A 72,089-nucleotide genomic window follows, 5' to 3' on the forward strand; every position below is an offset into this window, starting at 1 on the left:
TCTCTTTAGCAACACATTGGGTTTTGATCTGGGGCAAAAAGGAATAAGAAATCTTTCATAATCTTCAACTTGTCCTGGATTATTCATTTTAATAAATGTGCATCGGTTCCTAAATTGAGCTAGCAAACAGTCTGAGACAAAAATGACATATTCTAATTAATTTTTATTGTAATCCATGCTGCAGACTCAAAAAATACAGAGCCTACTTCAGTAAACTGGGTCAAGTGTAGAAAAGATGCTGTTTCAGTTGTCGCAAGTCTCCCAATACATCTTTAACTAGCAATGCCGATTTAACTTTTGTTTGCCTTTCTCAGACTACAAAAATGCAAACTTGACAATAGCTACCTAGTGAGTATGAACACAGGACAGGACAGCATTGAAGTAACAACAAAAATGGAAAACCAGGAAGTGAACTTGATACGGGTGCCAGGAAAAGATTTATCCAGGTTGCAATCTCAGACTTATTTGGGAGTAAACTCTGCAGAACTTAGTGGTACTCGCTTCTGAGTAAACCTGCATGGGATCACATTTGCCTGACACATTTCAAAAGCACAGTCATCTAGGAAAATCAACATTTTGTAATGATGCCACTTTTAACTTCGATAAGAGTTTTGAAATTGTCGCCATTTAACCATTTGACAAAATGTTGTCTGTTTTCTTACACTGATTCTTGTTTTGCACTACAGCTCGTCACCTGACAGGCATCCTGGGCTAAGCTACAGAACTGCAAATAAAACGTTTTACGTGCAATATACAAATGTGACACTAGATGGCGAGACTAAGCTATGGAAAATTCAACGTATTCCCCCCCCCCCCAATGTTTTTTTTATAAGCATTTTCACAGCGTTTTTGATATGTGTGTCAATTCCACCCCATCAAAATGTGATGGGCAACTTAATAGGTGCTTCTTTGAGGTAAAGAATATAAGAAGAATCTGGCCAGATCCACCTAAATCTGCTTCCCACTAGGTCAACCAAATGCCTCTAGATAACCTACGAACCACCAGTATTCACGGCTATGATTCCTAGAGGTTACATAACACCTTGACTACTAGAAGAATAACAAATCTAGCCATTGAAAGGAGACTCACATTTTCACACACACACACACATGTGCTTTTCTACAATAAAACAACCTTCACCCCTAAACTACATTTTCCCACACATGCTAAACAAATTTCATTTACCCAAGCAGCTTTAAAAACTCCCAGAAAGATATTCCACTACCTCACTAACCTTAACGTTCACAGCTCAAAACAATCAGCAAACATCAAACTGACAAGATTCACACACCAACAGCATGCAAGGCCAGGGTTGCCAACTTATGGCACCCACAAAGGCTTACTGGAGCCCTGGGCAGGTGCCAAAGATTCTGAGCTTTCATTTCTTTCAAATAGTAAGTCTCTAGCCCAGGGATCAGCAACCTTTTCCAGCCATGGGCCAGTCCACTGTGCCTCAGACCATGTGGTGGGCCGGACTAAATTTTGAAAAAAAATATGAACAAATTCCTATGCCCCAGAAATAACACAGAGATGCATTTTAAATAAAAGCACACATTCTACTCATGTAAAAACGCGCTGATTCCTGGACAGTCCGCGGGCCGGATTTAGAAGGTGATTGGGCCGCATCCGGCCCCCGGGCCTTAGGTTGCCTACCCCTGCTCTAGCCTTTCTAAAAAGCTATGGTGCAACTTTTGAAGAGATTTCTATGAAATGAGTTTGGTGTTACCACCTCGTAAACTTTTCTTGGTCCCGAGAAGCACTCTGATAGACAGCAGCAGCATCAGTGTGAGTGAAATTAATGTTGTGTGATCGCCACAATCGGAAGAGCAGAACTTGGCTAACTTCCCATGCTAAACAGATTGTCAGGGGTGACTTTGTGTTATGCCACCACCACCTGCTATAGCATCTATTTTGTGACTGGGCCCCCCGGTACTCTCTCAGAATTTGAAATGTGTGCATTTCAAAAAAGTTCCTGGCCCCTGCAAAACCTCTAGAAGGTCCTGCAGCCAGCTTACACAAAGATTTCATCTTCTCGGCCCCTTTGCAGTTCTGTATCTTACACTCACACAGCTTTGATCCACGTGAAAGGAGACAAGTATAAATGAAAGTCAAAAGTTTTTAATTGAAAATGGCATCGCAGAAGCAGCACAGGATTTACCCAAACCCAATACAGCACATAAAAATACACCTTGACCTTGGTAACAAAAGGATACTGAAAAGAAATGCAGACACAAACTTTTTCCGTGATCCGGGCTCTAAGTAATGTGATTTCACTTGTCCCTTTCCAGACCTGCAAACTGAAAGTATTAGGTCATATAAAAGGAGAGTTTCCATGAAAAGAAACTTCTTGCCTGGGGGAGTTGGATGAGCGGTGGGAAGAGGACATGCATTTGGTTTTTAATTCTAAAATAAAAGTCATAAACAGCCTATTAGAACTGAAAAGCTGCCCAATTACTAACCCCCCCCCCAAAAAAAACAGAAGCGATGCTTCCATGCCAAAGGGATGTGTGTGTGGCTTTCTGTGCCCTACATTGACGGAGAAAGTGAGAGCCCCAAAGGTAGTAAACCCGACTATGGCAAGAAGACTGAAAAGGATACCCAGCCAGCAGGGGGTTTGTGTGTTCCCTTCATCAGGGTTGGCACTGGAAATGTGGTATTTCACAGAGCAAACTGAAAAGAAGCCATCTTCCCCTTAGTCAACCCTCCAAGCTATTTAAGAGGGCTGAATCCTGCCACCAGCCAAACTGGTCTGGTATACAAACTCCACCACAGCAGTCGGGCTAGGTTAGCTCTAAAACCCGGTGAACTTATTTCTTCCTCATGTTTCTTGCAGCACATTCCTGTAAGCAGACATATTCTGTAAGAACACAGGTAGATAACTTAAGTTAATACCTTCTTGATTGCTCTCAAACAGACCTTTCTTTAGTGTAAGGAAGTTACGAGGATTGTGAGGCATAGCTTGCCCTTCATTCAAACATGTGGCAAGAGGTTTCTAGGCTGGCAGCCCCCTGATTCGAACACAGAACATGTATAAGTCAGAATTCAAATGAAACAGTAAATCATTTTCACTCTACCACTTTCCTACGGCTTCTTCTCTGTGAAAAGTACATGTTTTCGACAACGGCTATTTCATTTTATAGTTCATTTCCTCGGTTCATTTTGTCCAAAAAGAAACAGGAGTTTTATAACAAAACTAGAGCTCCATCCACATTTTCAACTCGTTACTAAAGAGATCGTGCCAGAGGTAACAATTATTTTTTGGCAATTCACCCTCGAGAGAGATGTCTGACAAATCCAGAGTACCGGAGGCAAACAGAAGGAAAATCTTTTTAGCAAGATTTCAACTTGAAAATGAAACAATGGCATGGTTCACATGCAATAGCGAACTGCAATAATGAAGACAAGCCACAAAGAGTATTGGGCTCCCACGCTCCCCCAACCTACACTTTAGTTTTTACATCTGAACCCTGAACTGTGTTTTATCTTAATCACAGTTGGTGAAAATAAGGCCGCTTCAAGAACTATAGCTTGACTAAGCATGGTTCAGAATAAGCGGTCAGTCTAGGTCTGGGCAACATGGAAAGCTGCAGTTATAGTCTAAGTCTGCATCAGAAATGAAAGTTTCCAAACTCTCCTTCAGGACTGCATTGCAGGAAGAGAATGGAGCATGAAACCCAAGACTCGCTGTGGCTCATGTGCTAACCCATAACCCATAGGTTTAGCATTACATGCAAAAGACAACCAGTGAGTTCCAGAAGCCAAATTCCATATAATAACCAGTTCATGTGATGTATTCCATGTATCCCTGGTGCTTACAATGAACGCATACCAAAGCAGTTGGGCTCTCTATGACCTTATTTTTTCCAGGAAGAAAATGACCTTTTATTCATTTATTGATGCAAAGACATTGGATGCCTAACTGTATCTGGAGTGTCTCCATTTAAAACTACCAGATATGAGTGATTATAAGGCAGAGAAATGGTCATAGTTAACAAGCCCAGTATGCCAAAATGTCCTATTATTGTTTTGGGTGAGGTTGATTGGAAAGGCAACTGCAGAACAAGAACACTTAGGCGGTTCTCTCAAAAGGACAGTGCACACAGCACAAAAACTACATCTAAAATATTGCTGTACCTCACAAGCAAATAAAGATGAGGCACAATGTAATAGTTTCACAGAATATATAGTAGAGAAACTAAAGGCCTGTAGCAACAAGCTGCAATGCACTGCCTTTCCATAGCTTAGGTCCGTTTTGGATATTAACCAGGAGTTTGAAGCATGGTTTCAAACAATACAAAATTTGGCACATGTGAAACTATATTTGACATAGGGTACAGAGAATGCTATTTTCCAAGCTCTCACATCAAATATGTTACTAAAGTGTTCTAAAGAATCATGTTTTTCCCAAATAAATACATACATACATACATACTGTTGATGTGATTTTCTAAGCACTATAGTGCAAATTAAAATGAGTTTCCACTTTTGATTATGATATAAGCCCCCTTCAGGTATCACGATCAGGTTAAAGTAAACATCTAGGTGGGGCGAATGATACTAGCTCCACCATCGCGGTTGTTATACTTGTCACCTTCCAGTTTATGGAAGGTGACTGTCTGAAGCAAATTTGTGAAGGTGCCTCAAATTTTAGTACCCAACAAAGTTAGGAGGCCACAGAAGTTATTCTCCTCCTGCCCCCCACATTTACTTCAACCTAACTGGAACACCTGATGAGGACAAGAGAGAGAGAGAGAGAGAGAGAGAGAGCGCGAGCGCAAGCAAGCAACTCCCATGACCATGTCTGTCATGAAAGGATCTTCAGACCACTGGTCTATGTGACCCTTTATCTTCTGTCTGGAAAAAGGTCTTCAGTCCTAGGCACAGGCCTTTCTTGTTCTTTCTTCCAAAGATCCTTTTACGAGGTGGTGCCAGGGCTGAGCTATGGCCTCTGAAAACCTCGTGATGGGATCCATGTAGGGTACAGATGCATGCGGTTCCAGCACACATCCGGCTCCAGGGCCATCAAGGAAGTAGGAACTCTTGAGGTGCGTATTTGTGGGAGGGCTGCCACATATGCATTCTGAGAAGGCCGAGGACACAATAAAATGACTGCTATTTTGTGGGGGGAAACACCTCCTGGACTTTAAACAGAAGCTCTTCATAGTATGTATCAGAACCTTAGGCCGACTACACATATGATGAAAAGAATGGGGAAAGCAACAAACATTACAATTTTCTTCTTGTCACATATTCGGGGTCATTGTTCCATTTAAAAATGAAGTCTTGAACTCACTACATTCAGCAATGTTGCAGCATTTAGGACATGAGTAAAAACATTTTGGCATCATTTGAAGAGTCCTGCGCTCCTCTGCTATGACTGGACACCTGTTCTCCACCTGAAAGCTTTACAAATCACCTTTGCAGGGCAACGTGCTCAGAAGTAAGCCAAACTGAATTACATGGGATTTGCTTCCAGGTCAAGAGTGGGTTGAATCCCAGTCTGTAAAAAAAGGCATACAGCACAACTCACCTGGAATTTCTCTTGTTGAAGTTTCCCTAAAGCAGACTGGCACTGCACACAAGAGAACAGTTCTGCTGTTGTGTAGCTGCTATTCATTTCAATGGGCTCTGGACAGGGAAGACTTTCAGGGAAATAGTGCCTACGGACAACTATTATTAGGCTTCAAAATGTGCGTGCAAAACTACAAGCTGGAAAAAAGGAGGCTAGAAAATATGTCTCCTTTATTGTTTGATAACGCTCTGGGTACTGTAGGTAATTCCTTCAGCTCGAACACGTTCGAGTATTGGTCCATAAATATTCTTGGTTAATGGGATGACCATGCCTTTGGTGTCAATTTCTCCTGGAACATAAAGAGAAAAAATGTCACTGTTATCATTAATTAAATTTGCATACCACACCGTCATCTGAAGAACACAGGGCGATTTGCAACCTAAAACTTCAAAATACATAATCAAACAAAAGCAGGAGCAAAACAAACCAATAACCTCCTTCCACAGATACATTTAAAATGTCAGGGCATGTTAATTAGCCTGGTTGAAGAGAAACATTTTCACCTGGCGCCTAAATAATAATAATAATAATAATAATAATAATAATAATAATAATAATAATAATATCTTTATTGTCATTGCCCCCTCTCAGGGACAACGAAATTACTTGGCTGCTCCATCCACCCAGGTAGGGCACTCCACTCAAAATCAGAACAACTATAAAAACACTAATTAAAACAATATAATATAATACAGCAAGGAAGATTAGATGACTTTCAAAGTCCAGGTTTCCCATTCAGGGCCGAGATCGCTCTGGAGAAGAAGCTGTTCTTGAGACGGCTCGTTCTTGTCATCATCGTCCTGTATCTCCGTCCCGACGGCAGGAGCTCGAAGAGACAGTGACCAGGATGCGATGGATCTTTTACTATGTCCAGTGCCTTCCTATGGCACCTTGTGGCATCAATCTGCTCTAAGGTGGAGAGTGGGCAGCCAACAATGCTCTCTGCTGCCTTAACAACTCTGCACAACCCCATCCTGTCCTGGGTAGTACAGCTTCCGTACCACACACATGGTACGGAAGCTATGTAATGAAGGTGTCCAGCAAGCCTCTCTGAGGAGAGCATTCCACAAATGGGGGAGCCAACCCAAAACAGGCCATTCCTATGTTGCCACCCTCCAGACCTCTTGTATTTGATTAACTCTTCTTTAAAGGAGATATAGAGAAAAAAGCAACCTGTACGGCAATTATTTTAAAACATTACAGTGCAATCCTAACCACGTTTTCTTAGAAGTATGTCCTATTTAATTTAACGGGGTTGGGTAAGTGGAGAGACAAGGATTGCAGCCTCACTAAAATGAAGCCCTGGCACTCTGCTCACAGTGGGACAGCGAAATTACGTGTGTTTATAGCAGGCTTCCCCAACGTGGGGTGCTTCAAAAGTTGTTGGACTCCAACTCATATCAACCCCAGTCAGCATGTCCAAGAGACAGGGATAACTGGAGATGTAGTCCAACAACATCTGAAAGGGTTCAGTTGGGAGGAACTGGGCACGAGAGATCTACCAATTCTTAAAACAAACCAGTTCCTCTTACACTTACAGTTTACAGCTGCAAGCCAAGGGGTAAAAGGTAAAGGTAAAGGGACCCCTGACCATTAGGTCCAGTCGTGACAGACTCTGGGGTTGCAGCGCTCATCTCGCTTTATTGGCCGACGGAGCTGGCATACAGCTTCCGGGTCATGTGGCCAGCATGACTAAGCTGCTTCTGGCGAACCAGAGCAGCACACGGAAACGCTGTTTACCTTCCCGCCAGAGTGGTACCTATTTATCTACTTGCACTTTGACGTGTTTTCGAACTGCTATGTTGCCAGGCGCAGGGACCGAGCAACGGGAGCTCACCCTGTCGCAGGGATTTGAACCACCGACCTTCTGATTGGCAAGTACTAGGCTCTGTGGTTTAGCCCACAGTGGCACCAGTGTCCCCTAGGCCGAGGGGACCCTGCACAAAATCTTGTGAGGTCCCTCCTCTTTGGCAGGCAGCAATACTCTGAGCAAAGCTACAAGGAGTTCCAGATGGCAGAGTCTACCTGCATTTTATATTATTCATTATTGCAATTAACCGCTTTCCTCATGTAAATGGCCCCAAACACCTTACAAAAACAGTATGAATGCTAAAATCAATTATAACAAACACAAACACACTTCCCTACAGAGTGCCAAGGAGTGTGGGGGTCCGGGACACATAACAACATTGGGTCATGCTGGGTGCTGGGACCCTGAAATTGGCCCAAGCAGTGACATGATGGATGTCTCATGGGTGATAAGGATCTTAGCACACAAAACTGTGGTGAATGTGAGGACAACAATGAACTGCATGAGCACAGAAACACTGTGATGAACTTAAGATTTATAATTCACACTTATAAATGAGGAGTGGGGTGTTTTCTTTGGTGGGGGGATAAAAAAATGCTGGAAGTCTTATTTATCTCAATTTTGCTAGCACAAAATGGCTGCCATGGGGAGCAAAAACACAGAGGTGCCAGTATTCCATACTGGTGAGTGTTGTAATGTACAACCACACACACAAAAAAGCCCCACAAGTGTTTATTAATAGGGATATTAATAATAACGATGCAGCCTTTTAAGAATTATTTCAGTACCCATTGGCTAAAACAATACTTGCACATTTGAAGACTACTTAAAAGAACCTTCCACACACACCAGGTGCACCACACAACTTACAAAGACCCGTACGTACCATCAAGAACCATCTTTGCTGCAATAGCAGTCGGGTACCCTACAGTTTTAGCCATTGCAGAATATCCTTTATCGTCTCCATACACCACAAGATTGACATATTTGTCTTCCAAATGACCGGACGGATGTTTGATTCCTATTTCATTCCTCATGACTATCATATCGCGCTCTCCGGGACCTAAGGGAAAGACAGAAATATGTTGCTTTTTCTGTTGTCAGAAAAGATGAACAAGCTGTAGCTTTAACAGTGAACTGCATGACACCCAAGAAAAACTCAGTGTGTGAAAGACGCCACCCCTGTTCTCCTTAGCTCTGCTTTGGATTGCGAAGGAAATTCATCTTTCCGCCTCCCAAATGTAGAACGTTGCAGAATGTAACATAACTGATGTAGAGATCTCTACCAATATCTGGTTGTGGCCAGCCAGAAATAAAATATAAAAATAAATGGGATGGGGTTGGGGAGCTAAATAGTCTTAACTGAAGGAACAAAATGAAGTTGCTTGTTTTAGTATTCTGGCCTAGACATGCTAAAGTGGTTGAGGGCAGCCCTTGGCAATTGGGGGGGGGGGGGCAGCAACATAATTTGTTTAGCTTCCCGCACAAGGTGGAGAGATCAATACAAAAATACAGCCGGATTGATATTATATATGAGGATATGTAATATTATTTATTATCATTATTTATTAGATTTGTATATCTGTAGATCTCAGGGGAATTTACATAAAATTGCAATATAAGCAACACAAAAGACATAATAAAAATAGGAACAGAAACAAACCCAACAACCCTCCCCCTTCCACAAGCACATTTAAAAGGGCATCGGATGTCAATCAACCAAAGACCCGGTTTAAAATGGTGTATAATGAAGGCACCAGGCGAACTTCCCCAGGGAGCGCATTCCACAGATGGGGAGCCACTGCAGAGAAGGCCCCGTTCTCATGTTGCCACCCTCCGGACCTCTCAAGGAGGAGGCACATGAAGGAGGGCCTCAGAAAGTGATCTCAAGGTTTGAGTAAGTTCATATGGGGAGAGGCAGTCCTTGAAGTACTGCAGTCCTGAGCCATTTAAGGATTTATAGGTCAAAGCCAGAATGAGCAGAGAGTGTTTCACATACCATAGGATAGCTTGGCCTCCATGTGTTTCGCTAGTGCGCCGACTATTGTTTCTGCTATTGGAACGGGCTCATCTCCAAGTAACCCCAGCCTGAAAGAGCAAGGACAAGGCACCATTTGTCAGAAAAAGCCCAGGACCTTCTCCCCAAAAACTGAGAGCAGTGGTTTGAGTCCGTGATCGCAAAGCGAGAAGAATGGGATGCCACCCCATCGCAATTTGGGTCAGGCAACCGATGTGTCAAGAGAAAGTGAAGCAGATGCAACAATCCTCCTCACATCTTAATTGGCATCTTTATTACAGTGCCATGCCCTGGGGCTACACCTCCAGTGTTGCCATGCAGAACCAAACTTCTGCAATCAGCTTGCATTTTCCTTTTCAGTTTTTACTTACGTTCTATCAAGATATATGCAGAGAGCAGAGAAGGTTAAGTACACCCGATTATGTCACAGTAATTATTTTGATTGCCGTTACTCCTTTATTGGATTTGCTTGTTTTATAATCTTATTCTATCGTTATGCATTTGTGGCCTTACAGCCAAAATGAAGCATGCAAATGAAGAACAGTATCACATAATAACATCATCAAGCCAGAAGCCTACATGCAAATTGAGCTGCTGAACATTGCAGTTTCACACCAGATGTTTCACTTTGAAATATGCTTTTAAGAAATGGGAAGAGGAGGAGTTTGGATTTGATTATCACTACCCGAAGGAATCTCAAAGCGGCTAACATTCTCCTTTCCCTTCCTCCCCCACAACAAACACTCTGTGAGGTGAGTGGGGCTGAGAGACTTCAGAGAAGTGTGACCAGCCCAAGGTCACCCAGCAGCTGCATGTGGAGGAGCGGAGACGCGAACCCGGTTCCCCAGATTACGAGTCCACCGCTCTTAACCACTACACCACACTGGCTCTCTGGGAATTGGCAGGCTACTCTTAGCCATTCTAACTAGTCTCATATGCCTGGATGATAGAAAGCAGGTCTGGCCCAAGTCATTTGGGCACCTGAGGCCAACCACAAAATGGCACTCGCCTCCCTGGCAGGGAAGGAGGAGGTGAGTAATGATCTACATCAGAAACAAGCGGGGGAATGAAGATCTACATTGGGATCTGCTGCCCCTGTAGATATATGCTGCCTCACCTTATCTCATGAGTGGGCTGGCCTTGCTAGAGAAGCACTTAAAAGGGGGGGGGGAAATGTGGGGAAAGGTCAATCCCGAAAGGTCAATCTCCTACCATTCGACTGCATCCAGCTGCCTTGCATCCTCATTCAGTTTATTGTAGACGGCATTTCGGAGATCATCGTATGTGGCAGACTGCTTAAGTCCAAGTAGCCTGCACATAAGTTCTTTCTGGGTATATATATATATATAAAATCAATAATAACAGATCACCATCCAATAGTCAGAACACTGAAAGTACAAGCATTTGCACCTTAAGAAAACTGCAGGTGACGAACACCAGCTTTTTCGTGCGATAGTAGAAACAGTCCGCATTCAAAGCAGAAATGTGAAAAGGGGTGGGCTATGAGAAAGGCGGACACGGATGGCACTGTGGGTTAAACCACAGAGTCTAGGGCTTGCTGATCAGAAGATCAGCGGTTCGAATCCCCGCGACGGGGTGAGCTCCCGTTGCTCAGTCCCTGCTCCTGCCAACCTAGCAGTTCAAAAGCACGTCAAAGTGCAAGTAGATAAATAGGTACTGCTCCAGCGGGAAGGTAAACGGCGTTTCCGTGCGCTGCTCTGGTTTGCCAGAAGCGGCTTAGTCATGCTGACCACATGACCCGGAAGCTGTACGCCAGCTCCCCAGGCCAATAAAGCGAGATGAGCGCCGCAACCCCAGAGTCGGTCACGACTGGACCTAATGGTCAGGGGTCCCTTTACCTTTATGAGAAGGGCAGAAGGTACAGCCATTGGCTGTGCAAACAGAGCTTTGTTGTCAAGAATGGGATAGCCCACTGTTGTGTGAACACTGGATTTCAAAATGATTATAGGTGTAGATGGCAAAAATACAAAGCGAACCCATTTCACACATGCCTCAGCTGCAGACTTCTCTTGGACCACGAAAGCAACACTCACCCAGGTTATAGAAGCTGCTGTTGCACTGAGCATAGGACATGGCTCTGAATTTATCAGTCCTAGTTTCACAAAGCCTCCAATAGCTTTAGAATAACCCTGGAAGAACGGCGGGGGGAGGAGGGGTTAGAAACTGCCACAGAACACAGGGATCAACATGCCAAACTCATATGTGACACCAGAAATCTACCAACATGGTTTCCCTCCCATTCCAACCTTTGAGCTTTCCTTTGATATGCCTGCATAGGTATTTCGACAGAAGGCAGCAAACGACATGCAACAAATCTGAAGACGGCTTTGGCACACACAGTTCTTGTGCAATAAGTGCCTTGCTGTGCTTTTCCTGCTGTTGTAAGCCACCCTGAAATTGGATAGGGTGCTATGCTAAAATAGTTTAAATAAAATAAACAAGCATACATACAATTGTGCTGTCAGGCCATGGGTCAATCTAACCCAGAGGTGGAGAACTTGTGCCCCTCCTTATGTTGTTGGGACTCCAACTACAGCATGACCAATGGTTAGGGATCAGAGGTGGATATTTCTGCATTCATTTTGGTATTTTATGTATTGTGACTTGCAGTTATTTTTATTGATCACAGTTTCATAATTATTCATTGTAACGGTTAAGAGTGAATTCGTGTTTCGTTATTGTTTGCCGATGTTTCGAGAGTTAATTTTATTGTGCACTATTATAGTCTAATAATTATTGAATACTACTTTATTTGATAGAAGTCGTTCCATTTTAAAGTTATGTTTAATTGTGACTTTCTGTATGGGATAAGGTTATATTACAAGGTGCGAGTTCCTGGTTGTATATTTTGTTACTGCAAACTGCCTTGTGTGTAGTAAAATAGAAAGGCAGTATACAAATTAAAGGTGAAGTGAAAATGAAAATTAGGGCAACGCGACCAGTTCCACTGCACTGGGTTCCCAGCCTAGGGGGCGCTGTAACTGCAACACGGAGAATTGAGCAGGATGGAAGGCAAATTTAAGCCTCGCCACAGGGAACCATTGAATTTTGATAAAACAAAGTCCACCCCTGCGGGGATGATGGGAGTTGTAGCCCAACAGCATCTAGAGGGTCACAGATTAGCTAACCTTGATCTAACTCAATATTTCCTCCCCCGACTAGCAATTATTCTCCCAAGATCTCACATAAATATCTCACAGAACATTTTCACAGCACAAAGATTCTTTCCATTGAACCCAATACCTTGTGCATGCAAAGGGTGACCTACGGCTGATCAGTTTTTTTAATAATAATTTTTATTAGTTTTCAATTACAATAATCCAATAATAGCCTCATTATAACAGTGCTAAATTATAATACAATTATTAATACCAATCATTCAAACACCAAATGATATAATTTAGGTGGCCCCCTGCGTGCTAGCATTGATGGTTTGATGATTTACTTTATTTCTGCATTCCAAAATCTTATTAATTTCAATTATATGCCAGTCAAGATAACAATCCCTTATACAACAACTGCAATATTAACAACTTCCATTTGTCTTAACACATTAAATCAGTGCTTTTTTCTGGGGGGTAGGACATTAACACATTTTGTGAATCTTTGTACTTTTGTCTATTTACTGTATTTATTTTTCCCTATTTGAACTATAAAGTGATGGTTTTCTTGAGTTAAAATAAGAGTACCCCCTAAATGTGTTTTTTAGAAAAAAGCACTGCGTTAAATGATTTATAAAACTACAGGTGAGATCACAGTTAAGGGCACGCAGGACAGTCTTCACCCGAAACTCACACAAAGTAAAATGGATGCTCTCCACACCTTCGCATTTCTACAATATTTTATTACATAAGCACGGCCACAAGCTAAGCTTGACATATCAGCCATTTACAGAACCTCCCACCCCAGTTGAATTTTCTCTTAACGGATAAAAACCATAACATACGTTCACCTGGAATTCCCCATGACCTTCACGGTACCAAAGGTACTTACCCTGTATCGTAATGTTCCTCTTAAGAGAGTGTGAGCTGACTGAATGCCATAGGGTTTGGCATATTTTGTACTGTCCCTGTTTGGAAAACCTTCCAAATTTAATCCTGGGAAAAAATCCATGACAGTAACAGAATCAAGCAAAGCTCCTCCGGCTGGAATATTAATAATCTAAGGATTGTGAAAAACAATAGTCAGTACTATGTTTTATAACAGGAGTCCTCACAAGCACCAAGTCCCTATTTAGAAATGTCCGTCTCCCGTGAGATGGAAGACTGTGGATTCCTTTCATTTCTACGCAGGAGGATCCCAAACCCATCCTCAACTTCCTGTTTTCCCTCCACACCTCTCAGTATAACTACCTACGCAAACATATCCTCCAGGCTCTCAACAAGAATCCATTCAAGACTATTTAGTTTATAAGATTAACAGCGTAACGTTCAGTTTAGCAAACCAGTTCTTTGCAATAAATATTGCTCAGTTCTGAGGTGTCTTAAACCGGAATGATTATAAACTTTGATCCTAAACATTCAAAAATGCAAGTGTCACATGGAATTACAACATCACTGAAAGTCATGGGAATAAATTGTGTTGAGATTATGACGTTTAAGTGAATTCAGGGTATGCATAGGCTCCAGCTCTTGAACCCTGCCTGGCTCAAGCAGCCAGTAAACACATCTCTCATATTACAACTCTGCAAACTCATGTTAAGGCTTTGGAGACACAGAGATATTTATGCGCAGAGCTATTTAGACACCAATGGCATCTCGTAAAATTTCAGAAGTGATCTTAAGTTATCTGATTGGACTACTTCAGATTGCAACCTAGAACAATCCCATCTGATAGCAAAGTTTATGCATGGGATGAGTAAACCTCGGAAATAATCAGAGTCCACGGTAACAGCTCATGGCTACAGAACCTCACAATGACCCCAATTCTAAGGATATTAATGTTATTGGTCATTTTAATTTGATAACCACAGAAGACTTCAGTAGGGTGAGATATAAATAAATGCAGAAATGCATTTTAAATGAGAGCATCTACATGGAGCTGTCATAGAAATCAAGAAAATAAGAGACAGGCACTCTTCTACTAATCTTACTCAGAAAAATAAAATACAAGAACATGAACCCCGAGGTGCTTCTCCACATTTTGAACTCCAGTAGAACTGGTTGAACCAGATCGCTACACCAGAAGAATAGATGCATGGGCAATGATACAGGCCACAACAATCCCTGGTGCCTTAGCCTTGCTCACTTTGCCTGAGATAACAGGGCACTCAGAATTATAGCCTCAGACATTCCAAGTGTTCCTATTCTCCAGGGACATCCCTGATTTACAGAAGCTTTTCCTTAGGATGTCCCTATTTTCATTGGAGAAATGTTGGAGGGTATGGCGTTATCTGACCCCCAAGCCGCCTGAAGGCAATCCCGTATGGGGAAGTGTTCTTTTTAAATGTTTTTATATATGTTGGAAGCTGCCCAGAGTGGCTGGGGCAACCCAGTCAAGATGTGTGGGGTATAAATAGTAAAATTATCGTTAAGGAATGGGACGTCCCTATTTTCATCGGAGAAATGTTGGAGGGTATGTAGCCTAAAACAGGGTGAGCAGAAGGTAGCCTAGGAACTACTGACAGATCTCTGGGGGCCTAACAGTAGATTGGCAAAGACTTTGACTCCCAACAAAAAAAATTCCTTCCAGTAGCACCTTAAAGACCAACTAAGTCAGTTCTTGGTATGAGCTTTCATGTGAAGTGTGCATGCACACGAAAGCTCATACCAAGAACTGACTTAGTTGGTCTTTAAGGTGCTACTGGAAGGAATTTTTTTTGTTATGACTATGGCAGACCAACACGGCTACCTATCTGTAACTTTGACTCCCAATTGTTTAATGAAAAAATATTTTACAGAAAGATTAGGCTGCTAAAATGAAAGCTGGGGGGACGGGACAGGATTGTGTTTTTGTGTGTGGCAGGACTGCGAGAATGATTCCAACACAAAAAAATAAATCCCAAGGCTACGACTGCACTCAGAGGCACTCTGTGCCTTAATTCTAAGCACGGTACATTCAGTCAAGGAGAAAAGACAGGAAAATAACTCATCAATTATTATTAGACTTAGTGATTCCCCATCTCTGCATTTTAACAGGTATATGAAGACAACTTCACCTCTCCATTTTTTAAATACGTGGCAGGTTGAACAGTGTTGAGCAGGACTCCCTGTGGACTCCAGCTGAATTTATATCTCAAGGGGTTGCCAGAATGTTCCGGAGCGGGCAGGCCACCACAGAAGGAAGTGTAAGACACCACCTGCAGATGAAGAAAAGGAGTTGTCTCCAATTAAACTAGTTCCATCCAAAAGCTCCAGGTTCATTCGGCACAGCTTTATTCTGCATTGCTGAGGCTGCAATTCCATACCCAAGTCTCCATTTAGCGCTATCAATACTTTGTTTACAAAATGACCTACTTGAGGCAACGTACAATATATTTGCAACATAGCAAAACAGATAACAACACGCTAGTTACCAGAGCAGGTAAGATTGATACAAGTCCACCCCACGGCCATAACAGTTCTCCAACATCCCAGCTGCCTCCTAGTCTGGAAGCAGCCAGATGCTCATCACCCCACAGGCCCAACACATCTGGGGGGGAAGAGTCAACTTTCCCCTGAACTAATATACCTAGAACATGGGACTCATGTACCAAGGACTAAGCCTTGCAGAACTCATGGGGGCTTCCATATGAGTGGAATGTCTTCCACTGTATGTCTTCGGCTGCCATCTGCGCTGTGAATTTTCAGGCACATCTTGAAAACATGTGCTGACAGGCAGGGCTTTTCTGTAGCCAGAACTTGCCAGAACTAAGTTCCGGCACCTCTCAGGCGAGCACCATTTTAGGAGAACCTGGGAGCTGCTTATGGTGAGTTCTGGTAACCCTTTCTAGAAAAATAGCACTGCTGACAGGCCTATTCAGTTATCATGGGTTGCCATATGTCAAAAAGTAAAAACCAGGACACCCCAAAAGTTGCTGAGCTTCCAAAATTGTTTTACAAAATCACCAAAAAACCCGTGATTTTTCGATTGACTTGCCTAAGATCAAAGCACTGCCTTTCGAACCTCCCCCCACCCCCGGGCAGTTAATTCCGCCTTTGAAATCCCAGGAAAATCTGGACATATGGAAGCCCTAAATCATTTTAATCTTTTCTACTTTACTTCACCAAACCTTTATTAGGCATTACAAGTACAGGCCATCCTAAAACATCCATATATAACATTTTAAAGTATATGCAAATAAACAACCATGTAAAAATATGTAAAAACAAGGATTGTCATTGGAGTTTCTTCCCACTATATATAGTGCCATTCACCACTCCAAGAGATACTATTGATAAAAACTCATATATTCTAGACGAGTCAGTCATTTTTATTTATAATGTTTCATAGTATCATTATACAGTGGTATCTCGGTTTTTGAACGTGATCTGTTCCGGAAGACCATTCGAGTGCAGAAACTTTCAAAAACCGAGGCGCACATGGCAGTTCGCAAATTTAATAGAGAAAATTGAGAAAAGTAACATATACACCAGTGGAAGCCATTCAACTTCTGAGGCGTGTTTGAAAATGGAAGCATTTACTTCCGGGTTTACGGTATTCGAAAACCGAAACGTTCATCAATGGAGACATTCAAAAACTGAGGTATCACTGTATATAGTTGTTCGCCATCTTGTTATGAGTGAGAGGCATACAAATATTTTTATCAATAAAATACGTTCCATTTATTTTGCCATTAGTGTGTGGACCCTCAGGTCCAGGCCTCTAGGCTCCTTTCTCTGGAACTTTCTCCAGGTCGTGCCTCTCAGTTGGTCCTGCTTCACACCCCAAGTGTTGTCCCTGACTGGATTGAGTCCTTGAACTCTGATCTTGCCTGTTGCTTGTCTGGATAGATGACACCGAGGGGATTGCAAGAGGGTGTGTTTGTGGAAAATAGCCAACTGTACAGAACACTTGCCTCTGGCTCCACCCACCTGGCAAGCGGCCCTCAAAAGGCTGCACAGAAGGGAACATGGCCCTCAGGTTCCCCACCTCTGGCCTACAGGATTGAACCCTTAATTTTGATTTATATTAGCTGGATCCCCTGTGTGCAATCGTATTCCTGTATGGAATTCCATATTGGCCCAGAGATGCAAAGATGATAAAGACCCTATCAGAGAACAATGGCAGATCAAGCTGATGGATTATGCCAAAATGGCTAAAATGACCGGAAGAATCAGAAATCAGGAAAGCCAAAATTTTAATAAGGAATGGAGAAAATTTATAGTTTATCTTAAAAACCATTGTAACCAGTTAAAATCGTTAGTAGGATTGGAATAACATTTGTAGTTTAATGGTGAATTTTGGACACAATGGAGAGATTATTATAAAAGATGCAGGAGGAAATGATTAACAATAGGAACCACAAAGGGGAGGAAGGGAAGTCCAGGAGATTCTTTGGAATCTTGTTTCTATGTTGTATGTTGGGTACGTGACTGTAAAGTTTTAATCTGAAAAACCATTTAATTAAATTTATTTTTTAAATGTAATTCCATATTTAAAGGAATTCAAAGGAAATAGCCTGGACGTCACTTCTATTCTACCACCCTGTCTCTGTGTGAGGCAGTAGCTGATGCCTAAGTGAAAAAGGAAGGAAATACAAAATTTTAGATTTGGAGCTGGGAAGGGCAGGAAGGAGTGGGATGTTCTAAGCCCAGTGGGTGACAACCGATAATCCCACAACAAAGGAGGTATCATAAAATAGGACTGGTGTGGAGGGGAAGACCTCTGAACAGATTGATTACTTATTGAGCTTACCGTAGCCCCCACTTCTTTCGCTTTATCAATACACTCCATCGCCAGCATATGATCAAGCCCAGGATCCAGACCCATTTCGCTGACAACGGTAATGCCAGCCGCCTCGACACTGAAATAAGAGGGTGTATCATTTCAAAACAAGAATCCTGTAACAGGGCATCTTTACAGACCAAAACAACATACCCCCAAGATTTCCAATGGGGAAATTGAGGCACCGCATCGCTCTGTCAATCTGGGATGTCCCGCTTCAATTGGGACACTTGGGAGGCACCGAAACACAAATCAAGCTCAATGGTTCACAGACAATATGAGTATAGATAGGGGACCCATAGGGGACCCACATCCAGACAACTGAATCTGTGCAACCCTTTTTTACAAGGAGAGCAAGGAGGAACGGTACGCCCTTCTCCCATTGCTCTGCACACTTGAACAGAACTTAGAAAACATGACTGCGCCTTTCATTTGCACCAGTAAAGTTTAAACTAGCTGCCTTTGCTAAAGACTCTGTGGAGTCATCTACACAGCTGCCAATAAAATGTTTTAAATGTGTTGTAAAGTGCAATATACAAATGTGACGCTAGATGGCGACAGTGAGCTATGCCAATTTCAATGTCTTTTTCAAAACTTTTTTTTAAAGCATTTTTATAAGTGTGCAGGTGCCACCTGTTATCTATATCATGGGTTCTGAGCCACCAATGGCTGTAAAAAGGGACCTTTGAGGAAGCCATAAAGCTATGATCAATGGTTGCTAAAGTTGTTCCATGTATAAGCAGTGGTACTTGCCACAGTGACACTATTTTCGCAATGCATGTTTCAGCATCGAGTCAAGAGATGTGCATGAAAGATCTGGCTGGGTTTTTCCAGCCACTCTGGGTGGCTTACAGCACATGAAAAATTGTAAAACGTTAGACATTTAAAAATTCCTGATACAGGGTTACTTTCTCCCTTTAGCAGGGAGAACATAAGAGAGACTTACCTTTCCTGCAGCTCTTTCATAGCAGGTGTCAGGTAACTGGCAGTAACCATATTCACCTTGTTGTCAATGCACTTCTTAGCAACCACAGGGTGGAATGCGTAAGGCAACAAGCTAAAAAGACAAATGAGAAGGTCAGACACTAGAAAATGTGAACTTAGGATGACCTGCTCTAACCATCGACTCTCAAAGAGGCATGTTACCAACAAGGGAACCATTCCTGCATGGCCATTCATCTCAAGGCACAGTATGGGGAAGACAAGTCCATGTGAAATATTAAGGCCTGGTTTTTATAATGAGACTAAAATGAAAGGGTCACCCATGAATGAGGGAGCCACAACCAATTCTGTGGTATCCTTGTCAAGCATGCAGTTGAAAGAATGGGCTTCTCTCACAAATACACACTTCAGTGCATCTTTTAAAAGCGTTAACACATGAAGGAACACCCGGTAGCTGCATTTTGGGCTTTTCTACAAAAGCATCCTCTTTTAGCCTGAAGTTCAGTACCATCACTACCAGGTAAAATCGTCAAGAGCTAACCTGGCCCATTGCACCCACACCATGGGGAATCGCTGAAGCACCTACACCATGGGTAGGCAAACTAAGGCCCAGGGCCAGATCCGGCCCAAATGCCTTCTAATTCCAGCCTGCGGACAGCCCGGGAATTAGTGTGTTTTTACATGAGCAGAATGTGTCCTTTTATTTAAAATGCATCTCTGGGTTATTTGTGGGGCCTGCCTGGTTTTTTTTACATGAGTAGAATGTGGCCTTTTATTATACATTTCTGGGTTATTTGGGGCATAAGAATTCATTCGTTGTTTTTTTCCAAAATATAGTCTGGCCCCCCACAAGGTCTGAGGGACAGTGGACCGGCCCCCTGCTGAAAAAGTTTGCTGACCCCTGATCTATGCGATCACCAGAACATACTGACCTGATAACAAGGTTGTGCTTCTTCACCATGGCCTCTAATCTCTTCTCGTCTTCGGTGACATCCACAACGACAGGAACAACATTGCTGTATTTCTTAGCCAGCTGCTCAAGTTGTTTCTTCATGACAGATGCTGTCGTAGAGCAAGAACATTGGCTGAAAGCGGTAGACAAGACTTCCTCCTCTTGAGCTCCCATTAAATAAGCATTCAATCATAACCTCTCAGCAAGTTTTAGACAACTTAGTCATGTAGTGTCATGCAACCTCGGCAGGACCAATTCTGTATAAAATGGGGGGGGGGTGCCTGGTTTAAATTTAGAAGCTTTCAGAGAAATTAACTGGGCCCCGGATAGCATGGGTTGCTGCTCTTCCTTGTTTTAAAGGGTGTGTCATGGAATATATTTTTTTGATGAGGGGGTGGATTTTCTTTACTGGTAGATTCCCCTTTTCTGTATAAAATTGTGACATATTGCCACCAGGAAGAATGAACCCCCTTGTCCACCCCCTCCTCTGTCTAGCTGCCAAGGGAGCCTTCGGGACTCCACATTCCCAGGACCCCTCCCTTTCGCCCAGTGTTAGAAATTCCCAAGGGATCAGACGCATTTTGCAATTGCCACAGGTCCAATTTTGACCACATGGAGATTTCTGGATGCCAGGCTAACATCTCCATCCGGCTGGGCCTTCAGATTTCTTAAGCCTGGTAAAGGTAAAGGGACCCCTGACCATTAGGTCCAGTCATGACCAACTCTGGGGTTGCGGCTCTCATCTCGCTTTACTGGCCAAGGGAGATGGCATTTGTCCACAGACAGCTTCCGGGTCATGTGGCCAGCATGACTAAGCCGCTTCTAGCGAACCAGAGCAGTGCACGGAAACACCATTTATCTTCCCACCGGAGCGGCACCTATTTATCTACTTGCACTTTGACGTGCTTTCGAACTGCTAGGTTGGCAGGAGCAGGGCCGAGCAACGGGAGCTCACCCTGTCATGGGGATTTGAACCGCCGAACTTCTGATCAGCAAATCCTAGGCTCTGTGGTTTAACCCACAGCGCCACCCGCGTCCCGTGTTAAGCCTATTCTTAAGCCTATTTCTTTGCATTTACATCCCACCTTTGTCTTCAAGGAATACATGGTTCCCCACTCCCCTGGTTAATCCCTACAATGACCCTGTGAGTTAGGTTAAGAGGCTGTGATGGACCCAAAGTCACCCGCTCAGTTTTGGTAAATCCATTCCAGAAATTTGCAAGACCCAACTAAAACTAAGCTAATCCATGCAGGCAAAGCAGTACCTGTTCTAGGATAAAGGCTCAACGAAGAAACTGTTAGTGGGGGAAAGAAATCAAGAAGATCAACGAATGAAAGACTAAAAGATGGCTAGGTCTTAGAAGCTCTAAGCCACTCACTCCTACAAAAGTCTCCACCAACAGAGGTGGGCATTGTAATAGCCACCAGGCCTTGTGTGACAGCCAGCCTTTGGTACAGCTTGTGAACTAGCGGTCTTGTTTAAACAAACTAAATTTATAGCATTTGTGACTGTTGAGAACATGATGGAATCATGCCTGAAATGCTCAGATTTATTTATTTTAATAGCCTGAGTTTCAAATCTGTTAGCTTTCAAATCTCTGTGTTTCTGAAAAATAATGCAAATATGGGATCTGGGAAAGTTCATAAAATAACCTACACAAACAGAAAGGAAGACAATGTCTTCCAATAATAAGGCTAAGAAGCAGATAACCATTCCATGTAAGATGTTGAAAACCTGGATTTGCAAAAGATATTGCATTGTTTGTTTCCCTCTCGGGCAAGTATCTAATGTATGTATACATTCAGGTTTCAAGACATACAGAAGATGAAACAAAGTCCACAGCCATCTCCTTTGAGACACCCGCTTGCCTTTCTGCTTTGACCAGCTTCCTTAAGACATAGCTCCTAACAGATATGATACAGTAGGTACACGTCACAGTAAACCATACATGAGCCAGTTGAACTCCTTTGAGCCTCTCTTCCTACTGTGGAGAAACAAACCACAAGACGGGGCTGAGCATTATATCTGAGTCAGGGTTTATTTCACCCTCAACACACCACAAGGTGTAGAAAACAGTCTGTGGTTTGTTTCTTCCATGTGCTAACAGAAGGGAGCAAAGGAGCCTAGAGAAGCGCATTCACAGTAAGCCATTAACTATGGTTTACTGTGGCATGCAAATTGACTACGGTTTACTGTGACATGCAAATTTACTATGGTTTACTGTGACATGCAAATTAACTACGGTTTACCGTGACATGCAAACTGGGCCAATGCAGTCACTCTGTGAACAGAAGGAGTCTTTGTACTCAAAGAAACTTGTGAACTTAGAAAGGGCTTTTCCATCAGTGTAACTCTCCCCACATGAGCAGAAATCCCAGCCTTTGGAGCCCTGGAAGCCTTCAAAACGGAGTTGCTCCCATAGGCATGATGTGTATTTGTCTTTCGATGAACTGAGTGGAAGGCTATGAGTCATAGGCAAGGGGAGAGTTTGTGTGTGAATTCAATAGTGCTTAGTTTGATTTTGGCTGTTGGTTTGTTAATGCTGTTAATCTTGTTTCGTGGATTAGGAGAGCTGTAATGCTTTGCGAATTTTATAATGTGACTTTTCCTGGGGTTGTCCTTTTTAGCCTATTTTTTGTTTTGTTAAGAGTGTTTTACAGAAGGTGGCTGATTTACTGATGATTTGTTAATTGTTTTATACAATTCATGTTGTGACGTTGTTGGATATATGTTGGATATATTTATTGTATGTAAGCCAAGGGCCTTCCAGGTAGCGGTGTCCGCCCTGTGGAACACCCTCCCATCAGATGCCAAGGAAATAAACAACTATCTGACTTTTGGAATACATCTGAAGGCAGCCCTGTTTAGGGAAGTTTTTAATGTTTGATGTTTTATTGTGTTTTTAATATTCTGTTGGGAGCTGCCCGGAGTGGCTGGGGAAACGCAGCCAGAAGGGCAGGGTATAAATAAATGTATTATTATTATTATTATTGGCACAGAAATATAATAAATGAAATTCATTCTGTGTATGGAGCTACAGTGCTAGATCTCACCCAACGGCTGTACTTTGTAATGAAAAATAAGGAGCACTGATCTGAGTATCAGGTATGTTAGGACTTCAAATAGGAAATATTTACTTATACAAAGGCAACACTTTCAATTCCTTTGTGCTCCTAATGCTACGGTCTTACATACAAACCTGCTGTTATTTCAATGTTGGGGTCTCTCGTGAGGTATTCTATCACAGGCCCTGAGACATAGCCAGATCCAAGTATCAAGATCTTCCTCTTTTTATCCATGGTCAGTGACTGGGTGTACTCCCTAGAAGAGACAAAAGTCAGTAAAGAGAATAAGTCAACAAAACAGGCTTCAACAACTGGTATGTTTTAAAGTGTAAGTTTTGAAAGCAAGGAAGGAGCTCTCTTTAACACAATGGTTTCAATCCAGTCTTCCAAAAAATTCTAACATTAGCCAAAACACTTTCAGCCTCAATTAGGAGTGGAAAAGTAATCAGACGAGCACTGCAAAATTTTAGGTCTCCAGCCCACAACAACTCTGGGGTCTGCTCTGCATTTTTGTTTGTTTGTTTGTTTCCAAGGAAAACTATGAAAATTACTCCTGGCATATCATCTCTTTAAAACACGTTTGAATGTGCTTTTCTGTGCTAATTTTGTTTTGCTAAATGGCATCGTTATGATCATGATCAATATGAAAATAAAAGTTAAAAACTCTGGCTTTTAAAGGCTCCAGGGAAGAGAAGTGGCTCAGTGACAGAAAATCTTCCTTGCAGGATAAACCTGGATAAACACTACTAGTCCAGATAGACCAGGGCGGTCCAACAAGCAGTCTTTGGGCCTTTTTGAGTGGACTCTGGGACCCTGCCAGGGTCTCAGGCCACCCCACACATGACGAGATGCGGGTTCCATGTCAAAGCTATCTTGCAACCCCCTTGGCATGAATAGTCCAGCCTCCCTGGTGTAGACAACACTCGGCTACATTGACTAACGGCCTGGTTTGATCTAAGGCGCCTTTGCATGTTCCTACATGTGACCTGACAGCATGACTTGCTAAAGAGATACTCCAGAATAAGCTAGCCTGACACCGTTAAAAAAAGGGTCAACTTAAAACTTGACTACAACTTTAAGTTACTGAATCTTAGAATAAGGAGGCATGAACAAAGAAAGCATTTCTCTTAGAGCCCTTGGGTAGGTAAAAAGGTAAAGGACCCCTAGATGGTTAAGTCCAGTTGTGGCGCTCATCTTGCTTTCAGGTCGAGGGAACCAGCATTTGTCCACAGACACCTTTCAGGGTCATGAGGCCAGCATGACTAAACCACAGAAATGCCGTTTACCTTCCCGCTGCAGTGGTACCTATTTATCTACTTGCACTAGTATGCTTTTGAACTGCTAGGTTGGCAGGAGCTGGGACAGAGCACCGGGAGCTCACTCTGTTGTGGGGATTTGAACCACCAACCTTCCGATTGGCAAGCCCAAGAGGCTCAGTGGTTAGACCATAGCACCACCCGTGTCCTTGGATGGAGGAACCAGGTCCCTACAAGCTGTGTGTCTTCAAGGTTTGGGCTTTGACATATTTTAAGGATGAAACTTTGGGAAGCCTATCCCTCCCCAACATGAGAACTGAAACACTAAAAAAGAAAAGAAAAGCTGAGATCAAGGAGCCTCATCCTTTGCCTTCCACTTCCTGTTGGACTGTAACTTCCAGGACCACAGAGCAGGTGGGAACCAAAGACTATCAGGAGGGCAGCTGCTTCCCCAATCCCTGAGCTAGATCTTTTGAAAGATCTCAATAACTTTCTCTTGAGGTTGCTCAGTGGATAGATTTTGTTCTCATCTTCTGGAGCTAACTGTTTCCTATGTACAAGATCATAAATGAATTTTCCCGTGTAGCTGAGATCTCTTCACTATTGTATTTCAATTCTATTCTTTTGCAGCCAGTTCTTTCATTTGAACACTGCCTCCTCCTCAGCATAGTTCCCCCCCCCCCACCAAGTCACTTTTTTCTAGTGAAAACCACCCCCTGCTTAATTTTTTCCCAAGAGCCCTGTGGGGACCCCATGGCATTCTTTTAGTAAACTCACAGAGGAAATTATCGAAATGTGGAATCGTTAACACGTCTCTGAACAACCTGCAGAGAAGGTCCCCAACTTGGCTTCTGCATCAGCGCCATTAGAATAAATACTCGTGACAGCCGTGCCACACTCACAGAAAACAAGGTAGGAATAACCCATCAGCATTGAAACACAATATGACACAACAATTCAAAACTTTAGTCAGATATACTGGGGGTGGGGAGAGAAAGCTATATTACCTGCGCTCCCTCAGTTTCTGGATATATTTATACTTATCAGTCAATGAACCATTGGATGCAATCACTGCCTACAAAAGTATACGAAACACATCATTACTTTCCTGGCAGCTGACCTCGCCATGCCCAAGTTAAGAGAGAAAACAAGGAGTCAATTGGCTTGCAAGACTTACGTCTCTAACTACAGGTGAGTAATTCTGGCTTTCGAGGGGCTCCGAGGCTTCAGATAACAGCTGTGGAGATCAAGGTTTCCCATCAGAGCACTTGCTTTCAGACAGATAATTATCTTTCACAGATAAGAGTCTCGGAAAAGTATATTTCATTAAAAACAAGGCAACCGTCAAGATTTAAACTGAGATTAAAATGCAGGCTGTGTTGCTAGTCAGGCTACTTCGAAGACCTGAAATTCTCCTGACCTTCAATTGTCAATTAAATTCTTCTTCCTACATTCACCTCCCCCTTCCACCCCGCTTCACAGAGCCGCTGTGCCACCGTTTAGGCAAGATATAATACGCATGAAACAAATCTTGTTGCCATGTATATCTATATAGCGTGAAGCCCGCAAGCAGGACCAACAGGCTGGAGAACAGAGTCAGGATTAGGGGGAAGGCCAAAAAGACAAGGGACAAATTCTATTTGTGGTTTCCTTAGTAGAGATTTGGGAACCACTAATCTAGACAGACATGTGTAACTCTGGAAATCTCCTTCTTTCACCTATACAAGAGGTAACGTTAAGAGACAGGATGGCTGGGGGAAGCTCTCCTAACTACACAAAGTGGTGATAAGCGATGAGATTGTATTTTCTGACTGACCAGAGAAGAGATAAGTTAACACTGGTGAGTTACCTGCCCAGGGCTGCTCCAAGATATTTTCCTGCCTCAGGTGATGCAGCAACTTGTCTCCCCAAGATGCACAGTGCTAACTCTTAGTGTTAGAAACTGAGATATGAAAGCTAGGAGCTAAGTGGCACCCGAAACTGAGGTTACAGGTGCAACAACGGAATGGCTGGGCGCTTTTTTAAAAAAAAATAACAAAAATACAAAGCTGAAAATGGATGAACTGCAACTAAAATATTATGTTCATTTATACACGGTCTAGTCCTTCCCCTGCCCGCCCACCCTAATATTATTAAGAGGGTCTCTTTTCCAGTCTTCAGAGAGTAGTGGGGAGGCAGAAAAAGGTCGTCTTTTCCTTCCACTCTGCGGTTTTAATCGAAAATCTCAGGCGCAGGGCTGCGCCCAGAGCACAGAAACTGATGCAATTCCCTGTCGCAAAATGTGCCTAGATGCAATGGGAGTTTCAAACACTGCTTAATGCTGGCCCGAGACATTTTGGTACCTCAGGTGACAAACAAGATGGCGCCCACAGCCACTTCCACACAGAGCAGTTCATGGGACAGGAGATGAATCTTATTTCAAAACAGGTTACAGGATTATGTCCCCTACTGCAACTGGACCAAGGCTCAGGAGAGGCCGTGCGCCAACAGAGGAGGGTGACCAGGGTCTCAGGGAGAACAGCCAGGGGCTACTGCTGCTGCAACTGGCTCTGGGAATATGTACCCTGAGGCAGTTGCCTCACTCGTGTTTGGCTGTTTTGTGGTAACTCAAAAACTGGGGAGTTTTATGGTTGCGGCCTATGTCTAAGCAAAGCTCCACATGCAACACATACACTTTAGTTCAGCCGGTCTTACTTCCAGTATATTACAGTGGATCCTCAGGTTATGTTACCTTTGGGTAACGTAACTTTCGGGTTGCAAACACAGCAAACCCAGAAGTGTATTCTTCTGGGTTTCGCCAGACATACATGCGTAGAAGTGCTTTATTGCACCTCGCATGTGCGCAGAAGCGGCACCTCTACTTGCGTATTTTTCAGGGTACATACAGACCCCTGGGATGAATTACCGTACATTCATATCCAGAGCGTCCACTGTATTGGTCACTTTCTCTTGCCATGCATAGGATTGTACAGTTAATCACTTGAATTATTACAAGCATATACAGCGGCCTTTAATGAACAGGAAAAAGAAAATGCTGTCTTTATAAGATAATCATTTCCCCCTCTTTTTAATTCAACAGGGAATTGGAAGTGGTTAGGTTATGTGATGATCACCTGTGTCAAAAGAAAAACCACAGTGCAGAACACTGTATGGAGGGTAGATGGTTTGTGGCATTCTCTCACTTTTTGCAGCAGCAGATATTCGCAGGAAAGCTCTTGCTGCCATTAAGGGAGCCCAGGACTCTTGGAATTTCTTGCTTCCAGTCTACACAACAACCATTAACACTCTCTAAGCAGCCACTTATGACTCATCCAAAGCCATTAACACACAGCTTCAGAGAAGAGTTGAAAAACAAAGACCAGGAAGAGGAGTATATAAATGTCACCTGCTGGGCCTTGACTGCAAGGGCTTCCTAAGCTCAATGGCAGAGCATCGAATCTGCATGCAAAAGATCCCAGGTTCAATCCAGTCCGGGCTGGAAAAGACTGGTATGAAGTCCTGAAGAGATGCCAGTCAGTATATAGACCAGGGGTGGAGAACTTTTTTCCACTCCAGAGCTACATTCCCGGCAACCTCAAAATTAAGGGTATGCGGTTGTTTATAGATGTTCTTTTTGTTCTGAATTCAATGGTTTGACCGATTTCTTTGGTTCCAACGGCTGATGACTCCTCTGGAAGAGGGGAATCCAGGGCACCCCCTGCCCCCATAATCCCTTAAGAATAAGGTCACATACTCCTTGACCCTCCATAAGGTGTGAACATAGCCTCACAATAGGAGGCAGGAGGCGATCAAGGGCAGCTCATACCCTAGACAGAAATCCACCAGGATGGTGGATTGAATTCTGATACTTTAAAAGGAGAAGCAGGAAAGCCTTGCAGCTAGCTAGGGGGATGTAAATACCTTTACTGCTCTTTGGGGAAAAGGGTAGTTAAAAGGTGTTGAGAACTGGGGCTGTTGACAGGAGTGGGTGATGGGCTCATGTTTCAAAACACCAAACACTCCTACTTTGTGACATATTTGTGATGTATCGATGATGCTGTTGAAAAATGTATTATGGGAAATGGGGAGAGATCTTTGTGCGTTTGAATCTTGTTGCAACAAATAAGGATCGGGTCTACTGACTGCTGTTCTGCTTCTTTAACTTGACTGTAGACTTTGCTGACCGGAGAGATCCATGGGGAGTGGCACCATAATGAGCTGGGCAGCGGAATAAATCCACACCCCAGGATTTTTTCCCTTATCAACCTGAATCCCATGTACAGTGGAATCTCGGATTAACGTTCCGGAAGTCCGTTCTTAATCTGAAACCGTTCTTAACCTGAGGTACCACTTTAGCTAATGGGGCCTCCTGCTGCCGCCACGCCTCCGCCACACAATTTCTGTTGTCATCCTGAGGTAAAGTTCTTAATTTGAGGTACTACTTCCAGGTTAACAGAGTCTGTAACCCGAAGTGTTTGTAACCCGAGGTACCACTGTAATGAACTTGATGTCTTGTCACAACACAGCCACTAAGTTTTGGCTATTAACAGAAAATGAATTCTCTCTCTCTCTCTCTCTCTCTCTCACACACACACACACACACACACACACACACACACACACAGTTAATTCCCCTCTGAAAAAGAACACTTACACAACTGGCCAGATCACCACTGTGAAAAATGTGTACTGTAAAGAATCAAAATCCTATTCATCAAAATGGATAAATACATTTATTGGAATGGATTGTTTAAGAGAGGTCTGCACAACTTTCCATGTCACCTGTGTTTAGCAACCATAGGTTTCAGAGGAGGAGGGGGAAAGACCCGCCAAAGACTGTTATTTGAGAAGTTTCTACCTTGTGTAGTCTGAATTAGTTTCTAAGAAACACTTCATTTCTGTCACTTAAGTTTTACAGCAGATTTCCTATCTACGGTGCAGGCCAGAAGCTCCCCAACGCACAAACGCTTAAACACTCAAAATAGAAACAAGTCGCCCACTTACCATCTCTTCAATGTAAGGGAAAAGCATGTCTCCAAAGCATTCTGTTGATTCTATAGGAAGCTGAGCTGGCAGATTGTCAATGGAACACATCAAAATCCCTGATCCCTCCACACTAGAAGAGACAGAAATTTGATTCCAGGCAACAAAAGCTTTGTGCACTATTTCTCTCTTTTTAAAGAACATTTTTTAAAGTTTTTTTTTCTTTTTACTCAAATGTTTTTGCCTGGCGCCTAAAGATATGATAGGAGGGCGACCCTCTCTGGGGGAAGCATGCTACAAGGGGGCAGCCACTGCAGAAAAGGCTCCTTGCACCCCTCCAGGCCTCTTCTGGAGGAGACACATGAAGAAGGGCTTCAGGTGATGATCGCAGGGTCTAAGAAGTTTCCTACGGGGAGATGCAGTCTCTGTGATATTGTGGCCCACACCCATTTAAGGTTTTACAGGGGAACCTCGGGTTGCGAATGTGATCCGTGCGGGAGGCATGTTTGCAACCTGCAGCGCCACATCTGCGCACATGCGTGACACAATTTCGGCACTTCTGCGCATGCACAAAGTGTGATTTAGTACTTCTGCGCATGCGTGAGCACCGAAACCCAGAAGTAACCCGTTACGGTACTTCTGGGTTTCGGCGCATCCAAAGCCTGAAAACGCGTAACTCGAAGTACCACTGTATAGGTCAAAACCAGCACTTTGTATTGGGCGCAGAAACTAATTGGCAGCCAGTATATTCTGGTCAGGATTGGTTTTACATGCTCAGACCATCTTGCCTCAGTGAGCAAGCTGGCAGCCGAATTCTGTACCAGCTGAAGTTTCTGAACTGTCTTCAGAGGCAGTTCCACTTCTCCCCATCAAGAATCAATCCTATTTTGTTCAGGAAGGCCACCAACCTTCCAAAGTGATTTTTTTGTGTGAGAGGGACCTTCCTGAACAAAATAGGAACGCAAGAGGTTTCCTCTGGTGCATTTTATTAAGCTACTTAACCTCCAAGATCCAAGTGCGTGCATGCTTGGAGACACCTCAACTGTATCCATCACAATTAAATGCAACACTATGCAATAACTGTGTGTTGCTTTAAAACTGGGCTTCTCAACACAAAAGAAAATTAGGAAGACCCTCTCACCTGTCGTGGATAATATGCTGATCAGCATCATACATGCAGAAGGGGCTGTCTATTGTTGTACATTCTGTCATAAATTCTATAGACCCTCCAGTGTCTGCAGAGATGTCACATATTGCAACAAGTCTATTAAAAAAAACCAGCCACATAGCCAATAAATGATTTTCAGTTTTTTAAAGTCTTGAAGATACAACTCCCAAGTGCACCACCATTGACAGTGTCAAAAGAAATCAACAGCTGAACAAGACAGATTTAGTCTGCCATTAGTACTCAAAAAAATACTCTCCTCAGGGAACCTTAGTAAAGATTTCAAACAAGGGATGGTTCTGGACCAGGGTTTCCTAAATTTGGTTCTCTAGCTGTTTTTGGACTACAATTCCTATCAATCCCAAGTTAGCAAGACCCGTGGTGAGGGATGATGGGAATTATAGTCCAGAAAACAGCTGGAGAACCAAGAAGTAAAGCTCTGCTGGATGAAATACAATTGCCTCTGGTCTATTTTTTTGGAATCCTGCAACGTGTTTACATTTTTACTCTGCTAATTATACGTCAGAGTTCTACTCTGGATTAATATTGAGTAGATTTCCATGAGAGAGCAAACTTTAAGCCACATCAAATTTTTAGCTCTGGCCCCACCAACTTCTAGTTTCAGTCCCCATAAGATTGCCTCGGAGCAAATGCAGTCCTCAAAAGAAAAACAAAACAAGAGGATCCCCAGCACCGATGTAACTGATGCCTGCTATCATCAAATACAAGCTTCTTACTTATGTGGCAATTGTGGACATCCCTCAGTAGCAGCAGCAGCAGGTCGCAGAGGGGCCAGAAGTCGCTGTGCATCCTGCCTGCTTAGCAGCCTCGGAGTATGCTGCTCCCAGTAGATCCCATTGATCACGCAAGTAGCGTAAGGTGCAATCTGTAAAATAAAGCTGCAATTTCTTCTTATCCTGTAAGGAACCAACACCTTGATCCAAATAGTTAACTATGTGATTCAGTTGCGTGTCGAGGTCCCCAGGTCCACCCCAATAACTCACACATCACACAGAAATTTTTGTTTTAAGATTTTTGGCATAATTTTGGCCACAACTTTATTAAAATACAAATTTGTGAGTGGTTGCGTAGGCATTGGTTGCGACTATCTGCCCCCACCATGGGAGACAGACTGACATTCCGCACAATGCGAAAGTCAGAATGTGGGAATACACTTGGGGGTAGCGACGGAGCAGGGAACCTGCCCTCAGCCCTCCCCAAATGCAGCCAGGAGCTCTTGCAGTGGCCCGAGCCCCCTTGACAGAGTGAACAAGCAATAGTTAGCTCCCAATTCCTTTAACGGAATCCCTTGCAGCAGCAGCATTAGAGGGGCAGGCACAGCCAATCCATGCCCCTCAACCAACCAAACCATAAACCAATGCCTAACCGTGAACCTTACAAGTTGTGACGATTTGCTACGCAGTAGGCAAAAACCAAATGGCCCCAGCCAATCAGCCAGATGGACAAAATTCCTACCAGGCCCCCGCTCCAAAGCAGACGACCTCATGACAGGCATAGCAAGGTCAAAGCGAACAACCCTATTCTAGGGAGGGAGGGACGGGCAATCCAATGCATGGGCGAAAAGAGGAAGCCCTAGCCTCGTGCAAGGAGTTTTACTATTTCTGGCTGTCAATCAATAAATGGCAACATTAACTTCTTCCCAACAACAAGGGAAGCCCCAATCGCATCAGTGGCCAATGATCAATTAGCCCGCCCTCCAACTTTGGAGTGTCCTGGCGGCCCCCACCGCAACACGTGCTCTCCATGAAGGAGAACACGCTTAACTATGTGATGCAAATGTTTGATGCTGATAGTAAGCCTCACTTTATCATCTGGTCATGGAACTAGGCGGTTCTCTAGATGCATCTAGACAATCATCAGCTTAAATGGAAAACAAGCGAGGTCCCAACTAAAGAATGGGAACTTTAAGCTGACAGAATATGCACAGCTTGCGGACCTAACATATAGAATAAGAACAAGAAGGGCATACGTTTAAAGAAGACTGGAAAATGTTTATTGAATATATGGGGGAAATTGTGCACATTTGAAAACATGGGCAGCTTTAAGATAAATTCAACAGTGTAAGTAAGTTTTGATGGATGTAATAACAGAATACTGAATGGTTTAGTTTTTGTAAAATATGCAGGGATTTATGATATGCAAAATGAACCATGGAAAGAGAAGGGAAGTAATGGATATTTTAAGGATGTTTAAATGAATACTCTAAATTGTAAAACAGAAAAATTATATATATGAGAATCATCAGCTTAATTATTATTTTTTAGAAAAGCACATTGGTTACATGAGCTACACTGACAGGAAATTGGGTGTCGTAGGTAACAGAGGTCATGGTAACTATAGGGCAGAGTCTGACTCTCTTGGAACACTTAAGGGTACAATAATGGGAGTGGTGTACTCACATCCGTGTTGAAACGAGAGGTGTAGTGTTCTGGGTGCTTGTCATAGTCCACGGGGTCATACACGCCATCGGTCTTCCTTACAAGATGGTGGTGTCGACTCAACACCGTCCCGTAGACTTTTCTGAGGTCTGTAGGGAGGAGCACTGTAAATAAAAGAGAAAGAACGTACCCCACAGAGCTTCTGAAGCCCATCCCAGAATGCCCTACCTCCAGTTCGAGAGACCTCCTTCAGCTCGTGGGGCTCCACAAACTCACAAGGGAGGGCATTGAACATTTCTTGGGCACCCTGTAGATAAAAGTAAGACAGATAGTGAGGTTAGATTTACCAAAAAATAAATAAAATGCAAGGCATTGGGCAATCAAAGGAACAACACTTCTGCCAAGGACTATCCTGCACACATTAGAGAGGGGGGGGGTCTGGAATTAAACCTGGAAGACTGGAGTTAAAATTGTGGAACTAGCACATCATTCAGTGTATGACCTCAGGCATCTCCTTCTGTCTGCTTTTGTCAGTTTCCTACCATATTATTCCAGAATGTATACTTGCTACCTAGACCTTCAACCATCCAACTCCTCCAACCCTTTGCACCTTCTCCAGATGGTTGGGTGCTTCTCAAGGGCTGAAATCAAACAGCAGTGGCAGCATATACACAGCTAGAGACCTACAGATCATGTTCATCCTAATAGTTTAAGGGGCTTAGGTTCAGTGGAAGAACAAATGCCTTGCACAAAAGGTCACAGGTTCTAATCCCTGGCATTTCCAGGTAGGTCAGCAAGACTCCTAGCTGCTGTCAGTCCATGCAGACAATGACCAATGATCTGACTTAGACACAGACTTGGGACCAGTGTTAGAAACTTAAGAAATATAAGCTAGGCACCATATGACACCTTGAATCCCAACAACGAAATGTCTATTTGTCTATGACCCTCGGGGTCCCTTCCCATGCTACAATACTATGATTCTTTGATCTCAACTACACTTCTTGACAGCATCTTAAAAAGCAGAGACATCACCTTGCCAACAAAGGCCCGTATAGTTCAAGCTATGGTTTTCCCAGTAGTGATGTATGGAAGTGAGAGCTGGACCACAAAGAAGGCTGATCGCCAAAGAATTGATGCTTTTGAATTATGGTGCTGGAGGAGACTCTTGAGAGTCCCATGGACTGCAAGAAGATCAAACCTATCCATTTCTAAGGAAATCAGCCCAGAGTGCTGACTGGAAGGACAGATCCTGAAGGTGAGGCTTCAATACTTTGGCCACCTCACGAGAAGAGAAGACTCCTTGGAAAAGACTCTGATGCTGGGAAAGATGGAGGGCACAAGAAGAAGGGGACGACAGAGGACGAAATGGTTGGACAGTGTTCCCGAAGCTACCAGCATGAGTTTGACCAAACTGCGGGAGGCAGTTGAAGACAGGAGTGCCTGGCGTGCTCTGGTCCATGGGGTCACGAAGAGTGGGACACGACTAAATGACTAAACAACAACAACAACACACTGCTTGACTGCAGTTGCTCTTACAACAATTCACTCATCCCAGTATGCAAGAACGAGAAACACACGCAGTGGAAATGAAAATTGTAACAACTGTGGAGTAAGGCCCAGTTGCCACCCTGGCTCCCAGAAATCTCCATGTGGTCGCAACTGGACCCATGCCAGTAGCAAAACGCGCCTGGCTAATTTCAAACACTGACTTGGACCAATGATCTGACTCAATATAAGGAGCTTCCTATGTTCCAGCCGTCAGATGGGAAAATTTATGTGCACATCTCATTAATCCTGTGTGGAAGGAACAGAAATGCAGTAAAAGGGGCCTATAGCTTTATTGGAAGAAATGAACAAGCCTTATATGTACAACAAGAAGCCAATATCTCGGTTGCAATGAGAAAATGTACTAGTGCCATGCACTTGAACAATGCCTTACCTTAGACACGTTGCCAGTGCCTGTAAACACAAATGTTATGGGTCCAATAGACTTTGGCATCAAGCCTAGGGAAATTTCGTAACCAGCATCGCGGACTGCTTGGACAGCCTGGCTACTGTTTCTGTAGTTATGGGCCATACCAATGTGCTGAAACCAGGAAGAGATTAATGTCAGTGGGCAGCTAGACTGGTGACTGGGAGTGGCTGCCCAGACCATATTACACAGGTCCTTAAAGACCTACATTGGCTCCCAGTACGTTTCTGAGCACATTTCAAAGTGTTGGCGCTGACCTCTAAAGCCCTAAAAGGCCTCAGTCCAGTATACCTGAAGGAGCATCTCCACCCCCATTGTTCATCTCAAACACTGAGGTCCAGCTCCGAGGGCCTTCTGGTGGTTCCCTCGCTGCGATAAGTGAGGTTACAGGGAACCAGGCAGAGGGCCTTCTCAGTAGTGGCACCCGCCCTGTGGAACGCCCTCCCATAATATGTCAAGGAAATAAACAACTATCTGACTTTTAGAAGACATCTGAAGGCAGCCTATTTGAAGCTTTATTCTGTTTTTGTGTTCTGTTGGGAGCCGCCCAGAATGACTGGGGAAACCCAGCCAGATGGTCGGGGTATAAATAACAAAATGATAATGTTGTTGATGATGGAGTCAATAGGCCTTTGGGACAAATTAACAAAAATCTACCCATCCTACCCCTCCACCCCCATGTTCCCCCGATATATATATATATAGAGAGAGAGAGAGAGAGAGAGAGAGCGCGCGCGCCTTACCATAAAAGGAGTATGATGCCCCAGGGCAAGAAATCGCAATCCCATTCCATGTAAAATGTTGATCATACCTGGTTCAGAATTACATAATACATAGTTAGTACAGTACACAGAGCTATTAAATGCTGCAGCAAAGTCAAACTGGTGAGAGAAGTAAGGAAAATTAAAGGGAATTCTAGAGCCACAATGCCTCAAGGACCCATTTGCTCCAAGTGCCTGAGCAAGGCCAAACACCCACCTTGAACCCAACAGTCATCCAAGCCCAAGGTGGATTTGATTTAAATCAAATCAATTTAAATCACGATTTAAATCATTAGTCAGTAAGACTTGATTTAAATCATTTTTTTTACAGAAAGACTTGTTCTTGCTGGTATCATCTTAATATTTACTACCAGATGAAGGTTTCATTTTTGGAATAATAAAATTTCAGAGTAGTTTTTACAGTTATATCAAAAATTATTGATTTGGTTATACTATTAGAAATACATAGACAGAGAATTATGAAATCATTACGAGGTTTAATAAGTTAACTGTTTCTATTTGGACAACTTTTCCACTGTACTTTATTGGAAGGAGAAAAATAATCATTTCCTTAATAACAATTTAAAGAATTTATTTAACTCAAACATTAACATTACAGCATACGTATCCATGTTCGTTAACCAATGTGGTTAAACAATTTTGTTTTAAAAAAGAAGCTTAGACTGAGTTTTAGCATACATGAAAAACTTAAAACAAATCCTTATTTCCTGATAGTTACTTCAAACAGAATATTTTAGCGGGGGTTTCATTCTCCTGTTTCCCAAATGCGTCTTAGTATCTTTATTTTTAAAAATTAAAAAATAAGAAAGGCCATAATGCAGTAGTGAAGCTCTTGTTCGGCATGCAAAAGCTCCCAGTTCTCACCGTGTCTAGTTATAAATGGACCTGACCCAAGACCCTGGAAAGCAATGCTATTTTTCTACAAAAAGTGACACCAGAACTCACCATGAACAGGCTCCCTTGTTCTCTTACAACAGCAATGGCACCCACCTGAGAGGTACCGGAACTGATTTATGGGAAGTTCCGGCTGAAAAAAAGCCCTGCTGGAAAGCCACTGCCATAGCAGATTTTACAGCGATAGGCATGTTACAGGCATGTACCTGGACTCACATGTGCACAGCCAGCACTCATGCACGTTCATATACACAATTCACACAACACCTCCTCACAGATGAGTAGTACTGACCAGATGGAAGGCAATTTCCCACGTTTCTTATGTCTCACGTAAGGTGCAAAAACCGAGTAAATTGGCAAAAATGTATAAATCTAAATCAAATAAGTGTTGGAAGTGTAAAGAGAAAGACTTTTTTTTATCGTATGCGGTGGTCTTGTAGTAAGGTTAAAGCTTACTGGGAAATGATATATAATGAAATGAAAAGGTTGTTTAAAATAACCTGTGTAAAAAACAACCACCAGAAGCTTTCTTTTTGGGAATTATAGGGACAGAACTACCAAAACTGTACAGAAACTTATTCATGTATGCTACTACAGTGGCAATAATGTTACTCACCCCCAAATGGAAAGAAGCAGAAGTCCCAGCAAAGGAAGAATGGATACAAAAACTTAAGATAACTTTTTATAAAAGAGTGGAAATGGTTCGTTGAATATTTACAGATAAATTGTAAACAGACATTGGCAGGATTATTGTAATAACCTGCAGTTTCATAAGAGTATATATTTAAAGAAGCTGAATAAATGAGCAAATTAAGTTAATTTGGATATGTAGAAGATATTAAAAATAAATTTAAGGAACAGCAGAAAGAGCGGGGAGGAAGTAAAGTTTTGAAATGTCAAAAGTTTTGTAAAATTAGTGAAATGTATAAACCTGCAAAGTATATATATAAAAATAGAATAAATAAAATAAAATGCAAAAATCTCGAAGGTGGCATAGCAGAAGCAGCCCTCCCCAATCCCATGCTCACTAATTACTGTTTAGAGATTTTTTTAATATAACATTAAGCAGTGCGTTAATGCTTTTATAGTGAATGAGTAAGTTAAATAAATAAAAGCTAGCAGGTGCAAAGATATGGAGTTCCTTCTGGTTGAAAATGGCCAAAACACAACATTAATTTTCTTTAGATACCTGCAACGCCAGCCCACTTTCCGAAGGCTACAACTCGCACTCCTCTGTGATCCACCATTTTCTCGTAATCTATCAGTCGAATGTTCTGAAAGTACAACACACCGTATACATTTGTTCTCAGGCTCCACTCATCTGAGTACATTAAAATTAAAATCAAATCACAGCAGCCCCTGCCATTTATAGAAAGATGCATGTAAAGGAAGTCACTTCAATTATTTTATAGAGCAATGCTTTGGGAACATCTCCTATGAGATAAATGGGATTTCTAAATAAAAAGAGGCAAAGATAAGCCTTCCAGCAACTTCCATTCATCTCAGTAGGGGGTTAGATCAGGGAAAATGTGTCTTGAGTCCATTTATTTCAATGGGTCTACTCTGAGTTCACTAATAATAATAGTAATAAAAATTTATTTATATCCCACCCTCCCCAGCTGAAGCCGGGCTCAGAGTGGCTAACAACAGTTAAAATAACACAGTTTACATAAAATCACAGTCAATTAATTGAAATACGTTCTAAAATCAATTCAGAATCAATTAATGGCAACCATTGGGCTAGAGTTCGATGAGGATTACAGAAGAAGAGGGTCAGATTGTGCCTTGACTAAAGGCCTGGTGGAACAGCTCTGTCTTGCAGGTCCAGGGGAAAGATGTCAAGTCCTGCAGGGCCCTAGTCTCTTGTGACAGAGCGTTCCACCAGATTGGGGCCACGGCCGAAAAAGCCCTGGCTCTGGTTGAGGCCAGCCTAACTTCCCTGTGGTCCGGGATCTCCAAGATGTTTTCATTTGAAGACCATAAGGTCCTCCGGGGGACATACCAGGAGAGGCAGTCCCATAGGTACGAGGGTCCTAGGCCGTATAGGGCTTTAAAGGTTAAAACCAGCACCTTAAACCTGATCCTGTACTCCACCAGGAGCCAGTGCAGCTGGTATAGCACCGGGTGAATGTGATCCCACGACGAGGACCCTGTAAGGAGTCTTGCCACGGCATTCTGCACCCGCTGGAGCTTCTGGGTCAGTCTCAAGGGCAGCCCCACGTAGAGTGAGTTACAACACTAATGTTTGTTTTGCCTTTCATGCTACTAAAACACACTGCCGTTAATTCATTGCCGCAACGTGGAAACCCAATATTGCACTTTTTAAATCCTCTCACCCTGCTGAACTGACCATTTCACCATATTATAATAATAGTTAGCAGTCCTCCGTAAGTGAAATATTACCTTGCTCAGGATCTCATCCAACAAGGGCATATTTGCCTCCTGAGCTTTAATAGTATGAGAGAAGAATGCATAGTTCTTGTTGGGAATTAGTTTATCCTCCGGCGGCCTCTTCACACCCACAATCAGGCAGGCCTCCGAAATGTCTTCCTGTATAATACCGCCAGCTTTAACATAGTCCTGCAAACAAAGCATTGAAGAGGAATTGACGTCTCGAGCCAAACTGAACAAAGGCAGAAAATATCAAGATAGTTCAGTAGATGCTATTCCAGAAGCTGAGCCTTATTTCTATACTGGCTATCCACTCCTGTGGGTGGGGGAGAAGAGACTCCTTCCCCACTTATGAGGGGTATCGTTCTCACCTGACATTTCTAAATGAAACCACACACTCGGTGCCAGAGCAAAATGGCAGTACACAAGGATTGCTATTTTCATATCAGAAAGAGGGGAGGCTTTCAGCCAAAGATGTGGCTTGTGGGTTCATATACAAATGTACCTTAATTGTTTAAAGCCATAGGCCACCACAATATTGATTCCATAAATCTTTATGTGAACTCAGTGGGACTGTTAAAGCAATTTTAGACTCTCAGCCTGATGGACTTATTATTGGAGGAGTTCAGGTGCCGTTTTACTTCATTTACTTTAAATCGGGGGGTGCTGGCCCTGTTGGGTTTTGCCCATTCCGCTGAGTGGGACCTGGACCCCCCACTGAAGTCACCACTGTTGTCAACCTCAGCCTCCATCCCCTCTGCTGCTTCCAACTCTTCCATCGTCTAGTCATTCATATGCAGCTCCTTCCTCGCTGCCCCTTCTCCTCCTGTCATTCATTCACACACTCCTCCTTCCAGCACTCTTATCCTAGGTGCTGCCCAGTTCTACAAACTTGTCTGGTGCCTGCCACCAGTAGCGTAGCGTGGATTGTCAGCACCTGGGGCAAGGCAAGTAATTCGCACCCCCTAACCCATGGATTTGCACCCCCTAACCCCCAGATGTTGCGCCTGGTGCGGCCGGCCCCCCCTGCACCCCCCACGCTACGCCACTGCCTGCCACCTCTTTACCAAGTCCCTTGCGTTTGCTTTTTCAGCCTCTCCTTCTCTAGGACCTTCTCTGCTCTGCCCCACTCCAGAAAACAAGGCAGCTCAAACAGCAGCAGCAAACTTTGTGGCTTGCTCAGTCCCTCTGTGACATCAGAGCAGTTCGGCCAATCACTGCCAAGAGGCTTCATCAGCACCCATAAAACCACTATGGGCATTGTAACATCAAGGGCCCAATAACTGTGATTAGACGTGCACAAGAAACAAACCGTACGCCGCTCCTACCCTTGTGATCAACAACCAAAATGTTAGGACTTACTTTTTCATGGATGGACCTTCGATTGGACGGTTGCACCAGAACTTTGTAGCCCAGGTTGGTTAAAAGTTTGACGTGCCGTGGGGCTAACGGGGCTCTTCTTTCCCAGGCATTGACATCCTCTCTTCTGATTGCCAGGACAGATTTATGATAATGCTGCCACCTTGAAAGATGGCTCTCAAACCTACCACCTGTGCGTTTGAATGCTCGAAGCATGATTAAAAACCTAACAGCAAGCAAAGACAAAGTAATAAGGAGATGCAACATAAAGGTGTTCAGAAACAGCCATTGCGTGTCCGTCCATCTCCTGCCCTCAACAACAACAACAACAAAACACCCTGGTCTCCTTAGAAATCTGCTGTAAAACTAGTTGGTTTTTAACACAAGGTGCATTCCAGAAGTCATAACTGCACATTGCCAATTAACTGTGCAAACATCTCAAACTTTTTCAGAGGGGGAAAAACCTTGAATGTTGTCTTCCTTACAAGTGAGAACATGAACTGAAAATTGTTACAAGGGAAGCAATCTGGTAACAGCCAAAAGTAACATTTGTATCTCAAATTCAATCAAGGAACCCAAGAATTCTAAACAGTGAAATCAGTGCAGAATGAATGAGAAAAAACTTGGCCTAAATCATCAGCTAGTCCCTTCTGACTTTTAATTCCAAAACTATGGATGCAAGAATAGATTTATGGTTCTCACACTAAGTGGAAGGATGAACAATACGCAGCATGAAAGGTTGACAGTTGCCAACCTATAACCGCCAACATTTGTCCAACATTTGTCCATTTATTGGTTTTATTTAAATATTTATACTTTCATTCTTAAACAAGACCAGCACCATGTACATTTTCTTACGTTGTCAAATACAATATGAAATCCTGGCCTTCTCTTTACATTATAAAAAGGAGAATTTAATCGCAGCCCTGAAGATATCCATACTGCTGTCCCAAAATTGTTTTGCAGAGCTTGCTTCTACTTGGAAGTAAATCTCATTCAGTTCAGTAAGGCTTACTCACAGGTAAGTGCGCCTAGGACTGAAGTTTTAGTTACCCCTTTAGTAACCTTGGTGGTTTCCTTTGAAACAAGCACTATTCCACAGGAAGCAGAATCCCAAACATTACAAATCTAAAACTGCAACAGACATCACTCTCACTGGTTTACACACCAAATTCATGGAAGATTGAAGGGAGAATGAGAATTTTCAATTTTTCAAAGTGCATGTTGTTATTGATACATATCAACACAGTAAAATTACCCAGCAGGCATTGTAAAATTTCAATAGATTGTGGCTTGATTCCAAATATGATCTACTGCCCATCTCATCATAGCCTGACAACATGCCCAAGGAGGACTGGGAACTGTTGATCTTAGTGCCACAATCTATCAGACTGGATAACATAAAGAACAATTTGTTATATTTGTAGCTTTAACATCTTTGCTATTACAGTTATCAGCAACAATGGCTCCATACACACATTCACAACTATTTGGTCTCGGTTGTACGATTCACCAGTCACAGTAGTTGCTATTTGATGACTAAGAGTGGAAAAGTTCACCACTCCCAAACCTCTTCCCTCCTCACTGATGCCATTGCAAACACTATTCCCTTGAAGTCAGGAGAGCTCTGTGGTCCAACTTTGCCTTGGCTTAAGGCAAAAAAGAAAAACACACACACTGCCTTTTAAATATATTCCAAACAAAGGCAAGACTACTACCAGGACAACCAAGCCCTCAGTAAAACCATTCGCATTACTGAGCTTAAAGGTCCTTACATATTCCAATAAGTGGAAGCCAATTACCACTGATATCAACAGCAAAAGATTTTATGCCTTTCTATGGGGAATGCAAAAAGGTTGTTAAACTTATCTGTCTCTAGTTGCAAAGGCTGTACATTTGCCAGGGCCTATGAACATCTTCAACTAGAGAAGCAAGGTAGAAAGGTGAACAATAAAGAGTATTGTGGTTCCTTGAAGACTAGCACCTTGTAGACTCTTTATAGTCAGGGAGCCTTGAAATGCTAACATATTTTTAGTTTTTAAAGCAGTGGTTCTCAAACTTTTCTCCTCTGGGCCATACTTTCAGAATAAAAATTTGTTCGCAGCACACCATTTTTTTTTTTTTATTGGTAACAAACACAACTAGGATTGTCCTAGTTCATTGATCTTGCTCTCAATTTGAAAAGATATTTATCCATATTCTGCAAAAAAATAAAACATTATACTATACTATCAAAAATATTTTGATACTATACTATGATACTATAGTAAAAGTTTGTTTGATACCATACTACACTGAAGTGTTTAAATGTTTCTTTGATTGTCCTTGAATTCCCCCCCCCCCCTTGCTATCTTCTCCTGCCACACCCTTTAGGAACCATTGCTTTAAAGACTCACTGCCCTTTTTGGCATCAAAAGGCCAACCTAACCACTCCTCTAGAAAGAAACAACCACCTTTCCCTCAGGCTAAAAATTCCTCAAGTCTCCAGACTTGAGGAATACAGGGAGGGAGACAAAAGGGAGGTGGAGAAGAGTCAGTTGCTCACAGCATTCATTGCCCATCAGCCTATAAAATGAAAAGGGAAGACATTTAAAATGCCCAGAACCCTTTTAAGTTTCTCGCAGCAAAAAGACAACACCACAGGCTTGTTGCAACTTAAAAACTACCTTTTTAAAAAACGATATAAACTTTTGTGGGATAGCTCGGTTGCTAGAGCACGAGGGTTAATCTCAGGGTTGTGATTCGAGCCCCGTGTTGGGCACAAGATTGCAGGGGGTTGGACTAGATGACCCTATGGTCCCTTCCAACTCCGCGATGCTAGGAAAGTCTACTTCATCAGGTGCATGAAGCCTCAGGTAGAAGGAGAGATGGGGAGACGCGCAGGAAGCACACAAGCCGGTTTCTTTGGCCCACGAAAGCACCAATATGGCCGAGTAATCAGAGGAGCAGCGCTCTCGCTCTCTTTTTTTTTAAAGGGCCTCTGCCTAATCCGTTGGGAAGAAGAAACCTTTGGGCTCCCACACCGAGAGCTAGAAACTTTAAAGGCTTAGTTTAGTTTTGAAAACTGATAAAAATCATTCTAAAAAAAGAAAGTTAAAGGCTTGCTCCAATGTGAAAGGCAAGAGAGCGCGAGGAAAGACAAGAGTGCGCGACGCTCTCCAATTACGCATTGCCAGAAATGGGAAAAAAAGCTCCACTAAAAAAACGCAACGCAGCTTCACACTAGAGGTTGTGCAATGCAAGTCTGCACCTCGGCTTTCCCCGGGAGGCCTACGGCAAGCGATCCCAGGCGCCTGGATCTCTAGATCTCGCCGCTTCAGCATCTCCAGCAGCAACGTGGGCGCTGGGATTCCCGGAGGCTCCTAGGCCTCCGTTGCAACTATATACATATATGATCTCCTCATTCAGCACCTGGGAGCGGCGAAGTTCAGGCTCCCCCCCCCCTCCCCCGTCGCAGAGAGGCAGGCAGGCAGGCTGCCCTCTCCAAGAGCGCACGCCACTTTGCTCGCTTACCTTTCGGGTCCACGCGTGGGAAAGGTGGGCGCCCGGCTGCCTGTCCCCGGCGAGCTCCGCCTGCCTGGCCTTGCGCAAGAAGCGGCCAGCTGCCCATCAAAGGCGCGCGGTTTGCAACTTTGCGAGGGGGAGTCGGGCCGCCTCCCCCGCCGCCAGCCAATCGAGCGCGACCTCGTGGGAGCAACCTTCCCCTTCCGCCAGTCGCAGAGGCCACCCGGAGCTGCGTCACTAGGCGAGAGCACGCGAGGATCCCGCGCTGGAGGAGGGTTCCCCAAGGCACCAACGAGCAGCACTCGAAAAACCAGGACACCCCGAAAGTTGTTGAACTTTTTTCAAGGAAGATTTTAAGAAGACCCCAAGACTGAGCTTTTTTTTAAGTCCCCAAGATTGAGGGGGTTTTTTCCAGGAAGACCCCAAAATTGAGCTTTTAGGAAGACCCCAAAACCTTTTTAAAGGAAACCAGCGGAATTGTTGAAATTTTCTTAGGGAAACCTGAAACTTACTGAACTTTTTTTAGACAAACGCCAAAGTTGTTGAGGTATTTTATTAAAAACGCTCAATTTTTCGATTGACTTGCCTAAGATCCAAGACAAAGCAACAGCTTTCGGAAATGCGCCCCCCCCCCCCCCATCAATTCCGCCTTTGAAATTTCTCCAGAGTCCGGGAAAATCCGGACGTGGGGCAGTCTTAGACCCACAGCCCCCTTTCTGACAGATCTGGTGTATGCATAAAAAAAGGGAAGGGAAGGAGAGAAATGTGAAATAGGGGGAGGGGAGAAATGTGAAACCCAAAGGCCATGAAATGCAAGCTTGGGACATGTGAGTTCCGCATTTACCGTCACACTGGAGCAGAGTACAGAGTAGCATAGAAGCCAACTCCTAGGGACCAAGGTCCCTTTAGCCCCCCCAATAAAATATTTAAGAGGGCTAGCCCCCCCCCCCCGAAAAGTGACTGGGTAAATCCAGCCAGATGGGCAGGGAATAACAACAGCAACAGCAGCAGCCATTACCATTCAAATGGAGTGTGCGCGCTGTATCTTGTGATCTTGTGATGCAGGACGTGGCTTACCTGTCCCCTCCCTCAAAATTTTATTCAAGTTAGCTCCCTTAGCATGTAGAAAGCCCCAGGTTCAGTCTCAGGTCACTCTTGGTAAGGCTGTAGAAAATCCCTGCCTGAAACCCTGGAAAGTTGTTGCCAGTTACAGTGTAAGCTTAACAATGGTCTAGCACAGGGGTAGGCAACCTAAGGCCCGTGGGCCGGATGTGGCCCAATTGCTTTCTCAATCTGGACCGTGGACGGTCCGGGAATCAGCGGATTCTACATGGGTAGAATGTGTGCTTTTATTTAAAATGCATCTCTGGGTTATTTGTGGGGCATAGGAATTTGTTCTCCCCCCCCCCTTCAAAATATAGTCTGGCCCACAACATGGTCTGAGGGACTGTGGAACGGCCCACAAATGAAAAAGGTTGCTGACCCCTTGCGAAAGTACATCAAGTGCAAGTAGATAAATAGGTACCACTCCAGTGGGAAGGTAAACGGCGTTTCCGTGCGCTGCTCTGGTTCACCAGAAGTGGCTTAGTCATGCTGGCCACATGACCTGGAAGCTGTCTGTGGACAAACACCAGCTCCCTTGGCCTACAGAGTGACATGAGTGCCACAACTCCAGAATCGTCCACGACTGGACCTAATGGTTAGGGGTAGCTTTACCTTTTTAGGCTTGCAGAGGTTTCTTTGTTTCACTAGAATCTTCAGGTACAAAAAAAAAAAAAAAAGCAGCCGGAAAGAAGCAACACCCCCCCCCCCCCGAATTAAAGAACATTAAATTAAAGCATTCCAGTGCCAGAATTGAGCTGATGGTCCTATCACAAAAATCCACTCTTGGTTTCAGGGGTGCCAAATTGAATAAAATACTAGCCAGGGGGGCAGCCTGCCACTGTAAATCAATAAAAACATTTAACTGAGGTTCTGCCGCCCCAATAAAGCCCACCCCCTAACATAAATCCTGGCTACCTCCGGGGGGGGGGCAGGGCAGATAAGCCCCACCACACAAAATCACATGACATGGTACATGCACAACATTTGAATGGCAATGTCCATGCTTGGGATTTACCATCCATGGTCAGCACCCAAAGATTCTCTTCAAGTGTTAAGATGGGAGGTCCTTACATTCCATTGCCATGGGGCTTACGGGTCATTTTGCGGAATGGTCTCTCATTTGAGAAACATTGGCGAACAGCTGCCTCCTACTTCAGGAATTCTTAGAAACCACTATATCCATTTCGAAATCAGTGCAAGTTCAAAAGGTTCGATTCGTAACCTTGATTCAAAATGGCAGATTCAAACATAGATGAAAGCTTGTTCCTTGTTCTCAGGAACCACTTGTGTAGGGTACCACTCATGGGCGTAAAGGTAAGTAAAGGGACCCCTGACCCTTAGGTCCAGTTGCAGACGATGCTGGGGTTGCGTGCCCATCTCGCTTTCAGGCTGAGGGAGCCGGCATTTGTCCACAGACATGACTAAGCCGCTTCTGGCGAACCAGAGCAGCGCACGGAAATGCCGTTTACCTTCCCACCAGCGGAGCGGTACCTATTTATCTACTTGCACTTTGACGTGCTTTCAAACTGCTAGGTTGGCAGGAGCAGGGACAGAGCAATGGGAGCTCACCCCGTTACGAGGATTCGAACTGCCGACCTTCCAATCGGCAAGCCCTAGACTTAGTGGTTTTAGACCGCAGCGCCACCCACGTCCCTAGGTAGGTAAAGGTACCCCTGACCCTTAGGTCCAGTCGCAGACGACTCTGGGGTTGTGCGCTCATCTTGTGTAGCCAGGATTTGTGTTGGGGGGCATTGTCGGGGGCCTCCTCTTCTTTGGCGATCACTTGTAGCCGAGTAAGATTTGCTTCCATAAAAACGGTTTTAACAGCGAGTCCGTAAGTGACTGGAGGCCAGTTCAGGGTCCACACGTCCTTCCACAGTGGGGACATAGGTTTGCACATGGGAGTTGAGCATGGTGAAGGTTTGCCAAGCGTGCCTTCCTCTTAGTGCATTTCTCCCTTTAGTCCTGAGTTCGAGCATCTTCAAAGCCCATGACACCTTTGGTAAAGGGTGTTCTCCAACAAGAGCGCTCGCAGGCCAGTGTTTCCCAGTTGTCGGTGTTTATACTACATTTTTAAAGATTTGCCTTGAGAGAGTCTTTAAAACTCTTTTGTTGACCACTGGCATTATGCTTTCCATTTTTAAAGTTTGGAATAGAGTAGTTGCTTTGGAAGACGATAATCAGGCATCCACACAATGTGACCAGTCCTATGAAGTTGAGGGTGGGCAGAACCAATGTGGTTGTTCAGTTAAGTATTTCTATTGTTTTACATGATCTACAGGGGGGCACGGCACTCTCTGCCTTCCCCCCTTGGCTATGCCCATGGCTCCACTTATCTCCTGACTCCACTTATCTCCTGGTACAGTGGTACCTCAGGTTAAGAACTTAATTCATTCCGGAGGTCCGTTCTTAACCAGAAACTGTTCTTAACCTGAAGTACCACTGTACCAGGAGATAAGTGGAGTTAGCTAATGGGGCCTCCCGCTGCCGCCACACGATTTCTGTCCTCATCCTGAAGCAAAGTTCTTAACCTGAGGTACTATTTCTGGGTTAGCGGAGTCTGTAACCTGAAGCGTCTGTAACCCGAAGCGTCTGTAACCCGAGGCACCACTGTACACAGCAAGTCACTGCCACTTACCCAAGGGAGAGCAGGAGGTGGGGGGAGCTGGAGGCAATGTGGTGCTCCTGCTGTTTTGCACCCACACTGAGCCAACACCCCCCCCCCGCATCGCCCCTCCCCACCAGACACATGCCACTCCACAAGCTGCAAATCGTGCAAATTTGGTTATGATAACTTAAGAGATGTTCAAATGCATCCGTAAATATTTTGTAGGTTGCTAGATTAGAGATAAATGAAACAAAATTAAACAAAACCATTGCCGTTCCAAGGCTTAGGCCAGGGGTCTGCAACCTTTAAGACAAAAAGAGCCACTTGGACCCGTTTCCGAAGAAAAAACAACAACTGGGAGCCGCAAAACCATTGCGACATTTAAAACAAATATAACACTGCATACATTGTTTCTTAGCCCAATGTTATCCTCGTCATTATAAAAATAACTTTTTTGACACTTTTTAATTATTTTTTGTTTGACCCCTCAGAATTACTCCTCCTCATAGAAATAAACGTTATATTAACAAGTTACCTTTTTTTGAGTGTGTGTTCTTCACTCCCCTTCAAAACAGTAGCTGCAAATTGCAAAGCAATAGCAGCAAATCAGCCAGCAACAAAGACATGCTATATACCGTATTTTTCGCTCCATAGGACGCACTTTTCCCCTCCAAAAATGAAGGGGAAATCTGTGTGCGTCCTATGGTGCGAATGCAGGCTTTCGCTGAAGCCTGGAGAGCAAGAGGCATCGGTGCGCACCGACCCCTCTCGCTCTCCAGGCTTCAGGAAGCTATCCGCAAGCCTTGCAAGCCCGGCGGGAGTTCCCACAGGCTCACAAGGCTTGCGGGCAGCAGCCTGCAGCCCCAGCGAGTGTCCGCAAGCCTTGCGCGCCTGGCGGGAGCTCCCGCCAGGCGCGCGAGGCTTGGGGCGGCAGCCTGTTGCCCGAAGCACAGGGAGCCCTCCGGAGGGCTCCCCGTGCTTCAGGCGAGTGTCTGCAAGCCTTGCGCGCCCGGCAGGAGCTCCCGTCGGGCGCGCAAGGCTTGGGGCGGCAGCCTGTTGCCCGAAGCACAGGGAGCCCTCCGGAGGGCTCCCCGTGCTTCGGGCGAGTGTCTGCAAGCCTTGCGCGCCCGGCAGGAGCTCCCGTCGGGCGCGCGAGGCTTGGGGCGGCAGCCTGTTGCCCGAAGCACAGGGAGCCCTCCGGAGGGCTCCCCGTGCTTCGGGCGAGTGTCTGCAAGCCTTGCGCACCCTGCAGGAGCTCCCGCCGGGAGCTGCTGCTGCTGGGAGCCCCCACAACCCCCGAAAGAGGACTCGCTCCAGAGATCCTGGCGGCTCCCAACCCGGGGTCGCTTCACCGCGCGGGGCAACAATGAGTGAAAGGAGGCGCACTAAAAACAATGGCTCACGGGGAAGGCGGGCGCGTGCCGCTCGGCCCTTGGGGAGCCTTCCTGCTGCCGCTGCCCTGCGCCCAACTCGCGAGGAGAGTGGCGCTGCCTTCTGCTCTCCGCCGCCGCCTCACAGATGACAGCGACTGCACGGGAACAAAGGAAAATGCGCCTCCTCCCCTCGCCTCCACCCCAGAGCCGCGGCAAAGGCGTTAAAGAGCCGCATGCGGCTCCGGAGCCGCAGGTTGCCGACCCCTGGCTTAGGCCAATCCATTCAGGGGGGAAATGCCCATGGCATGGAGAGTGTTTGTTTAATTGGGAAAACTTTTAAATGCTAAGCACAGAATGCAGCCAAGAGTGGAGTGGAAAATAATTAAATTAAACTACTTAATGAGACGAAACAATATGAATATGGTACTAAGGGAACTGCAGGCATCCACTGCAGAAGACACAATTAGCCTAATTGGATGTGCAAACAAATATTTCTGGTGTCTAAATTTCAAACAGATTGCCCTGTAACTTGCAGCATATGACTTATTCAAGACTGCATAACTCTGCCAACCAAACACTCCAACAGGGTGACAGAGCAAGACCTGGTTTTAACAGTTCCAAAAATGTCCTGACAGTAATAAATTTTCCCCTGCTGATGAAAAGCTAGGATCCGTTTTTAAATCGGCTCTGTCTCTGTAAGTTATCAGGATACATAAAAGTCCTTCACGGACCCTGACTTTCCAACACTAGGTATTAATTAGGTATCGGGGGCCTATGGACCACAATTAATCAACATTTTAAAAGAACCAGTGAGATATATTTGAGGTTAATTTCTGTTTAATGTAAAAATAAAAATGATTTGTTTCTTTGTTGGGTTTTTTTTTTTGAAATGAAGGGTCACTACAGGGCTATAGCTGTATACCAGAAAGGTATCTGAACTTAGGGCAGGCCACTGTTTTTTGCCTACTATACAGTACCATTAAAGTGCATTCGAAACACACAACCCACCCCAAGGAATCCTGGGAGCTGTAGTTCACCACACAGAGCTACAATTCCCAGCACCCTTAAACTACAGTTCCCAGGATTCTTTGAGGGGAGGAATGTGCTTTGAAGGTGTACTGCGTATGGAAAGTAGGACCATATATCCACACTTTTGTCCTGCTGCTTCCCCCTGGGGAAAACCACTCTTTAGCACTCAGCCAAAGCAATCTGATTTTCTGCGGATTGCTGTTTGTTCCGATTCAGAGCTAAAGAGTGGGTTTTCCCTGGGAAAAGAGCAAGGGAAGGGGGGGAGGAACTGATTGTTGGGCCCATGCTTTCTATATATATAAAATTATATGCTTTCGTAGATTTTCACGGGTACAGGAATGCAGGTTTTGGTGTCCTCGGGTGTCTTCCCGTGTAAAAGTTGGGGTGTCTAGGCGACGTTTCGACGAGGTCTCACTCGTCATCTTCAGGCTGGTGCTTTCGGCTTCTTGTTACTGGAACAGAGCGGGATCTCAATGTTTGAGTTCCTATAAATACTGTAGAGGGGGTGTGGTGTCTAGCCTCCAATGTTCTGGGCAGAGAGGAAGTTCCCAGGCTAGTGTGCCTTTTCTTCTTTTGTTCCTTAATTACTTGAGAGATACCTTGAGTGATTTCTTGAGTGATATCCTGAGTACCACTTAGGTGGGTCATTAGGTGTGGATTAGTTGCTAAAGTCTTTGTGTCTTGACCTCTTGAACTTTGTGAAGAGTTTTCCTGAGAAGATGGCTGTATTGCACTTAGTTGTGCTTTGGCTTGGCTTCGTGTATAGGGGCGAGCTGTGGTTTTGTGGCTTGTGTCAGCCAGATCTGTGTAGGGATTGCAGGGGGGTGCAGCATCCGGAGGTGCCACCATGGATTGGCTACTGGATGGTGTCAGTAATTCATCTGTGGAGAGGGTCTGGGTTTGGGTCTGGTGTGGTTGATTGGTGTTGGCGTTCTGTGTGCCTCTGGATCTGGATGCTGCACCCCCCTGCAATCCCTACACAGATCTGGCTGACACAAGCCACAAAACCACAGCTCGCCCCTATACACGAAGCCAAGCCAAAGCACAACTAAGTGCAATACAGCCATCTTCTCAGGAAAACTCTTCACAAAGTTCAAGAGGTCAAGACACAAAGACTTTAGCAACTAATCCACACCTAATGACCCACCTAAGTGGTACTCAGGATATCACTCAAGAAATCACTCAAGGTATCTCTCAAGTAATTAAGGAACAAAAGAAGAAAAGGCACACTAGCCTGGGAACTTCCTCTCTGCCCAGAACATTGGAGGCTAGACACCACACCCCCTCTACAGTATTTATAGGAACTCAAACATTGAGATCCCGCTCTGTTCCAGTAACAAGAAGCCGAAAGCACCAGCCTGAAGATGACGAGTGAGACCTCGTCGAAACGTCGCCTAGACACCCCAACTTTTACACGGGAAGACACCCGAGGACACCAAAACCTGCATAAAATTATATATATATACAGATATGTATGTATACATATATATAATTTTTATTAAAATGTCTGTTTTACAATTAAAAATACTCAATACTGAGATATCAATGCCTTCCCTTCTCTTTCCATGGTTCATTTTACATATCATAAATCCCTGCATACTTTACAAAAACTATACCATTCAGTATTCCATTATTGCAGCTATCAAAACTGATTTACACCGTTGAATTTATCTTAAGGCTGCCAGCTTTTTCAGCTGTACACAATTATTTCCCATATATTCAATAAACGTTTTCCAATCTTCTCTAAACGTATGTTCTTCTTGTTCTCTTATTCTATATGTCACGTCTGCGACTTGTGCATACTCTGTCAATTTAAGTTGCCATTCTTCTTTGGTTGGGACCTCGCTCGTTTTCCATTTTGGGGCTAACAAAACACAGGCCGTGGTAGTAGCATACATAAATAACCTTTTTGGACACCTGGGAATTTCCATCTGAATTATCCCCAACAAAAAAGAACTCTGGTTTTGGGGGGGAAAGTACTTTTAAACGTTTTTTTCAATTCATTATGGATCATTTCCCAATACTCTTTTACCCTTTTACAAGTCCATGCTTTCTCGGCACAAGACAAGTGAGTCCTGAGAGGCGGTGAAACCCTGTGTTTTGGATTTAAGTAAGAATGCAGGCAGGCAGGCAGACAGTCTGAGATTAGCAGGGCAGCTCTCCATTTGCCCTAATTCAGGGCTGTCCAACTTCCAAGAGACTGCGATCTACAACCACTATAAAAAAAAAAACTGGCAGTGATCTGCCCATTGGATTGATCAGAGTTGTTGAGCTATTTTTAGCTGAGCTTTTTTTTTTAAAAAAAAAAATCTTTTTTATTGAATTTCCATTACAACTAACAAAGACATTAAACAAATCCAAAAACAAAAAACAAACAAAAAAATTAAATAAAATCAGCAAGGCACAAAAACAGGGGAAAAACACAACATAAAAAACGGATATACATAACAAAAACTATATCCGACATACAAGTTGACTTCCTTCCCTGCTGGATTCGGGTTTCTTAATTAAAAACTCCATTTTCTGCAGCTGGTATTATTACTGGGTTAAACATCGTAAGTTTTATAACAGACCTGCTATAGTTGTTAAGTTTTTATGATTTCTTTCTGTATATGTCATGAATTTATTCCAGTCACCAATAAACTTTGTATTTTTTTGGTTTCTAATTTTTTGTGTTATTTTAGCTAATTCAACAAATTCAAATAATTTAGCTTGCCACTCCCTCACCGTTGGTATATTTGTACTTTTCCAATTTTGGGCAATTAGTATTCTGGCCGCTGCTGTCGAATATAGGTGTCAGGACTGCCGCTAGGTCCCAGCTCACAGAGGACCAACGCCCAGTGGATGTTATATACAAAAGTCTTTATTAAAGTTTAGTTTCCATTTCCAAGCTCTGGGCGCGCAGACCCACGTCTTGACGCTAGACCGGCTAAGTCCCCTCTGACTCACTGCTCCACCCACACCAGTTTAAGATTCTAGCCCGGCTCCACCTCTTGCGCTGCTCTTTCCTGCGCTGGGTCCTTCTGCCCTCTGGGGTTCCCTCCTTCCTGGACTCCTCTGACGCGGAGCCTCCTGAGTCTTGCCCCTCCCTCCGGCGGGCTTTAGGACCTGGCTCCCTTCCCGGGCTCCCCGCTGTGCATTTGAACTTGGCGCGCGCGCCCAGCCGGTGACTTTCCTTCTGACCGTTTCCCCGCTTCCTGATGTGGGTGTTGCCAAACCTGACTCCTCTCCTCCCTCTGGTGGTGAGGACACTGGTCCCGACTCCTGGGACTCTCCCTCCCCACTGCGCTCTGGTGGAGACGCTGGTCCTGATCTCCAGCTGCTGCTCAGGGACTCCCCGCTGGCCCCTTCCTCCTGGGGCTTCCCCCCTGGACCCCCCTTCGCTCTGGCCACCGGCGCTCCCTTCTGTGAGTCCTCCGATTCGCTAGAGAGGCTTGTGGAATAACTCTGGCCACTGTCACTGCCTGCGCCCCCCTCGTACTCCTCCTCCTCACTCTCCATTTGCTCCCCCTCCTGTGTCTCTCCTTCTGAACCCCTGACAATAGGAATAAGGTTTTATCTTCTTTTCTTATTTCATCTCCAATAATACCTAGTAAGAAAGCTTCTGGTCTTTTAACGAAGGTGTATTTAAATATTTTTTTTAACTCATTGTAAATTAAGTCCCAAAATTTCTTCACCTCCTCACACGTCCACCACATGTGAAAGAAATTGCCCTCTTTTGTTTTACACTTCCAGCAGGCTTTATTTCCTGTTTTATACATCTTATTTAATTTTGCTTATATATCATCTTTTCTAAATTTTCTCTTATTGTAACGCTCGCCATAAATTTTATTCCGTTATTCCATAATTTTGACCATTTTTCATATTCTATATTATACCCCAGGTCCATTGCCCATTTTATCATAACCTCCTTAATTTCCTCGTCTTTGGTGTCCCACTCCAATAATATATCATACATTTTGGATAACAGCTTGGTTTTGCTCTCTATTATTTCTATTTGAAATTTGGACTTCTTTTCATTTATTCCTACTTTTTTATCTTCCGTCCATCTTGCATTTACTTGATGGTATTGTAGCCAGCCTGTTAATTTTCCTTTCAGTTCTTCATATGGTCTTAATGTCCAGCCGCCTTCGGATCTTATCAGTAGGTCTTCATAAGTCAATCTTTGTCCTTCCATGTTTACTTTTTTGATTATTAAAATATCTGTTGGGGACAACCACCACGGTGTTTTCCATTCTAACATTTTTTTGTTTTTCTCCCAAACATCATATAGTGGTCCTCTAATAATATGGCTTGAAAACCCTTTGTGTATTTTTTCTTTATTTGGCCATAGGTAGGTGTGCCAGCCGTACCTATTGTTGAATCCTTCTAAATCTAATAGGTCAATGTTTTCCAAAGTTATCCAATCTTTGACCCAACAAAGGCAGGCGGCTTCAAAATATAATTTTAAATTCGGGACCGAAAAACCCCCTCTTTCTTTTCGATCCGTAAGTAGCTTAAATCTAATTCTTGGCCTTCTCCCTTGCCATATAAATTTCGAAAGGGTTTTCTGCCAATCTTTAAATATTTTGGAGCCTTTAAGAACTGGTATGTTTTGAAACAGGAACAACATCTTTGGGAGTACATTCATTTTTATTGCCTCCATTCTTCCTATCCACGAAAGTTAAACTCTATTCCAGACGTCCAAATCTTTTTTAATTTCTTTCCACGTTGTTAAATAATTGTCTTGACTTAGGTTTATATTTTTTGGTGTAATCCAAATTCCCAAATATTTTATTTTTTTGTGACCTTGATTCCATGTTGTCCTTCTAGTTTTTCTCTTTCGTCCTTTCCCAGATTTTTGATCATCATTTTTGTCTTTAATCTGTTCAATTTGAAGCCAGATAGTTTACCGTATTCTTCTAATATTTCCAGCGTTTTGCTGAGACTTTTTTGCGGCTCTTCCAGAGACAACATCAAATCATCCGCATAAGCTTTTAACTTGTATTCCTTTATTCCTACCTTAATCCCTTGTATCTCTGGTGTTGTTCTTATTTTATTCGCTATTACCTCTAATGCCATGATAAACAAAAGTGGGGAGAGAGGGCATCCTTGTCTTGTCCCTTTTTCAAATCTAAATGTATTTGTAAAGTTGTTGTTTATAATCAATTTAGCAGACTGGTTCTTATATATTGCCTCTATACCTTTCAAGAATTCGCCCTCTATCCCCGCTTTTCCCATGCTTTTTAGTAGGAACGCCCAAGAAACATTATTGAATGCCTTCTCTGCGTCTATGAATATCAGGTACTTCATTTTTAACTTCTAGATATTCAATTATATTTATAACATGTCTTACATTATCTTTCAAAAATCTGTTTGGAAGGAATCCTTTAGCTGAGCTTCTTTGGGGGGGGGGGCGATCCTGCAATCAACCAGGATCCACCAGCGATTGACCGGTAGATCACAATCTACCTGTTGGACAGCCCTGCCCTAATGTACCAGCTTCCACTAGTTCTGAGCAAGTTGCAAAGTGCAAGTCTGCAAGCTGCTTGCCTCCCTCCATCTTATAATCTGCTGCCCATATAAATTGTTGTTCTCGTTTAGTCGTGTCCGACTCTTCGTGACCTCATGGAGCAGAGCACACCAGGCCCTCCTGTCTTCCACTGCCTCCCGCAGTTTGGCCAGACTCATGCTGGTAGCTTCGAGAACACTGTCCAACCATCTTGTCCTCTGTCGTCCCCTTCTCCTTGTGCCCTCCATCTTTCCCAACATCAGGGTCTTTTCCAAGGAGTCTTCTCTTCTCGTGAGGTGGCCAAAGTATTGGAGCCTCAGCTTCAGGATCTCTCCTTCCAGTGAGCACTCAGGGCTGATTTCCTTCAGAATGGATAGGTTTGATCTTCTTGCAGTCCATGGGACTCTCAAGAGTCTCCTCCAGCAACATAATTCAAAAGCATCAATTCTTCGGCGATCAGCCTTCTTTATGGTCCCCCATATAAACTAGTGCTCCATGCACTGAGTCTTTTCTGTACCCGGCCACATCCCAAGAAGCATCATGTACCACTTTGGCCCATGGAAAACTGCTGCTTGCATTGCTCCGCTGTTCCCTACGGAAGACATTCCCTTTTCAGATAAGACTATTGTCAGGCAGAAAGAGGGGGCGGTAGAAATCCTATTCACCTTAATGTTTTCGTCTCAATGCAGCTTTCTACCCCCTCCAGCAATTTATATTACTTTCCCCCCACTTGCAACAGTCCAAATCAAACTAATCGTTTCTCATCTGGTTTTTGTTGCTATGGAAGTGTTCATTATCTTAAAATATCCAAGGCAGAGGCAAACAAGGTAGTGATTTGATTTCAGAAAGATAATAGGAGCTTTTTAATGTGTGCATTTCCATTGGGTCACTGATGCAGCACTATGGTTTGTAGAAAATGTCCACCTGCCCATGCCAAGAACTTAAAATATATGCACGGGGGAGCAGAAATTGATGACTCCAAGTAATGTCATCTATCTGACAATTAATTATAGTGCTACCAAATGAGACTTTGACTGTTCTAAGAATACCTCTGTGATCCATGACAGTTTCTCAAGCCCTGTTTCTGAAAAAGAGAAGCACATTATTTGATCTCTGCCCTGTGGTGCTCCTGAGCAGAAACAGGAAATTGTTTGAGGGGCACGATTGAAGGCATTGTGTGTGTGTTTAGCAATATTACAAGCTTCATGATTGCAAGGATAGCTCAGAAAAACTGCTTTCCTGTGCCACAGCACACCCTCCAAGTATCCCTGTTTTTCAGGGATAGTCCCAGATTTAATGAAGCCACCCCGGTTTCTGATTTGATCTTGGAATGTGCCGCTTTTCCTTAGGACATCCCTATTTGCATCAGAGAAATGTTGCAGGGTATGGAATAAAAAGGTAAAGGGACCCCTGACCATTAGGTCCAGTCGTGGCCGTCTCTGGGGTTGCGGCGCTCATCTCGCTTTATTGGCTGAGGGAGCCGGAGTACAGCTTCCGGGTCATGTGGCCAGCAGGACTAAGCCGCTTCTGGCAAACCAGAGCAGCGCACGGAAATGCTGTTTACCTTCCCGCCGGAGCGGTACATATTTATCTACTTGCACTTTGACGTGCTTTCGAACTGCTAGGTTGGCAGGAGCAGGGACCGAGCAACAGGAGCTTACCCCGTCGTGGGGATTCGAACTGCTGACCTTCTGATCGGCAAGTCCTAGGTTCTGTGGTTTGACCCACAGCACCACCCACATCCCAGGGTATGGAATAGGAGGTCCTTATTTTCATCAGAGAAAGGTTGGAAGGTATGCAGTTATCCGACCCTTGAGCCAAGGAGATAAGTAACTATACAACCTTTAGAAGGGGAAGCTTGTATGGGGAAGTTTGCTAATGTCCAATGTTTTGTTATGGTTTTATAGATATCGGAAGCTGCCCAGAGTGGCTGGGGGAACCCAGTCAGATGGGCAGGGTACAAATAAATAAATTTATTATTATTTTTATTATTGAATAAGATGTCCCTATTTCCATCAGACAAAAGTTGGAGGGTATGCCAGAGATGGACAGGAGTAGCTCAAGATATTCAGCTGCAGGAAGTGAAGGGTGAGGTGGTGGCAGAGGCGGAGCTAGCCACTAGGACACCCGGAAGGGCATGCATGCCATGCACCCGGGGGTGGGGCGATCCGCCCAGGGGGCGATCCTGCACCACAGCAATCATGCACATGTATCTAAATATATAAACCATGTGTCTGAAATAGTACTGGAGAGCAATCCTGAGGCCATTTTCACACTCCCAGTGACCTCAAATATTCCTCTGCAGTAAGGGAGGCAAATGGGGAAAGCCTTCCCATTGTCTTTTCCACTTCCAAATCCTGTCTTAAGGGCATATTTGTGTGTGAATAGGGTGAACCTGTGATCTAGTTTCAGGAACTAAAGTATTAGCCATCACAAAAGAATGGCCAGGCTGCCCAGGTAATGCACTCAGTGATCATTATCAGGTATCCTGGCAGACAGGATTTCTGCTGTAGACCGCCTCCTATGATGTATGTCTGATGATTTTAGGGTGGCCTTTGGCTAAGGGGGTTGGGCAATGTCAAAAGTCTTTAAAAGTTCCTGCACACTTTTGTTCAGGGTCTCTCCTTCCTTGGAAGGAGGCGAGAGAACTCTGTTGCAACATAAAAATAAATATCTGCCTTGCTTTCCACTGGATCCTACCTCCATCCATTCTTCTCGGACCGATCATGAACTTAGGGGACTCAGAGTCCCATGGGGAGTTGGGCATCAAGAGCCAAACCCCAATTTTTACACACCATAGTTATGCAAAACGGCTTTATGCTATCGGTGGTTTTATTTTTCAGTTCCTTTTCTAATGTTCCATAGCATGCAATGAATAGCACAGCTGCCACATACAGGGTTGGCACCTTCAGGTCTTGTGCAGTTCCTAAACATTGGCATAAGATTTAGACTGCTTGTTGTGGACAACCTTGCACCAATGCACACACAGAAAAACCGAACCATAACTACTTCTTGTGTGTGATAAAACACACACACACATCCATGGACACAGCAGAAAATCTAATTAAAAAATGCGTACCCCTCCAGATCTGCAGCAACTCAGCAGTACTTGATATTTCCACTAGATGGTGCTAGGTTTTTGGTTTTGTTTTTTTTAAAAAAGCAGTAATACAAATACAGTAATAATAATCATTTGCAGCAGCAAGTCCTGAATCTTGGAAGAGGCCCAAGAGATTTCATCTAAGTCACCAAATATTACTGAGCAGGCAAACAGTATTTTGAAGGGTTGATTTATTGCTATGAAATGCATGCAGACAAGTGCAGTGTGGTTTTTCATAGCCAATTGTACTGGGGAAAAATGAGCCGCAGGACCTGCTGTTCTATATAGAAGTGGACTGTCTCTCGAGACTCTGCAAAAAAAGTTAACGGCACTGAAAACTGAGCAAGCGCATTTGGCCTCTGCGAAATTCAAATCCCAAATAGACTACTTTGGTGTGAACAGAGGCTGGCAAACACTCAACGGGTATAAGATGCAATCCCCCAAATCTTGGGTGTGCAGCAGCTGGATTGTATTACACCAATCTCACACCAACAAAACTGGTTACTCATTCATTTCCAGCCCCTAAGGAACTTCCTTTCAAACCCCTTTCAAGCTTGGCAACAAATTACCTGCAGGACCTGCTATATCCACATGAATCTGCTTGGGGCTGGATTTAGAGGTCCTGCTCTCTGACCTCACTAAGTCGCTCCACAGCTAGACGGCAGGTAACAAGGACAGCATCTCCTTGGAGGTGGTACTAGTGCAATTCTGGGACGCAGGTGGCACTGTGGTCTAAACCACTATGCCTCTTGGCTTGCCGATCAGAAGGTCGGCAGTTCGAATCCCCACAACTGGGTGAGCTTCCGTTGCTCTTTCCCAGCTCCTGCCAACCTAGCAGTTCAAAAGCACGCCAGTACAAGTAGATAAATAAGTACCTCTGTGGCGGGAAGGTAAGCGGCTTCCATGTGCTCTGGCTTCTGTCACGGTGTCCCGTTGCACTAAAGGAGCTTTGGTTATGCTAGTCACATGACCCAGAAAGCTGTCTGTGGACAAACATCAGCTCCCTTGGCCTGAAAGCAAGATGAGCACCGCAACCCCATAGTCGCCTTTGACTGGACTTAACTGTCCAGGGGTCCTTTACATTTACCTTACTAGTGCAATACAGTGGTACCTCGGGTACCACTCTGCTAACCCAGAAATAGTACTTCGGGTTAAGAACTTTGCTTCAGGATGAGAACAGAAATCGTTTGGTGACAGCTGGAGGCCCCATTAGCTAAAGTGGTACCTCAGGTTAAGAACAGTTTCAGGTTAAGAACGGACCTCTGGAACAAATTAAGTTCTTAACCCGAGGTACCACTGTATTGGATTTCCTACCCCAGAGAGCTCCCCCAGGCTGTCTCTTTGCCCACTGGCCTACCTGGCAGCAAGTCAGTGCATCAGGTACAAAGTCCAGGATCCAGCCACCCAAGCAAAGTCCAAAGGTCCAAAGGTCAGGAAACCCAGTCCAGGGTCAATCCAAGCAGCCAAGTCCTGCAGTCAGGATACAGTCCAGAATCAAACCCAAAGCATAACCCCATTGAGGCCCACAAGCATCCAAGCTAAGGCCCATCAACATGGGCAGTTGAGCAGACACGGCACCCCACCTCTGCTTCCCTTTTGTACTTTGCATGCTGGTTGCAGCATCTGGGCTTGACGAGGCAGATGACCCTCACCTGTTCCAAGCCTACTCCAGGTGAGAAATTACACCCCTCCTCCCAGAGCTAGCGAGCCCCACCTGGCCAGCTAGGGAGCCAGTGTGTTGTAGTGGTTCAGAGCGGTAGATTCGTAATCTGGTGAACCGGGTTTGCGTCTCCGCTCCTCCACATGCAGCTGCTGGGTGACCTTGGGCTAGTCACACTTCTCTGAAGTCTCTCAGCCCCACTCACCTCACAGAGTGTTTGTTGTGGGGGAGGAAGGTGAAATATACTCAGAGTCGCAAAGTGATTTCATGCTCTTTATTCAGCTCATAGTGGTGAGGAGGAATGAATGTCCCCTCAAAGTATCTGCTTTATATACATTATTTACACTATGGGCTGCACATGATTGGCTAATTCTGGAATTCTACTGTAAGCCAATCAGGGTGTGGATTCACTTCTATCTGGAGCATGATTGGGTGGTTCCTGCCAACCAATCATACTGCTGCATTGTTCTAAGACCAATCAGACTGCTGCATTCTGAATCCTATTGTTCTAGGACCAATCAGACTGCTGCCTTTTGGATCCTATTGTTCTAGGACCAATCAGACTGCTGCAGTTTGGATCCTATTCAACTCAGTACATAACAGAAGGGAAAAGATATTGTTAGCCGCTTTGAGACTCCTTCGGGTAGTGATAAAGCGGGATATCAAATCCAAACTCTTCTTCTTCTTCTTCTTCTTCTTCTTCTTCTTCTTCTTCTTCTTCTTCCTCTTGCCTGCCTCAGCCTCCTGGAGCACCCTGTCAGCTGCTCCCTATGTCTCGGAGCCTGCAGTGTTCATGGAGACGCTGCCCCACTCCGAAATCTCAAGGTCTGGGATGCTCCTTACCTGGCAACCCTAATCTTAAATAACTAAGCAGGTTTTCAACCAACGTGGTGTTCACTGACTGCATAAAGTGTGCCTTTAATCATCATCCCAGTACGTTTTCGAGCACAATTCAAAGTGTTGGGCTGACTTTTAAAACCCTAAATGACCTCGGAGCATCTCCACCCCCATTGTTCAGCCCAGACACTGAGATCCAGCGCCAAGGGCCTTCTGGCGGTTCCCTCACTGCGAGAAGTGAGGTTACAGGGAACCAGACAGAGGGCCTTCTCAGTAGTGGCACCCACCCTGTGGAACACCCTCCCTTCAGATGTGAAGGAAATAAGCAGCTATCCTATCTTTAAAAGACATCTGAAGGCAGCCCTGTTCAGGGAAGTTTTTAATATTTTACTCTGTATTGTTTTTAACACTTGATTGGGAGCCTCCCAGAGTCGCTGGGGAAACTCAGCCAGATGGGTGGGGTATAAATTATTATTATTATTATTATTATTATTATTATTATTATTATTCTAGGAACAAAGGTTCACCATGAATAACTCCCACATTCTCTTACAATGGCAATGGCACCCACCTGAAGAAAAAGCTCTGGCAAAAATAATAATACTTCAAAAATAAATTATTAGTCATGCAACCACATTTCCTTTCAGTTTCCCACATGAAAAAAAATCCAGCCTCGTCTTTTCACCCGGCCCTGCCAAACTTCACTTGCTTCTTGCACCCGCCTGAGGGGCTGATAATGCCACTTAGAGCTTGGCAAGGTTCCCGCTTTTCCCCGCAAAGTAAGGCACAACCAATATACTTTAGCTTCGGCCTGCACACCATGCTTGCTATTCTGCCCAGAGACTGCCAACCGTGCCAAATTGAATAGTGTTTATTCTGCAGACAGAATTCCACCAGGAGTCAGGCTCTGACAGTCAGACTCATTTTTATGTGTGAGCTAATCCAATTTGAATCCAGATTTCTTAGAATGTGCCGCTGGCACGTTATGCAACGCAGCTCCTTTCCTTCATAGGCAGAGGAGAAATTAAGCCATTCCCCTTACTAATCTTAGGAAATCAGCTCCCGTTTGGGCCCCGCACAGTAACTGCTCTTCATAACTACCTGTGGGCAATATATATGCAGAGCATTATCCAATACATTATTTTATAAAAACACACTCTTCTTTCCCATCACTCCTCTCTTTTCAAGAAGCTATCGTTCACAATCTCCTAGCATTTCAAGGTGAAAACTTTTACTCTAGTGCCAATTTGTTCTGGCACCAAACTTGCTTGCATTATATTGGATAAATACTCGGGTCTCCTTCGTTCTCTCTCTGTCTCGCACACATGCACACATGATATCCCTATTGCTATTCATAAAGGATATGCTATATTATTTATTTATATTATTATTATTATTATTATTATTATTATTATTATTATTATTTTCCTGGATAACCTTTCTCCAAGGGGAACGTGTCAGTGGTAGCCAAGGCAAAAAACTGGTTGGAGCTAAAAATATAATTTTTACCTTTGTGCGCTAAGCTGAGTTCTACACACAGTCCTTTTTATCCTCTATCCAGACAGGGAAAGGACATTATGCAAGTTCAATGGCATATTCCACCCAGACAAAAACACTCAGACTGTGAAGTAGGGACTGTAGCCTGAGGAGCGTTCCAAGGGCCAGGTAGGGAGGTTGAGAGGGCCACTCTGGCTAAACATTTTCTAGGTACTTCATATAAGGTCAAAACAGACATTAGACAGACAACATCACTCTGCTCAAAATGTTTCAAGAGGCCCAGCCAGCTACACAACGTTGTGACATCTCTTCTGAAATTTGTTTTAGAGGTTTTATCATTTTAAGGCGTTTCTTAACTGTTCTAAAGTGCGGTAAATATTTGCCATTGCATTTTTGTGTTCGCAGAAGTGATTGCTGCCCTGGGCTCCTTTGGACGCAAGGGCAGGCTAGGAGTTTAATGAATAAACAATCGCACGATGTTTCTTTGTTTGAGTAAATAGCAGTGGCCTGAAGCCCCAATCCAGAGCAAACCTGACGTCGTGGAGGTGAGGGGTGGGTTTTAATGTTTTGCCTCCACCGTGCGCTGAGTCAAATCCTAGGGAAATGGCATGAGGATGAAATCTCCCATTGGCTGCCACTTGTGGTTAGTTTCAGAAGGGGAATTTCAGAACAGGGGCTGGAAAGGGTTAAATTTGTCCCTCTGTGCCTGCTCTGATCCCATTAATTATCAGCTAATGTGATTTGCATTTTTTAAAATAACAAATCACCCTGCACATTTGATGCAAAGACACATTTAATGGCAGGTGTGAGGGATGATAGAAAGGATTAGGGAGGGAAAGGGGACTGAGGAAAGAACAAGAAAACAAGCAAATTCAGGAACTAATTCTTCATTTATTTATTTTTTTTAAAAAAACAGGTGGAAAGGCCGAGCCAGTTGAGTGGACTGTGTGCTTTTACCACTTCTTCTGCTGCAGCCTGATGGAATGGCTGCTGAGAGAGGACAGCAGCGGTACATTAAAGAGGTGTTTGGACAATCATATTTTTTTTCCCTTTTGGAAAATATAACTTGATTCCATCCCCACAGGCAGTATTTGTCTTTTCAAATTGCAGCGTACCTGGGTCATCATACCTGGCACATGAAGTAGTTTCCCTGAGATTAAAATGACAACTATTTGAGACTCCAAATGTGCTTCTTTCCACTGGTCCCCCCCCCCCAATATCCGATATACCAGATTGCCAGGACATCATTTGTGGGTTATCAGTAATATTTTGGGACGCAGGTGGCGCTGTGGGTAAAACCTCAGCGCCTAGGACTTGCCGATCGCATGGTTGGCGGTTCAAATCCCCGCGGCGGGGCGGGCTCCCGTCGTTCGGTCCCAGCGCCTGCCAACCTAGCAGTTCGAAAGCACCCCCGGGTGCAAGTAGATAAATAGGGACCACTTACCAGCGGGAAGGTAAACAGCGTTCTGTGTGCTGCACTGGCTCGCCAGATGCAGCTTGTCACGCTGGCCACGTGACCCGGAAGTGTCTGCGGACAGCGCTGGCTCCTGGCCTATAGAGTGAGATGAGCGCACAACCCTAGAGTCTGGCAAGACTGGCCCGTACGGGCAGGGGTACCTTTACCTTTACTTTTTAGTAATATTTTGGATGCTCCACCTGAGATGCTCCAAATATTTCTGGACTGCAACAGCCCCGGCCAGCATGACCAATGGTCAGGGATGTGGGGAGTCTAGTTATCTATTTATACGATTTATATACAGCTTAACATAAAAAGAGGAAAGTGTGCAAGAAGAAGAGTTTGGAAACCTGGGTAAACATATATGTCTGTTGGGTGATTGAAATCATAGGAACCAACTCCTAGGAGCCGAGGTCCCTTTGCCCCCCCCCCCCAATAAAATATATTGAGGGGTCTGTCCCCCCAAAGTTGATAGGCATTGCCATTTAAACGGTGTGTGCGCACCGCATAATGTGACTGATATGGGGCGGGTGTTACCTGCCCTCCCCCCAGTATTTTATTCAAGTTGGCTACCCTGACTAATGGTCTACGGCAGGCATGGCCAAATCTATGGGAAAAACTTTGGAAGAGTGATCTGAAGTTTACAGCATGTTATTCCTTGAAGGAGAACTATCTGAAAATGATTTACAAGTGGTATCTAACTCCGAGTAGACCTGCTAAGATGTATAAGACTGAATCAGATATGTGCTGGAGATGCGATGAGACTGAGGGTACGTTTTATCATATGTGGTGGACCTGTAAAAGAGTATTGGGAAATAATTCATAATGAACTGAAAAAAATGTTTAAAAGTACTTTTCAAAAAACAACAACAGAGTCCTTTTCGTTGGGGATAATTCAGACGGAAATTCCCAGCTATCAGAAAAAGGTTATTTATGTATGCCACTACTGTGACCCGTGTTTTGTTAGCCCAAAAATGGAAAATGAGTGAAGTCCCAACTAAAGAAGAATGGCAACTTAAACTGATGGAATATGCGCAGCTTGTGGACCTAACATATAGAATAAGGGAACAAGAAGAACATATGTTTAAAGAAGACTGGAAAAGGTTTATTGAATATATGGGGAGGGGAATTGTGCACATTTGAAAACGTGGGCAGCTTTAAGATAAATTCAACAGTGTAAACAAGTTTTGATGGATGTAATAATGGAATACCGAATGGTTTAGTTTATATAAAATATGCAGGGATTTATGTTATGCAAAATGAACCATGGAAAGAGAAGGAAGTCATTGATATTTTAAGGTTGTTTAAATGAGTATTCAAAAATGTAAAGCAGAAAATTTAATAAAAATTATACAAAGGAAAGAAAAGAGAAAGAGGGCATAGCTTTAGGGATCGCCTTGTTATGGCGACCCACTTTTGTCTGCAAGACATGGAAAGGAAATTAGTAGTAGGATTTTTAAGAGGAAAAGCAAGGTGGAGACTTGCAGTTCTGAACTCCATCTGTTCTCCTTGACAACAGGTCTCAACACTGCTGCGAAGATTTCGTGAGTGAAATAGCCAGAAACTCAACAGAGCATCCTCAGGCAAGCTAGGCGGAGAATTGAATAAATTGAACCCTAGAGCGTTGTATTATTGGATATTTCATACATATAATTTTTCCCCCTGATCATGGAAGGGGGGTGGGCGTGAATCAGATCTTCCCAAACTTTTACTTAGACCTCGACATAGCACAAAGGAAGTGAAAACTTCCTGTTGCAAAGATCCACAATATGTGAGTTTTTTGTGAACCTTCAGCCAGGTTATTATTTGTCGGATCACGACACATCTCATTTCCAATGCATCCCCCTCTCCGGTGGCTAATAGGCTGTGTAACAGATACACGTACGTTAATTAACAGCCATTTTGCACTACGGCTAGTGCTAATAGTTAATGAGCCATAAAAGCAACACTCAACTTCTTCCGAGCTTTCGTTTCAAAGTTTCACTTTAATTTGTTTAAATCGCACTGGCAAACTGATGCTCGCTCGCTCGCTCTCTGCATCACGAGCTCAGCAATTAATCGAAGTATCACACTGGGTGTCCTTGTCCGATCGCGCACCAAATGCATGGAGAGAAATGCTATTTCCGACGTGTTGCATTTAGCATAGACAGAGCAGCCACTTCTAAGATGTTGCCGGCTTTGTCCTAACAAATATCCGCTAATTACAATCAAGGATTTGTTCTTCTCCTTATTATGGGGAGGAGGCAGAAGTGGCAAACATAATTTTCCATAAACATGCAGAATGGGGCTTATGTGGAATCTTATCCACTTAAACAAATTTTGGTTCATTAAAATAGACAAAACATATATATCCCCAGAACAAATACCCAATTAGCCTTTAAATGGAGGCCTGATTACAGAATAAGGCAGTGTACACACCATATACCCCCCCTCAAAAATCCTGGAAGCTGTAGTTTACACCTCACAAAGCTACAATTCTTAGCACCCTGTAAAAACTACAGTTCCCAGGATTTGCGAGGGGTGCTTTTCAAAATGCTTTAAATGTATAACAGTGTATAACCAGTACTTGGTGGGAACTTACTAACTTGACCCATTTTAATCCAGTTTGTGGCCTAGTTTTAGCACCAAAACAGATTTGGTTGCCCTGATTGTCTGTCTGTACAGTGGTACCTCAGATTAAGTACTTAATTCGTTCTGGAGGTCTGTTCTTAACCTGAAACTGTTCTTAACCTGAAGCACCACTTTAGCTAATGGGGTCTCCTGCTGCCGCTGTGCTGCCGCTGCACAATTTCTGTTCTCATCCTGAAGCAAAGCTCTTAACCTGAGGTACTATTTCTGGGTTAGAGGAGTCTGTAACCTGAAGTGTCTATAACCCGAGGTACCACTGTATTGGGAAAGGAGGAAGAGGAGGAGGAGGGCAATCCTATAGATCCCTCCTTGATTTCTCATCATCTTTTGAAACCATCAACCTTGGGATCCTCCTGGACCGGTTCTCTGGACAGAGAGTTGGATAAATTGGGTCTTTGTGTTTCCACATGTATCTACATGGCCAATTTCAGAGAGTCGTGTGTGTGTGTGTGTGTGTGTGTGTGTTTCTTTGGCCCCATGGCAACTGTGCTGTGGAGTCCCACAAGAGTCGATTCTGTCTCACATGCTCTTTAAGGCTTACAGAGTCACTTGAAGTGATCGTCCAGAGATTTTGGGGGGAAATTCAGCTTCACTTCTTATCATCTGTGTTGAGGGAAGTTGTTCCAATGGGGCTGATCAGTGTCTGGAGGGTGTAATAGATTGGATGAGGGTCTAGAAACTGAAACTGAATCCTGACAAGTTGGAAGTTGCTCTTTCTCCAGAAAACAGAGGGTGATTTCTGAATAGTTAAAAAAAACCTATGCTATATGCTGAATATTGTTGCACAGAAAATGGTGAACATCTTCAATCAAGCCGAGAAAGCTTTTAAAATCTCAATTAAATGCCACATTACAAATGCAAATGACATTAATGCATAATGTAGATGCATATGCCTGTTGAGTCGTTTTCCTTTCACGCCTTTGCTGTTGGTGCTAAATTTCATTCCAAGCACAGGACTGTTTTGTCTAAACACCACCAAGTGCCAACTTGGTACAGAGATTCAGTAGCGTATTGATTTGATATGACATGACACAAAGTGGGCCTTGCGTTGACCGAGCTACCAAACAAAGAGAAAACTCTGTCACCCTATTTACCTTTATATGAAGATACTCCTCAGCTTTAGATCTGAATCTCCACTCAGCCACAATGCTCACTGGGTGAGCTAAGCCCTCTCTTCCAAACACATCTCCATCATTGGGTTGTTGCAAGGATGGAAGTGGCAGAGGACCAAATATACCACCCAGAGCACCTGGATAGTAGGTGGGACTGCAAAGTCCTGTAAAGATCAGGACCATGGGCAGGCAGGCAGCATTGGGAACACTTGCTGCATCAACTAGACATACATATAAAGCCTGCCTGCCCTGGGGGTGGCGGCATGGCTGAGATGAGAGCATGACGCCAGCCCCCTTGCATTGAAATTATTGTTGCTGGACTCCCTGGGTCATGGTTGGGGGTGATAGGAATCATACTTCAACATCTGGAGAGCAAAAGGTAAAGGACCCCTGAATAAGTAAAGGTGACTATGGGGTGTGATGCTCATCTCGCATTCAGGCCGAGGGAGCTGGTGTTTCTCCACAGACAGCTTTCCTGGTCATGTGACCAGCATGACTAAACCGCTTCTGGCACAACAGAACACCGTGACGGAAACCAGAGCGCACGGAAATGCCGTTTACCTTCCTGCCACGGCGGTGCCTATTTATCTATTTGCACTGGTGTGCTTTCAAAGTGCTAGGTTGGGAGGAGCTGGGACAGAGCAACGGGAGCTCACCCCATTGCGGGGATTCAAACCACTGACCTTCCGATCGGCAAGCCCGAGAGGTTCAGTGGTTTAGACCACACGCATCCCTAGGCTGACATACACCTGAATTCACAAAGTGAAGGGATGGTGAGATAGCACACTTAGCCAAGGAAGGCAAATAGCCAATCATGGGCATAGCTGGAGGGGCAGCGGGGGGCAACTGCCACCCCTAAGTCAAGTAGATAAATAAAAAATACTTAACTAAAATTAGAAATAATCAGAATATTGGAAATGGAAACGACAGATTTTTCTGACCACTTGAGGATAAAAAGAAAGGAATTTAGAACAATTGTGATTGAGACATTTCATTCTGAATCTGCCAACAGAGGACAATTACAGGTCTGTCCTGCCCCCCCCCCCAACATAAATCCTGGCTATGCCAATATTTAATTCTTTATTGACTTACAGCAGCTCCTAAGGTGCACCAGATACACGCACACGTTTCTAACATTTACATAGCTGACACAAACCTTTCTAGGATTCATAAGCATATGTGGCATGGGGTGCAAAGATCCGCCCGGTGCCCCCTCCCCCCAGGTTGCCCAGTCCCAAGCTTGCAGCTGGCTGCATCAGTGTCTCGCTGGCTCGGTCACCCCCGAACTCACGGCGCAGAGCCACCCGCAACAGAAGAGCCCACCACAGCACTCTGACAAATGGGTGGGCTCGTCCCAGGACTCAAATCTCACGCCCCAGGCTATTGGCCTGGCGCCCCTGAAAACCCAGCGCCCCACACCCGTAGTGCCTATGGGTAAGACGGCCCTGCTAGGATTGCACCCAGTGAAATACAGTGGTACCTCGGGTTAAGAACTTAATTCGTTCTGGAGGTCCGTTCTTAACCTGAAACCGCTCTTAACCTGAACTACCACTTTAGCTAATGGGGCCTCCTGCTGCCACCGGATGATTTCTGTTCTCATCCTGAAGCAAAGTTCTTAACCCAAGGTACTATTTCTGGGTTAGCGGAGTCTGTAACCTGAAGCATCTGTAACTCGAGGTACCACTGTAGTTGAAGCAACAGTAGGCTATACCCTTGTCTGTTGGAGTGCATACACACAACCCAAAAACTACTCCTGCACTGAAGTTGTCCCTGTGCTTCCCTCTTCAAGCACCTATTGATTCTAGGAGACAGCGTGGCAGGGAGCAAGGGACATTTGACCAGCCCACCCATCGCCTGACCAGTCTCTTCCTCGGCTTCCAACACATCCTGAGCCCCCCACCTCTGTCTCTGACTGCTTGTCTTTGCCCCCCCCCCGCCCTGGCTCCTGCCTCATGGGTGGCATCAAACCCTAAAAATCCCTGAACCCCTCTCCTGAGTCAGCCTCCGACCCCACGGTCTCCATCACACGCTCACCAGAGCCCTTCCAGTCCCTGTTGACATCTGGGCAGTCGTTTCTTTCCCCTACTAAATACCATTTCCCATAGATCTCTACTTCGTCTCATTGTGTCCTCCGGGCTCCCCCACCTCTGCAAGGAATGAGGACATATTTCTCTTCCCAGGACACTTGGGCTGTTTGTCTCCCTGCATTGGCTAGCCCTAACAACTGACTACCACTCCCTCCATGGAATGATAGAACATAAAGAATGGCATATCTAATCCCATTATATTTCTAGTCAAACGACGGCCTTCCGGGGGTGTTTGCATTGTTCGAGCAAACATTGCTTCTTCCTTATGCAGAACCTCCATGAAAGCAATCACTGCCCCACCTTTGTAGCAGATGCTTGCACAATCTGTAGGGCTGAATTGAGAGCGATTGTTTTTAGAGTCCCAGGGAAGTCTTAGGAGGTGAAACTTTGGGTTCCCACCACCACCTTCCTTGCAATCTTGGTTTTGTCCTTCCTTTGTGAGGCTTGTGTAACTGTCAAGTAGGAGTGAGGTGAAAATTTGAGCAGAGATAGAGAAACTATTTGGCTCCTAAAGACCACATTATCCAGTGGTAAAATGATGGGGATTACATTCTAGTAATGAACCAAGCCAGACCCACACACAATCGATCTCACACAAAACTATCTCAGATGTAAACGGAGACAGATACTTAATTCATATTTGCTCCAGTCAAATTTCACCTTCCATTTTCTCCATATATATATTTTTAAAAACATTATTTGTAATAACATATTTTTATTTTTAAAAACCATCCATTTTTTAAATCTGTCCTGACTGTGCAAAAGACAAAAAACAAAAAAAAAGCCAGCAATCACCACATAAGGATGAAAATAAGGTGGCCTCAAAATTCAATATGCAGTTACCAAAATGCATTAAACACTCAGTTTCAGCTCATTTGATGGTATATTGGTACCCAACTCCTTTAAGAACAAGTAAAATAACTCTGGGATGCCCTTGTGTAAAATAAAAGTAGGTAAAATGAATAACTTGGGGGTGCTACTGCACCCAAAACAGACGGCATTCTTACATGGTAGCATGTAGAAATATTTAACAGCTTTCCAAGGAGGTTATTGAAATTATGTACAAATTTCCACCAACACCTTTTAGGGCTGCAATCCTATATTCTTTCACTTGGAAATGAGCCTATATTAGGTAGACATGTATAGGACGGCGCTCTAAGGTTATTACTTCAAATTTATTTACTCATAGGCATTTAACAGCTCATCGTAGGGATGTGAGTAGTGCTGTGGTCTAAACCACTGAGCCTCTTGGGCTTGCGGATCAGAAGGTGGGCAGTTCGAATCCCCACGATGGGGTGAGCTCCCATTGCTCTGTCCCAGCTCCTAGCAACCTAGCAGTCTGAAAGCAAACCAGTGCGAGTAGATAAATAGGCACTGCTGCAGCAGGAAGATAAACAGTGTTTCCATGCGCTCTGGTTTCCGCCATGATGTTCCGTTGCACCAGAAGTGGTTCAGTGATGCTGGCCACATGACTCGGAAAGCTGTCTGTGGACAAACGTCGCTCCCTTGGCCTGAAAGCGAGTTAAGCACTGCAACCTCAGGATGGGTTACATGGCTTGATTGCATGTAACTTTTGATGGAAGGGATATTCTGATCTCATCTTCTACCCTTAAAGGCCTGTGCAGAAAAAGGGTGTTGTTTTCATCTGAGGATGAGATGTTGAAAGCTTGATACCTGCAAGAATTGGTGACAAACAGAGGTCACCTCCAGGGCGTCAGAATTTTGCAGGAGTGATTCAAGAGCATGCTGGAAGTGTATGTTTGTTGCACAATTCAAGGGGATTAAAGTACTCTGCCACCCTAGTGCAGGGGTGGTGAACTGGATTTGACCGACAGACCAGATCATTATCTCCCCCACCCATCGTGGGGCAAGTCTGAATGGAGGCCCACCTGTCAATCACCCAATGCCACTGAGGAACGTGAAGAGGAAATGCGCCCCAAAGTGTGGGACGAACAAATTATGAATGGGGAAGGAGTACGAGCGGCACGCAAGCACATCGGGATGAATAATCACTGTCATATTTCCTCCGTGTAAGCAAATCAGGAGGAGTGCTCAGCAAAGAGTGGACATCATTTAACTGCTCAATAAACAAGGAGTCTGGAAGAGTGCTTGCTTATTTCAGCTACAACAGCTTATAAATGGGGGGGGGGGAACCATGCTTAAACATATGTATTT

At 44.2% G+C, this 72,089-nt stretch overlaps 1 protein-coding gene across 4 annotated transcripts; it reads right to left on the reverse strand.

Moving 5' to 3' along the window:
• Positions 1-2,103: 2,103 nt before the first annotated feature.
• Positions 2,104-44,139, reverse strand: AASS (aminoadipate-semialdehyde synthase). 4 transcript variants are annotated; one of them, XM_083699102.1, is made up of 24 exons: positions 43,942-44,139; positions 40,432-40,654; positions 39,082-39,258; positions 37,868-37,952; positions 35,746-35,813; positions 34,970-35,116; positions 33,256-33,334; positions 33,049-33,176; positions 31,366-31,514; positions 30,605-30,727; positions 29,485-29,596; positions 25,679-25,738; positions 25,509-25,576; positions 23,380-23,501; positions 20,161-20,290; positions 19,233-19,343; positions 18,257-18,365; positions 15,579-15,719; positions 13,415-13,582; positions 11,455-11,550; positions 10,613-10,728; positions 9,383-9,471; positions 8,270-8,446; positions 2,104-5,862 (listed from the first exon to the last, which is right to left on the reverse strand). In XM_083699102.1, exons 2-24 carry the CDS (start codon positions 40,642-40,644, stop codon positions 5,744-5,746), a joined length of 2,787 nt encoding a protein of 928 aa, XP_083555228.1. In that variant the 5' UTR covers positions 40,645-40,654; positions 43,942-44,139; the 3' UTR covers positions 2,104-5,743. The 4 variants fall into 4 exon arrangements, with proteins under 4 accessions (XP_083555228.1, XP_083555230.1, XP_083555227.1 ...); XM_083699104.1 differs by lacking the exon at positions 43,942-44,139 and adding an exon at positions 21,445-21,474 and having other exon boundaries at positions 40,432-41,716; XM_083699101.1 differs by lacking the exon at positions 43,942-44,139 and having other exon boundaries at positions 40,432-41,716.
• Positions 44,140-72,089: the final 27,950 nt, after the last annotated feature.

This window comes from Podarcis gaigeae, assembly GCF_964106915.1.
Source record: "Podarcis gaigeae genome assembly, chromosome: 10".
In the NCBI taxonomy this organism is placed as follows: Eukaryota; Metazoa; Chordata; class Lepidosauria; order Squamata; family Lacertidae; genus Podarcis; species Podarcis gaigeae.

What these genes read in the sequence shown, in the direction of transcription:
- AASS (XM_083699104.1), bottom strand. Translation starts at nt 40,695, where the DNA reads ATGTTGCATCTCCTTATTACTTTGTCTTTGCTTGCTGTTAGGTTTTTA. An exon ending in TCCCTTACATTGAAGAGATG is followed by an intron (nt 25,739 to 29,484) that starts GTAAGTGGGCGA and finishes TGATCTCCACAG; the next exon opens with CTGTTATCTGAAGCCTCGGA. An exon ending in CAGCAGCTTCTATAACCTGG is followed by an intron (nt 10,729 to 11,454) that starts GTGAGTGTTGCT and finishes ATATATACCCAG; the next exon opens with AAAGAACTTATGTGCAGGCT.